The sequence below is a fragment of the Hibiscus syriacus genome, unplaced genomic scaffold, assembly GCF_006381635.1.
Source record: "Hibiscus syriacus cultivar Baekdansim isolate YM2019G1 unplaced genomic scaffold, ASM638163v2 tig00110890_pilon, whole genome shotgun sequence".
NCBI classification, from domain to species: domain Eukaryota; kingdom Viridiplantae; phylum Streptophyta; class Magnoliopsida; order Malvales; family Malvaceae; genus Hibiscus; species Hibiscus syriacus.
The window spans coordinates 9,550,898-9,622,986 of record NW_024062900.1 but is presented as its reverse complement, the minus strand read 5'-3'; the positions used below and the strand labels follow the sequence as shown (position 1 = coordinate 9,622,986).

At 33.7% G+C, this 72,089-nt stretch overlaps 2 protein-coding genes and 2 pseudogenes across 2 annotated transcripts; 3 read left to right on the top strand and 1 right to left on the bottom strand.

Annotated features, from left to right (window-relative positions):
* The first annotated feature begins 41,639 nt into the window (after window positions 1-41,639).
* Window positions 41,640-42,976, top strand: LOC120144476 (small nuclear ribonucleoprotein E-like). The gene is made up of 6 exons (XM_039158515.1): window positions 41,640-41,764; window positions 41,869-41,895; window positions 42,006-42,068; window positions 42,419-42,497; window positions 42,577-42,622; window positions 42,703-42,976. Exons 1-6 carry the CDS (start codon window positions 41,723-41,725, stop codon window positions 42,710-42,712), a joined length of 267 nt encoding a protein of 88 aa, XP_039014446.1. The 5' UTR covers window positions 41,640-41,722; the 3' UTR covers window positions 42,713-42,976.
* An 807-nt stretch (window positions 42,977-43,783) lies between these two features.
* Window positions 43,784-44,506, bottom strand: LOC120144804 (anther-specific protein LAT52-like). Its single transcript, XM_039158768.1, has 2 exons — window positions 44,330-44,506; window positions 43,784-44,250 (listed from the first exon to the last, which is right to left on the bottom strand). Exons 1-2 carry the CDS (start codon window positions 44,487-44,489, stop codon window positions 43,913-43,915), a joined length of 498 nt encoding a protein of 165 aa, XP_039014699.1. The 5' UTR covers window positions 44,490-44,506; the 3' UTR covers window positions 43,784-43,912.
* Window positions 44,507-45,941: 1,435 nt separating this feature from the next.
* On the top strand, window positions 45,942-48,392 carry LOC120144703 (annotated as a pseudogene).
* A 17,851-nt stretch (window positions 48,393-66,243) lies between these two features.
* LOC120144702 lies at window positions 66,244-66,831 on the top strand (annotated as a pseudogene).
* Window positions 66,832-72,089: the final 5,258 nt, after the last annotated feature.

Sequence of the window (72,089 nt, the reverse complement as noted above, 5' to 3'; positions counted from 1 at the left end):
GGGTGAGAACTCACGCATGAAAATAAGAGAAACCCTAGAGCAAAGAAACTTTTGGGTGGCAATTGTAAAGAGGGAAAGTATATTTTCCCCACTTTACGTCCAATCAAATATTGAGAATTCAATACCACATCTTTTCCCCTCTCGGTTTGACCATATTACCCTTAAGAAGCCACTCATTAATTTTCCAAGAAAACCAACTTCATCTTCATCATCGTACATTAATATCTCTCCTTCAAAAAAATTTCCCATCAAAAATTTCCCCCATCGCCACCGCGAAAAAAATTGTACCAACAAGTATCACAGCCAGATCGAAAAAAAAGCCCAGCCCCAACACCAAGCTTTGAGTGTTTCCAGATAGCCGAAGTCGAGGCACGATTCAAGAACCTCCAAAAATGGCAATCATATTTGGAGGTTGGTTTCATTTTTCCATCAGAAAACGAAGAACCATACGGACCGAAAATGATGGATGTGGTTTGAAAACACAACTGGGAGAAGTTTGCTTACCACCCTAAAGACGTAGCACCATTGATTGTCAGTGAGTTTTACGCTCATCTAGAAGACCCATCTTAACACATTGTTTATGTCAGAGGGAAACTCCTTCGATTTTCCCCTAAGCACTCAACAGATATTTCAAGTTGGGGAAACTGGAGGATCAGGATAAGAGGTTTGTGGTTGAGGTAGACCAAGAGACTTATAGTGGAGTACTCGAAGACCTTTGTTTCAGGTGGGCTAAATTCGAGGGAAATGCACCAACGAGGAAACTAATCGATCACTGAGCCCTTAAACTGGTGGTAAAGTTATGGAATCACTTCCTCAAGGGCAAGGTAATGCCAACCTCACACAACACGACCGTGCTAGTGAAAATATTGATGTTATTACATTTAATAATCTATGGGCGAGCAATCAATGTTGGAGAACTTATCTTCTAGCAAATCCATGAATGCGCCAAAAGAAACGGAGGTAATCTATTATTTCCTAACTTGATAACTGCTTTGTGTAGGAAAAAAAGGTCCTCGAAGAACCATTTGAGGATTTTATCCAATCTAAGGAGGGAATCACCAAGAAAAAAGTGTCAGAGTTAATTAGCTTTGATGATAATGTCGCGCATGAAGGTTTAGAGAGAGGAGCCAAATCTATTGTCACGGCGAGAATGGAAGTAGTGGTCACGTACACACGAGAAACTCATGAGATGATCAAGCATTTGGAGACTCATATGGAGATCTTCTTTGGGTACGTCAAGAGACAGAATGCACAACTCAATGCCTTTTCAAAGAGTTGCTCCCAATCAAAAATGAAGACTTGCTTCCCTTCCCCGATGTCATCCTGAAATACAGTGCTAGAAGCAATACATTCCATGCCTCGACACAGAATGTTCCCCCAGAGTAACCCACAGACGTTCCCCCATTGGCCACTCACGTCTCTCCCGTACCATAGGAAGGTCAATGTGACACAAATGAATTCCTCAGCTCCTACTTATTCTCTACTTCTGAAAGTCATGAGATTCCACCTGACTTCTTTGCTAATGAAGACTTCACTCCAGCCCCAACTCAACCCAAGCAAGCACCAGTACATTCCCTCTTCCGTCATGCAATGCTAATTTCTGAAACAACTCAAAGCCAAACTCCAGTTCCTGTACAACCCACTCCAGCTGAAGACCAACAAACACCAGCACAAGCCTCGAGCACCAAGTGACGCATCAAGTGAATGACCAGCTATGTCTTTCAGTCATCCCCCTCAACGATAACAGCAGTAGAATCAGGATTAGAGAGTCCCCCTCCTCCAAAATGATGCAGAACGTGTGCGTCTAGTCAAGTCACACCACCATAGTAAGATCGCATTTTAATTTTTTTATTTTAGCCTTTTCATATAGACACGTGTATTTTCATTTTTCATATATTCAGGATAATACATCCCTCAATTTTGGGGGAGGTATTATAGCACAAACACTTTGTTAAAAAAAACAATTGATGATAGTTGGTTATTAATTTTGGTTGTCATCATATAAGCATGTTAAACCTATTATTTGGAATGGATTAGGGATTCTAAATGATGAATGCATAATTTGATTGCCTAGACCATAACTATCTTTAAAACTTTTGAAAGAAGAGAACCAACCCTAGGCCTGTTTCTTTGAAAATTTATAAACACGATTGTAGGTTATCTCTGCTTAAGGTGATTAGTAAAACTTTTAGAAAGAACTCTCTGCTTACTGAGACATAAAAACATTTTAAGGTTAAGGTCGAACTTCTTAGTATTTAAAACTTGAAGAATAAAAGGGACACTCCTCTATGTAATGGCATAATCATAAAACTCCATAAAAACTAAGAGTTTCCGAGGCATGTGAGTGAATGAAAATAGTCACAGGATGACTCTATCCGACTAGCTTGGGGTGGAAGGTATTCTCCCTTTAACCTAGAGTGTGGGAGGGTAGGCGTGATGAGCTAACTCCCCAAAAAAAGTTGATAAATAACTAGGAGTGGAAACTAAGACTGACAAATAATTTGATGCCTTGGCAAACCAGAAGCACTTGCTTGAAGTTTTCTAATTACTTTAATGCATAGACTGATTAAAATCACGCACACACAATAGCAAGGGATCTTGACTAGGGAAGGTACTTGACTGATATGAAGGTTGAACATGTTGAGGCCAAACTTTTGCTGAGGGCTGAAATTTAAAACCACATGATTTGCCTAATACTGCTTTGCCATGAAATTTTTTATTTTTTTTAACTATTGTTCATTGCTTGAGGACAAGCAATAGCTTAAGTTTGGGGTGTGATAACTCCATAAAAAGACTCTATTTCTAATCTTTTTACTTAAGTTACTTCTCATATAAATAAAGTATGCAAGCATATTAGTTGCATTTAGGTTATATTTGTTTGTGGTGGATAAGTTTTACTTCGAAAAATTTTATTTGGTTTGACTGATGTTGCCAAGTAGAAGGGTTTGTGTGGATTGTGTATGTGCATGAAATTTACTTAGGAAGAACATTTCAGTCATGACAACGTAATTTGTAAGGTCCAATGGAATAGAGAAATTAAAGATAGTGAGGAGCATATTTATCTCATCAAGGAAAGGTTTATCTTGCAAGTTTGAAACGGATATGACAAATCGCCTATGTCACATTCCAGGTGTACGACTTCCCTTATGTACAAGCAAGTCCTCAAGATTTTGACATAGTCAGTCGCCTTTCCATTTTTAGCATGGATAAGTCAATAATGGGTATTTAGGGAATCTCCACTTATGTGAAACTCTAGGAGATTTCCCTTATAAATACTCAGCTACAGCCGCCAAAAGAGGCAAGGAAGTTAGGAGAGCTTTACTTAAAGTGTGAGCGAGTAACTGCATTGCTTCCCCACCGTTTATCAACCAACCGTCCATGGTGTCCTCCATAGCCAGGCTGTAGCAGACCGTCCTTGAACATGACATTTGGTCTGAAAGTTGTTCTCCCTTTGTTCATTATCTTGAGATTTGATGTTCAAAGTCCTTTTAGAAACAAGGACACTTTAGGAAGTAGAGGGGAAATATTAGAGTAACATATTAGTTAAGGAAGAAATAAAGAAAGTGCAATTGGACCTAACCAAATTATTCTCACAAAGCCTCACGAGAACACTCTAAAGAAACTAGAAATGTCACTCAATCCACTCGTGTTTGAACTCTAGGACTTTATGGATTTTACAATTCCTTTTATAGTCTCACCATCCTCTATACTTTTTCCACTCGTTCTATTTTTTTCAAAGTTCTCTTGTAGACTTACTCAAAACCTCTCAAATAGACTTACTTATGTGCGTCGGTTGTGAAAGTTTATTAGGTAGGGGAAAACAAATATAATGCAAATGGTGGCTTAGAAATAGGAAAAAAATAAAGAAAATATTTACTTACTAGGGAAGTCCCTTACAACCTTACTAGCACCACAATCAAGTATTTAAATGCTTAATTGCCTTAATGGTTGAAGTAGATGTTGCTTGTTCATTTTCACCATTCTTTGTTGTGCTTTCTTTTAAATTTTTTTTTTAACTCATTTTTGTTGTGGAGTCTTCTTGCTTTTGCACTTCAATTGCACTTTTTTTTGTTTTGTCTCTTATTTTCTTGATAGGGCTTCACTTTTTTGTTATTGTGGTTGCACTTTATTTCTTCCACCAAGGCTCTGAATATCGTTTGATGTAGGGAGGACCTACATTTCATTTTGGATTAATAAAGGAAGAAAACAACCTACAAGTAAGTGAATGGCTTGGACGGATGATCTAAGGTGATGAAGGTAGGCTTGAAATAATGAAATGAAGGGATAATTTTGATGATAATAGTCGTATGATGAGTTTATGAAAGAAATAGACGATGATGACGGTGATAGGATGATAGTACCTTAAGAAAGACTCAAAGAAGAATCTATACTAAAGAGTATAGACACAACCTTTATATTGTCTCTTAAGGGGTGGTAAATAAGGACTTGGACGCACTAGATATAAGGACCTAAGAACCACAAGTATCTATGGAAAAATAAGAGAGGTTGACACCACAGGTATTGCTACTTGATAAGTCAATAAAGTCACAAAAGGACTAAGGAAAACACAATAATCTCATACTTGTATATATGAACAAAGGATGATGAGTACAAAGCAGATGCCTTAGTCTATTTATAGGAAATGTAAAGGTTTTGGCCGAACGGATACATGGTGATTCGACTTGCCTTAGTTTTCTTTTATAAAGACATGATTAATTAAATTATAAAGGGAATAAATAGAGGTGTTGGTTCAGCTTAAATTAGGAGTGATGATGCTTGGATGAATGGTAATGAAACTCCTTCATATTGGCACCTACGTAAATGGTTATGCCTTGGCTGAATGAACATCTCTTTTATTTGAATTTGGGTGCCTAAGGATGCCACATGGTAAGGGAGTATATAATTGTGCACTTGATCTCTCATTGGGTTGCATGTCTTCCGTGTCTTAGGTTGTACACTAAACTTGATGTATCACACTCTCCATTCATAATGATGGTGCTAGGTTTAACCATGATGCTCGGTTGAATAGGTAAATGTCTAGTATGTAGCTAGGTGAGTGTGAGCTAACGCAAGTTATCCAACTAGCGACACCTTTAGCTACTCACCCTCTATTTCATCTACTTTACAGCTTCCTTCAGTTCTCAGTTGAGCTATCAAGTCCTAAGCTACTCTCCAACTACCTTTAGCTCATATTCAGCTCTTTTAGCTAGCCTTGAGCTAAGATTTTCTCGTTTGAGCTCCCTTTAGCTACTTTTCATTGCCTTGATATAATTTCGAGATATCATGCTTTATGTTTAGCTAGACGAGCTACCTCATGATTCCTCACCAAAATGTTTACCTATGCAAGTCATTAAAACACTCAAATTAGATATGTGTGAGCTAGAATCAATCCAAATGAATATTGTCGCCTATGTTAACTATGTAAATGAGATAAGATGAGCTAGGTATGCATGCATGAGCTAACATAAACATAATGTAAGCTAAGTATAAATATGCATAAGCTAATGAAATGATGCAAACTCTTGATATAAAAATAGAATAAGTTAGAAATGAATGTGTAACATATCATATGCATAAAATAGACTAAGTATAGGAATTTCGGCTTATAACATACTACATTTCTGCTTGTAACAAATTATATAACTTGTCTTCCAAGGCTAGTAACTTTTTAAACTAATCAAAAGCATTAAGACATTTAATTGAAAAAACTTCGATGAATTGTTTAGCCTTTGAACGAGTGATAAGTCCTTGTGGAAATGTATCTGGATCAAGTGTAGGCCTACTCACATCAGGTTGCTTAACCAATTTCTTGGAATTGAGGTCATTTCACTCTGGTTAATTTGTTTCTATCTTATACGCAATATATTTTAGAAATCTTGATGCAATTTCTATAAACCAATTTAATTTCAACATAATGTATTCTTGTGATAAACTACCTCCACCAGAGCTATCTATGTCGCTAGATATATCAAGTTATTGACAGTTACTTGGTCTTCTTCATTATCTCACTATTACTCATCCAGATATTGCTTTTGTTGTTAATCGTCTGTTGTAATACATGCATTGTCTTATACTTGCACATTATATAGAAATTAAATCTATCCCACGTTATCTAAAAGGTATGTTATGTCATGACATTCTTTTTTGCTCAACGTCTTCACTCTTTCCCGCTGCCTTTATCGATGCGGAATGGGGTGAATACTCTATAGGAAAAAAATAAACTATTAGATATACTATTTATCTTGGTTTTAATTTCATCCCATGAAAGTTGGCTCATTAGAAAATGGTCACTCACTCTTCCATAGAAGTTGAATATTGTGTTCTGGAAAATGCAACTACAAAAGTACTTTAGTTCAGCATCTACTTCTAGAAATTGATGTGGCATTAAACAAACCACCATCTCTCTTTTGTGACAATTTCAGTGACACGTATGTTTGTAAAGACCCAACCTTTCATTATCATATGAAGTATCTTGCACTCTATTATGTCTTTGTTGGTGACTTAGTTGTTGTGGGTTAACTATTGGAACTCCATCTAATGCTCAAATTGTAGACACTATCACCAAATCGCTTGGATGATATCTCTTTTTTCATTTTGGGTCCAAGATTGGTGTCTCCAATGGATCCTCTTACATGCGGGGTCATAACAACACAATAACAAAACAAGTCTTTAGAGGAGTTTTTAGCAGAGTTTTGAGAGTAAACACCACTAATTTTAAATATATAGTGGCGTTTACATTCTAAACGCCCCAAAATGGTAACTTTAGCAGTGTTTCTTCATAAACTCCATAATAAGGTTTATCTATAGTGGTGTTTTGTCGAGAAACGTTGTAATAGAGTAGTACTTTAGTGGCATTTTATACAAATATCGTAATAGGGTTCCTCTATAGTGGCATTTGTTCAATAATCATCAAAACATATTAGTACTTTAGCAGCCATTTTATATAAACGTTGTAATATGGTTCGCCTATAGTAGCATTGTTTCAATAAACGTTGCAAAAAATTAGTACTTTAGCTGTGTTTTTATACAAATGTTGTAATAGGGTTCACCTATAGTGGTTTTTTTCTCATGAATGCTGCAACAGTGTAGTACTTTTGTTGCATTTTTATACAAACGCCACAATATGTTTCATCTGTTGTGATGTTTTTCCAGCAAACACTGCAATAGAGTTGTATATTTTTTTTAAAATACCAACGTATAAATTTCTTTACAAACTAAAATCACTCGATAAAATTAACTCTCAATTATTCAAAAGTCCTTCAAGACACGTCATCTTCCACATCATATTCAAATATAACTCTCAACCATTTGACATTAAACAATCATATTTGAACATGGGACATCAAGGAATAACAATAATTTCTTTACCACTAAAATTACTCGATAAAATTAATTATTTTTATTAACATCTCACCTCATCAAATTAACTAGAATTAAGGATTCTACGATCAAAATATAATGAATTGACAATGTAAATGATTAAAATGTTCAAGCGACCTTACAATGCTCTCTCGTACAAGTCTTTTCCCTCTTTAAATTTAGTGTTCTTCTAGTTCAAATCCCTACTTTTTACTTGTTAATCCTTTTTTTTGTTTTCCTTAAGCTATTTTAATGTAGTTAAGGGTGTTTTTAGCAATGTTTTCAAAGCAAACGCCACTACATTTATACATTTAGCGGCGTTTATATTCAAAATGCCACTAAATGGTAACATTAATGGTGTTTTTCAACAAAAGTCGCCAAAACTCATACCTTAATGGCATTTATTTGATAAATGCCGCTAAAGATAAGTACTTTAGTGGTGTTTTTTTAAGAAAATGCCTCTATAAAATGATAAATGGTGGTGTTTGTGTCTACAAACGCCACAATATTTGATAATTTTAATCATGTGAAACCCTTTCCCCTTTTCCTTCTGTTATTCCTATTTCCCATCTCGGTCGGACATAGCAAAGATACCCAAGCAAAACTGGTGTTGCTCGTTACTGGTCGAAGACGTGGATGCCTCCAATGTTATGCCATCAACGCTCGACTCTCTGATTTGAGGTGCGAGTTTCACCATAACTTTATTTCATTTGGTTTATTCATTCTGTTCCATGATTCGTTTACTGATTGGGGGTCTCCTTGTTATGGGTTTTTAAGGTATTCAGTTTTTCATGATTGCTTCATCTTTTTCTTTGGTTTCCAATGATTCTTTCATATTTTGAGTTTGAAAAACAAGCTTGTGGGATTTGTCAGATGAATGAACAAGTTCCATTTTTTACTTTGTAGTAGTTCCCAGAATTAGCAAAGTTCTAAACTTCAGTGGGTTCTTTTTAATTTTTACAAAGAACTCATTAATCCTAAAATGGTTGAGGAGTCATTTTCGTGTTGGAAAATGGATAGCTTTCAGAGAGGTGGTGATGGGTTTTGGCTTTATCTATGTATTCCATTTTTTGAATCCTTTTATTATGTATATATTCAAAACACCATCAATATTTGTCCCTTTTTCTTAATTACGTTGATATATGTCTCACCTCATTGAAATTTAGCTTCTCTTGCTCTCTAGTTTATTAATACCCAAGTTTGAACTTAAACATCCCATCATTTATTTTAGCCTATTTTTTTTGTTACTTTCTCTTCAGTTTGGGTGATTGTTTTGGTCTAAAAGAAGCTTAATTTCAACTTCTTGCGTTGTTTAAAAATTGTAGAGTGAAGTGGCCAGTTGAATTCTGGTAAGGTAGGTGTCCCTTCTATCTCATTAATGCAGTTGTTTCCCGAGTAGAGGGAAGACAGTTTGATGTTGTTATTTTGAAACATCATCAGTTTCATGTAGACCATGTGCATTTAATATTTGAAGTAACCATACTTTAATAATATCTACTAATTAGGTAAGCCTTAATGTGTTTTTTGCCTTTTTTGGACACTTATATTCATTGTAGGCCTTTTCATTACTTTTCTTCAGTTTTTCCATCTCTAGGACTGTAGATAGATATACTAATATGAACATTTTGCTAATTAGGTAAGAAAAATATTGTATAATGGTATTGAATGTATTTCAACATGGTATTGCTTGTTACTTGCTTGATTTACTATATTAACTTGTTGATAGTAGTGTTTGATTTCCATTTCAGTAGATAGAAGAGTGTTTTAAAAAGTTCAGTTGTTTTTGCAATCATGGTGATTTTCGGTTACAAGGTGGGTAGTTTGCAGGGGATGTTTCGTTTTGGTGGGGGTTATTTGGTTTCATTTTGTCCTTGTATTTTCGGATAGGATGTACTCTTTTCCTCCAGTTAGGTTTAGGGAGGTTTTTAACAAGCATTATACTTTGGCTTTTTCTTATGATTTCTGTAATAAAATTATATTTACGGAGAAATAATATACATAGTTTAGTAGTAAAGATTGAAACATAACGTAATTGAAACATCATACTTCACATTCACATACTTTTCATATCAAATATATTTAACCTTAGATCTTAAGTGCCCAATAATCAAACAGGTTTTCCCACATTCGATATATGAGTGGAACAGAAATCATGATTGCACGTTGCATTTAGTGGAGATTTGCCTTAATCAGATACCTCTGAACTCCAAACTACATGTATCTAGTGAAAAGTTTTAAAATGGAAATAGGGTAGGAAGAACCTCTGTGAATCCAGCTTTAGGAAAAGCATTTATCTATTAGTTAGAGCATTTATCCACTAATAATAATATACATTGTGAAAATAAATGTAATGTTTATGTTTAGTTGCTTACTTTCTCTATAATATTAGCAATTAACATTAGAAATTGATATTCCAGAAATATGAAATGGATAAGAGTTGGATGGATTTGTCAAGGGTAAGAGACGAATTTCGAAATGGAGTTGAAACTTTCTAAATTTAGTTTTTTTTAATGCAAGCCAAAAGAATGTGATTCTTTGCCCTTGTAAGAAGTGTGCTAACATTAATTGGAATATTCGTGAAGTTGTGTACGGGTGTCTAGTTATTTTTGGATTTGTTCATGGGTATAGAAAATGGATATTTCATGGAGAGTTTATATCTCATAGATCTTCTTCCACGAGTTATTCGACTTATCCTTCTACTTCTCACCATCGATCTGATAGAGAAGATGACATGGAAAGAATGTTGCGAGATGCATTTAATATGAACATTCATCATCAATCTGTTACAGAAAATAATTGTTACAATGATGTTAATGATTTCACTAAGATGGGAAGAAGTGGATGTGCTAAAGAGCAAAATGGAGAAGCGACTAAGTTTTACAAGTTGCTTGATAAAAATGAATGAACAACTTTATAAGGGATCAAAATATTCAAAGCTATATTTCTGCATTCATCTTTTCCACTTAAAATTCTTGGGAGGGTGGATTGGTAGCTCTTTTACGTAGTTATTAGAGTTTCTAGGAGAAATGTTTCCTTTTGAAAAAAAACCCCTCAATCATGCAACGATATGAAGAAAATGATAAAAGATTTGGGTCTTTGTTATGAGAAAATTCATAGTTGTCTGAATGATTGTATGTTGTATTGGGGTGATAAAAAAAATCAAGAGTCTTGTAATTTATGTTAAAAATCTCGAGGGATGACTAGGGACATAGAAAATATGAGTGAGGGTGAAGTTGAAGCACGATCAAGAAAGAACCCGGTAAATATTCAGTGATATTTTCGTCTAGTACCTAGGCTACAAAGACTTTTTATGTCCTCCAATATTGTTGAGTCTATGAGGTGGCATCATGATGGAAGAACCGATGACGAATTATTATGACATCCTACGGATTGTTTAGCTTGGAAGTCATTTGACAACAAGTTTCCAAGTTTTACGAGTAATTCGCGAAATGTCAAGCTCGGTCTTGCAACTGATGGGTTTAATCCTTTCAAAATCATGAGTACTTCGTATACTACCTGGCATGTTATACTTGTTCCATACAATTTGCTTCCATGGATTTGCATGAAACAGTCATCTTTTATCTTATCCATCATAATCCCTGGTGAGAAAGGTCCCGAAAATGATATTAATATTTATATGTAGCCACTTATTCAAGAGTTGAAACAATTATGGGAAGGGGTCGAAATATATAATGTGTTGAATAAGGATAACTTTAATTTACACGTAACTTTATTATAGACAATTAATGATTTTCGTGCTTATGCAAATTTATCTGGTTGGAGTACTCGTTATGCTTGTCCTTGTTGTGCTACACAAACATGTTCGAAGTGTTTGTTTAATGGAAATAAGTTCTCTTATATGGGACATCGTCGGTGGTTAGCTGATAATCATAGATTTAGAAGTTAAAATAATATGTTTGATGGTACTGAAGAGTTTTAAAAAGCTCCTGAGCAAACAACCGAGTCTGATATATTCTCCATGTTGAAACATATCAAGTTTACTTATGGAAAGATTAATCAACCATTGAATACACGATTAAAGAAAAAGGCAAAGAAAGTGTATGATTGTGATGTTGACCAATAGAGTGATGATAAGTCTGATGAAGAGGATGATCCAAATAAGGTAGATTTATGGAAAAAGAAGAGTATTTTCTTCAAGTTGCCTTATTGAAAGGATCACATTTTGAGAAATAATCTTGATGTAATGCACATTAAGAAGAATGTTTGTAAAAATATTATCGGGACCATTCTCAATGTCGACAGAAAATCTAAAGATAATCTAAAGAGTATACTTGACTTAGTCGATATCAGAATTTGGCATGATATTCATCCGCAGTTACATCCTAATGGAAAATATTTCTTGTCGCCTTCTATTTTTGCTCTTTCGAAGAAAGAAAAAGAAGTGTTTTGCACGGTATTGAAGGATATAAAGGTCCCAGATGCGTATGCATCAAATATATCTCGATGTGTCAGCGTTAAAGATAGAAGACTTTATTCTTTAAAGTCACATGATTATCACATATTAATGCAAGATTTACTATCAGTAGCTGCATGCGGTTGCATGTCGAGTAAGGTGACGTCTTGAATCATTGAACTTTCTAATATAATGAAAGTTATGTGTGGGAAAGTTCTGATGATTGAAGAACTTGAGAAACTATAAGATCGAGCCGTCTTGACTTTATGCAACTTTGAGAAGATATTTCCACCTTTATTTTTCATAATTATGGTGCACCTGGTAATTCATCTTCCTCACGAAGCAAAAGTTGGTGGACCAGTTTTCTATCGATGGATGTACCCTATACAGAGGAGTTAATTGAATTATATGTATTTAATGACTACTGATTATACCTTTTCATCAAACCTATTTACATAGTATTTTGTTTTGTGTATAGGCTCTTCTACAAGTTGAAGTCTTACTGTCGTAATAAGCGTTATCTAGAATGATCACTTGCTTAAGGGTATTTGGCAGAGGAATGTATGACATTTTGCTCTAGATATTTGGAAGTTATTGAAACAAGATTGAATAGACCAAATAGAAATGATGTGTTTAGTACTGATGACTTACCTCATACTTATTTGTTTGGAAGTTATGGTGAACCACTCGGGAAAGTTGAAATTGCACACTTAGATAATACTTATTGGGTACAAGCACACCGATATGTTATTTTCCATCACGATTCAATAGATCCCTTTCTCATGTAAGTTTTACAGACTAAATCCTAATGTATTTACTTAATATTTTATATTTCTCATTCTTTAATGACATAATATACTTTATAGTGAGTTTAAAGAAGTCTTGTGATCTCGTGCATGCTCCCGAATATTACATTAGCGAGAGATACATAAGTTATTCATAGAAACTTTTCATGAATGGTTAGGGTAGACAGTAAGCAACTAAATCATTCCACATAGTTGTAAATAATATATAAGTCTTGCTTGTTATATTGACATCAATGCAAATTAATTCACCTTTCATGTGTTTGGAGTGGAAGAGAAGTTAGTGAAGATGTTAAATGGCTTTCTCAAGGTTTGAATAAAATTATTAAAAGATATAATGTCTTCCTCATTAATGGGTTCAGGTTCCACACGAAATCTCGTCAAAGATTAAAGAGGACACAAAATTATGGAGTAGTAGTTACTTCTTCAACTACAAGTTATGATAGTGCCAGGGACAATCATCCTTTGGAGCGAGATGTAGGAATTCTTACGGACATTGTTGAGTTGGATTATTATTTAAAACGATAGGTTGTTATGTTTCGGTGTGATTGGGTTGATGTAAACACTACTCGAGGCATAAAAAGAGATAAATTCAATTTTACAATGGTGAATTTATCTTGATTAATTCAAATTGACCAACGATTGATGGATGAGCCATATGTATTCTCTTCTCAAGTGAAACAAGTTTTTTACTATCATGATCCAATGGATGAGTGTTGGTATGTTGTGCTCCGTAATACCCTAGAGAGTTTATAGACATCAGGGATGGAAGTAGAGATGACATTGAAACAAAATCAAAATATTTACCTTTTGTAGCACAAAACTTAGATAAAACTATCACTAATACTACATGATTTCAATGGGTTCGGGAGAACGTGGATGAAGATATTTTTGAGAATTGATATGACATAAGAATGTAGTAAGATTTTATATCTTAATTTATTAATTTATCATAATATAACTTATAACATGTTTTCCTTCAATATATTCATTAATTAAACTGTTTTCTTACGAAAATTTTTGTTTGTTTATAAAATGTATCATGCCCATGAGAAAAATAAGTTATTTGCGGACAAGCTTCTCAAGAGTATGAAGAAACAAATAATGAGGAATCGAATGTTGTTGACTCTTCCGAAGTTCCTATTACTATTGAAGAAGCTGTAGAAATCCAAGGTAATGTTTGACACTTTCTTTAATTGTTTGTTCATTTTTGAAAACTTACATTTAATTATTTCTTATATAGTTGAAAATTTTGAAACACGCATGACTAGAGGACGTACAACGTTGAAGGAATTATACCAACATCCTCATGGGCACCGTGTAAAAGTTTCAAGAAACGATGTCGGTCAACCTATTGGCCTATATGCACGTCTTCTATCCGGTTACTTAGGCATGGTTACATGTAATGTTAATCTTTTACTGATCAATTATGAGTCATGGCGTGCAATGCCAAATAGTAACAAAAATCAAGCTTTGGATTTTGTTAAGGTAATAATGTCATTATAATAGATAATCCATAAAAGTTCAATAATAATTTATACTTACTTTGAACACTTATTTTATGTGTAGAAGAAATTTTCTTTAGAGGTCTCTGGTGATTATTTTAAGCAAGCGTCAGGGAATAGAATGAGAGACCACAATAGTTCATTAAAAAAAGAAATAATTCAAGAATGATCTCAGCCTTGAAGAAAAGCTAAAAACTGTCCTACCTAGAATTCTCAGGTATCAATGGGAATATACAGTCTGGTTTTGGAGTTCACAGAAAGGACAGGTATGATGTATTTTTCAAAAATAATATTAAGGAATTATAATATTAACTTTATAAGTGTTTGTTTCAAATTATAGGACCGAGAGAGTGTTGTTGTTGCTAGAGACAAAAATAAAATTTTACTCACACAGCTGGATCGAAGAGTTTTGCTTGGATAGCTAATGATGAGGTATTATAGATTATTCACATAGTGATTTACAGTTGGTAGCACATACAAATGAAAATTAATTATATTATTAATTATTTTTTCTAAAATTTGTAATTTTTATTCTACATTGTAGGAAAATACATCTGGTTCTAAAGTTGGAAGAATCAAACTCTTCGATAAGACACATACAAAATTGGATGGCACTCCTATGACTATTGAAGCTACAGAAATTATGGTACATTTATTGGATAAAGGATTTAAATTATGTTATATTTATATCTATAGTATGACATACTTATTTGAAATAATTATTGAATTGATTATTAGGAAAAATTGATGGATAAAAGGGCAGAGTATGAAGCTACGGCTTCAAGCCAAGGTATATTGTTAATGTGGATGACATCAAAAATCAAGTTATTAATGAAGTTTTGGGTCCTGAAAGATATGGTTGGGTTCGCTGTCAAAGATCATTCATTACTCCCACCAAATATTTTGGATCCAGTTCATCTCGGTATATGTCATCACAGACTCGGTCTTTCCAATTAGAAGTTAGTCGTTTAAAAGAACAGTTGGCTGAAATGGATCAAAAATGACTAACATGAAAGCCGAAAAATGAAGAGGGAATAAGAGAGAGAAGCAACATATCATCAAAAATATCAAGAATTTGAAAATCAACTAGAAGCTATGATGCAGATGATACGAAAAAGTCAACCTCAGAGTTCACCATTTTAGGTCTTATTTCAGTTATGTGCTTTGTTCATTTTATTTAACAATGTTGAAATGCATTATATATTACGTTAATGTAAAGTTTGATTTATTATAATAGATTTAAAGTTGGTTGTTATGGAATTAAAGTTTGTTGTTATAGATGTCATGTTTATTGGATAATGTTACAAGTTGAAAATTTAAATTTGGGTAACAGAAGAGCGAAAATCACCGATTGCAAAATATGTGTTAATTAGTGGGGTTTGTATAACAAAAGCCACTGAATACATGATCCATACCGGCATTTTAGAAGGAAAAAAACGCCACTAAAGTTTTAGATAATTTACGGCGTTTATACAAAAAAATGCCACTATAGAATAGTCAATGGCGTTTTTGGGACAAATGCATCTATATGTCATAACATTTAGCAGCGGTTTTTTACAAGCGCTACAAAATAAAAATTTCTTAACAACGCGACTAAATGTCTAAAACTCATAACCTTTAGCGGCGTTTTACATCTAAAACGCCGCTACCTTTTGTGGCGTTAGTTTCAGCGGCACATTTGGCGACGCTTGGTTTTTTTTTTTTTTTTTTGCCACAATTGTTTATAACGGCGCTTAAAACGTCGCAAAAACCTGTTTTACTGTAGTGTAAAGATAAAGAATAGATAACTCAATCCAATCAATCGAATTTTACCTTGTATAAATCTTACCTTGTGTAAAACTTTGATTTTCCTTATAATTAGGTTTCCTTATAATCTTTTATATATACTCATCGCTTGTAAACGTTACAAATTATCAAATATATGAATCCTTTATATTAAGTTTCATATAAATAGCATAAATTTAAATTATTTATCACTCGGAAGAAAAATAAACGTAATGAAGAAAATTATGTGAAATGAGAAAGCATAATATCTAAAATAAATTGAAGTCGAATTTATTAAATTTCAGGGAAGACGTGATATGTCAATCACACTTTCTTTTTTTTTAACGAATTAAATATTTTCTGATGTTAATAGGATTGTCCCACAAGAAAAAGATGTCTGATTAAACACACGGTTGATTAGATGCGATTTTATCCTACATGACAATAATAAATGTTATTTTTCTGTAATTAATTTAATTTAGCCATAATTTTGTAAATAATTTTTATGGTATTATTTTAATAAAAAAGTGTGGAAATTTTTTAATTGTCATATTAATTAATAAAAAATATTAAAATAATTATAAAATATGATTAAATATTAAGAACATTATAAAAATTTGAATATTAATATACATGGTAAAATTAAAAAAAATTTATTAATATCTTATCAAAATCTTTGATTATTTTCCAGTAAACTCTAGATCTCTTCAACTGTAATGTAAACAAAATAGAATCACAATTGACTTAATACATGAAACCTCTCCCTACAAACTTCTTCGACTAGAATGTTTTCTATCTCAAAATAAAAAAAAAAAACAAAAATACTCATTCACTAATGCATGGAATGTGGATGAGGAAAGTTTAAAAGGACTGAAAATTCAAAATTCTCTTTGTATGTTCTGAATTGAAAATTAGCGTCTTCAACTGTAATTTTTTTTTTTTTGAATTAATCATTGGTATCTAATCTATTAACTGACTAATCCAGATCGAGTACTGCAGAGGCAATGGCGACACTTTCAACCCAGTTTTCTCCATTCGCAAACACTAGGGTGGCGTTTAGTTCGCTGGAATGTTTCTGAGGGAATTGGAATCTGTGAAGGAATTTGAATCTGTCAGGAATTGGAATCCAATTTCATATTCTGTTTGGTTCGCAAACATGTCAGATGAATTTGATTTCAGTAATGTAAAATGACAGGATTGCCCTTCTTGTTTTATTTGCTTAATTTTAGTTTGTTTTATAAATGACATGTAGTAATATATTATAAAAATTTAAAAAATATTAAATTTCAATTTTATTGATTGATTATTCATTTCAATAAATTATAAAAATCATGCTAATAAACATCATAAGTTAAAATCATCCCAATTAGGCATGGCCATGGGTCGGGTTTCTGGTCCACCCGACCCGAGAACAAGGGAACCTCCATCCGAGACCCGACCCGACCAAAATAAAGTTTTACCCGACCCGACCTGAATATATGAATTAGAAACATGACCCGACCCGAAATAATAAAAAAATTATTTTTATTCAATAAAAATAGTGACTTAATTGAAAAAAAAATTATATATAGAGGGGTATTATTGTAATTATTCCTAAATATATAAGGTAAAATTATATATTTTTTGGGTCGGGTCGGGTATTTTTCACCCTAAACCCGACCCGACCCGAATATCACACTTAAAAAACTCGACCCGACCCGACCAAAATAAAGTTTCACCCGACCCGACCCGAATATATGAATTAGAAACCTGACCCGACCCGAAATAATAAAAAATATTTTTATTCAATAAAAACAATGACTTAATTGAAAAAAATTATATATAGAGGGGTATTATTGTAATTATTCCTAAATATATAAGGTAAAATTATATATATTTTCGGGTCGGGTCGGGTCGGGTCAGGTATTTTTCACCCTAAACCCGAACTCGACCCAACCCAAATATCACACTTAAAAAATCGACCAGACCAAAATAAAGTTTCACCCGACCCGACCCGAATATATGAATTAGAAACCCGACCCAACCCGAAATAATAAAAAAATATTTTTATTCAATATATGAATAAGTTACCAAGAGATTGATGAGGGTAGTATGGTCAAATTTCAATTCCCTCCAACAAGGGAATTGAATTCCAACATAGAATGGATGAAATTCACTTTCCCTCATTTGATGAAAAGTTGAAGTCATGAGGGATTCCAATTCCCTTTGAAAACTTGAACCAAAGATGGGAAAGTGATGAAATTGGATTCCATTTTCCCCTAATTCCAATGGATTCCTATGAACCAAACGCCACCTAGGTTTCGCACCTCTGACCTTGCTTAAGGGACCTAGTGGCTCATCCCACTATACCAACTCGTTATAGGTAATTAATTTTTTATTAATAATACTTTTTAAATAATTTTTATAAGAATTTAATTTAAAAAAACTAGGAACCTTTAAACTTTTCTACTTGTTTGTATTTTTAATGTTCGTTTTTAATGAAATTAGTGTTTTTTAGTTAATGAAAGCTATTTAAAAAAAAAATCAGATAACGACAAAACTAGTTCAAACGTTTACTCAAACGATCACCACAGCCTCTATACTTTAATTAAATATTTTAACTTTTATTGTATTAATTTTTGGTAAAAATTATTTGAAGGAAACCTTTAGTTGAAAACTTCCAACATATATTATTGGCGCATATTGTTTTCATATACTTAATTGATAATGTGATACATATCATATTATTATATTAGTGATATGATATATATCGCATCATTATTTTAAATAATATAATAAATTTAATTTCATTATTTTAGATGATATGACATATATCACATCATCACTATAAATGATCATTATTTAATCAATAGTTTTTGTTAAACATAAACTATTTTAATCAATTTTAATCAATTTTAAATTGTTAAAATTAAAATATCTCAGAAAAATAAGGGACAAATAAATATTTTAAAAACTAATTTAATCATTATGCATATTTAAATTTGAATGGTTAGGGGAGGGTAGGGAGGGGGCAGTCATGGTTCTCCCAAACTTAACATCCAAAGCTTAAAGTAAACATTTATTCAACATGGTCCTACACCCCATAAACCTTGTCCATACGAATGAATATTTCGTGAACGTGAGCCTATTGAAAGAAAAGAAAACATTAAGGGGACAATAAAAAATTCAAACAATACTTAATCAAGATACTCAATAGACCCAAGGTGATAAATTAATATTTTATACTTATAGCAATTTTTGTATACGAAAGAAAAATATAAACAACCAAAGATCTTGAGATGTGTATGTAGGTACTAAGATTTAAGTAAGAGAGTATCATGTATATATGTATAGATGTAATGATTGAAGGAAAGACTCCCATGTGGAGACCATGTGAGGGAAAGAAGATGGGTAAGTGGCTTAAGTGCTTAGCTTCTTTTCTTCATTGTCTAGTCCTTTTAAAATTTTTCGTTGATAAAAAGAAATAGGTAGATGGGATGAGAGGGATGAGTTTAAGAAATTATGAGTCCAATTTGGGTTTCTTGTTTTATATTCATAGCAACTTACAAATGTTGGATTTGCATTAGATTATATAGAATTAAGATTTGAGGGACCTTTTTATAGTTCCCGTTATGCATTAAAAATTCCAATAATGATATGGACAAAAAAAGGATTTTAAATATATACCCTAAGTTTATGGGGTGGGCCATAAATGCCATGTGCTTGCATGTGCTTTGTCTTTCCCTCTTAGCCCCACCACTTGTTTTCCTTTGAGAAAATTAAATGAAATTTTATGTATATTCCTTCCTCCATCTCTTGGATTCTGATTCACTTTCTTGGATCTGTTTCACTCTGAAACTTCCTTTATCAAAAGAATAATTTTATTTTTCTATTTCCATAGAAGAAGCTCAAGCAAGGTAAGGGTCTGGACTTCAGCTTACTACTGGTATTTCCTAGTTTAACATTATGTTTTGGTCACTTGCACTTAGTTTCATGGTGTCTGCAAATGCCATTGTCTTCTTTGAAACCCTAGCTCCACTTTCACCCTTAGAAATGTATAAGCATTAGGAGAAACTGGATAATTTCTTTTGTTTATTTGTAGGATGCGCCCTCATAGCTCACTCAAGCAAGAGTTTCTCAAGAATGGATACCACTTGTTGGAGTCGTGCCCTCATTTCCAATGCTTCCAAAGACGGCTCCAACAACCACCACCTCGTCAAACAAATGTTGGGTCCAGAATCCAACAGGCCGATGGCAGCGGCGAACACGGCGCCGACGAGACAAGCATTGGTGTGCAAGAAGATTGTGAAACGGAGTCGCGGGAGTCTGCAAGAAACGGTACCACTTGTTGGAGTCGTGCCCTCATTTCCAATGCTTCCAAAGACGGCTCCAACAACCACCACCTCGTCAAACAAATGTTGGGTCCAGAATCCAACAGGCCGATGGCAGCGGCGAACACGGCGCCGACGAGACAAGCATTGGTGTGCAAGAAGATTGTGAAACGGAGTCGCGGGATACGTAGACGAAGAAGGAAATGTGTTGCAACAAGCTCCATTACGAAACATCTAGCGAGGAAAAGAACGCAAGTTTTGAAAAGTCTAATACCAGGAGGGGAATTCATGAATGAAATCTGTTTGATTGAGGAAACTCTAGATTATATTTCATCTCTCCGAGTTCAAGTTGATGTAATGCGAAGTCTTGCCAGAGCTAGTGAACCAAAATAAGAAGAGCATCAATGGTAAATTGTTGTTTGTTTTTGTTTTTCAGTTCATATTTATTTCCTTTGCTTTCTTCCTTTTGGACCAGTTATATAATTGAAAGGAAAATGGAAGCTGGAAAAGCTGAAGCATCCATTTACAGATAAACTATATTTATATATGTATGTTTGTCAATCAAGGGTTTAATTTCAATCCCATGCATATATATGTTTATTATATTTCTATGGATTTCACCTTTTTCAGTTGCTTTAATTAGTATCATGAATAAGTGAGATTACAAACAACAACAGTACTTAAGATATATATTCAATCGTTTGATGTTTGGGGAGGGAGAGGGGAGAGGCCGAATGCAAATAAAAGAAAGCCCTCTTATTTGATAGAGGGGATAAGTTCTTCCCCTTTTCACTTTTTTTTTCTTTTCATTTTGGTTCAAGTAAACTGAAAACTTGTTTAATAAGAGGTTGATACATGGTTCAAACTATTTATTATTAAAAAATCATTACATAAATTTAACATGTGAGTTATGTAAATATAAACAATAAAATTGATAAGCAATTTCATAACACAAAATTTACTTTAGTTTATAATAAGAATATAATGTTAATGTATATTGGACATCAATTAAATTTAAAAAATACACAAAAATATTGTTATAAGCAATAGCACACAAAAGTGTCATTAACATAAAAAAATGTTTAGTGGTAATTGAGACCCTCAAACTTTTTAGAAACAATAATTAGTGTACTCTTTGAACGTTTTTTTTACCTAATATGATCCTTAAACTTAGAAAAAAAATCTAACTCTTTAAATAGTGGAATCAAATGTTGACTGTCACGCCGTTTATATGATACTTTAGAAACTTGTTAGAATGATTTAAACTTGTGTAAGTTAATTAAAAATCTAGATATTTTATTTCTTTATTTTTCAAATTTTCAAAACAATTTTAATGAAAACAGTGAAATTTGTTTTTCTATGTTTTCATACTTTCACATATTTTTTTTCATTTTCCAGAAATTATTTTCCAATTTTACAATCGAACATAATTTTTTCAATGTTTTCTATTTCCTAAAAAAATAAAAATAAAATTAATATATATTTTCTGAAACCAAACAAACCCTTATTTTTCACATTCATTCCAAATAAACCAAATAACATATGTAATATTTTTTTATATGTGTCAAATAATATTATATCTCGAGAATTCGATTCCCTTAGATAATCTTCCTTTCTATAAATCTGATTGTAAAAATAATTATACATTTTGTAAACCAAATGATCCTTAGGATAATGTTAATACATGGTAAAAAAGTATTTTGGTAGAGAAAAGATATAAAATAAATCTCCTCGGAAATTATTATAACACTAAAAAATTTGATCTAATTTTTTTAATGTTCAATGACTAAAAAATTATTTTTCGATAAGTTACTTCAATAATTTAAATTTCTATATTGAGATTGTCACAACCCCATATTTTAAAATAAAATTTTGTAATTAATTAAATTAATTTAGGGATCAAATTGCAAGTTTTCAGAATTTCCCTAAATCCCTAGCCCGTCGACCCTTCTACCGCCGAATATGTCGTCACTCGACCACCACTCAGCCCACCTCCAGCCTCGTTTGACTCGTCGTCAACCGGTGAGCAAAACCCAAGCACCATCGTACAGTGATTCGTCATCAATCGGCGTGAATCGATGTTTGAAGCTTCGCCATCTCCAACCCCCCGATGCTTGGATTCTCCTCAATTTTCGTCGACCCGGTCGATCGTTCAGCACACCGCCTGTACCACTGAACTCACCGTCGTCGTGAGCTCAAAACTCGACCGAAATCGTTGCCTGTCATTGCTCCGTCGTTGTCACTCGCCGATCACTACTGGAAAAGTTCAAACATTTTAAAATTCTACACTTCGTCGTGTTTCGTCAAAAAATAAAACATGCACGAGACTCCCGAGGTATCGACCTACAAGACTGGAAAATTTCACGCCAAAACGACGATCGGAGTTGTCGCACACGCCACACGCATCACCCCCTGTATGTGGGCGTCGACTGTCAACCAAGGGGTCTATTGGCTGGTTGAACGGGGTCTAAACTGGTTGGATCGGTCTAAACTGGTTGGGTCAGTTTAAGCCGAGCCGCGTTGAGTCGTTAACCAGCCATTGACTGAACGTTGACTGGCCGTTGACCTCCATTTACCGACCATTAACTTTTTTCAAGGGCACCTATCCTGATGTTTTTTAACATCTTGAGTCTGTTTTTAGGTCCGTTTCGCCAAATTCTAACCCGATAAGCTATTTTTCACTAATTAACCTCCCAATTCAATCCCTTTTTCGTAATTAAGCTTTGTTTCTGATATAAGTTCTATTGATATGTATCTAGGATATTATTGGACGTTGGATTCAAGTTTGAGAGCAATCGAATAGAATTTAAATGTTCGACCGGTGTAGCTCATAAATCGAGGTAATTTTTTACTACCCTATGTATGTTTTATTGTACATGTTGGTATTGCTAAGTGCATGAATGAATATGTTTCTTCTCATTTGTATAGTTAATTATTTCTAAATTCAATTCGAATACGGGGGAAAAGTAACTAATTGAATAAAACTCTAATGGCTCGTATAAAAAATAGAAGATTTATAAGGAACAATTCCAAGTTATGTGATTAATCAGTGAAGCGTTTAACCTCATAACCCTTAAAATTTGATTACTCTTGTTAAAAATTGAAACACCGAAAATACCTACATGAGGAATTGCGGAATTACCCTTGAGAGGTAAAAACACCCCGGATTGACCCTGATTGAGAAAGTACCATGAAAATTCATATCTAATATGATAAATTACTAATTTAACTTTTAATTTCCTATTTTATTTGGAAGATTTCTGATAAACAGTTCGTAACCTCTGAGAAGACACTGGACCCAGAATTTCTTATTTATGAGCATACACCCGAAGACTAACTTATTGAATGTACTTTTATTGTCAGAATTGTTTGGATTGAATGAAATAGATGAAAAGTTTGAATTAAATGAAAAGACATGACGGAAGGAAAGGGCTAAAATACTCATGAATTGTAAAATGACCAAAATACTCATGAATTGTAAAATGACCAAAATACCCTTGAAGTGTGAAATAACCTAAAATACCCCCAAGCCTTGGAATGATTGAATACTTTTAAGCATCGGAATGAATAAATCTACCTCAAATACCAAAATGATCTAAATACCCTCAAGACTTGGATTAAGAAAATGCCTTTGGATGGCTTCTGAAGATATCGGTGAAACTTTAAATACTGTAACACCCCTTAGGTTTTTAGAGTATGACCTAAGTAGGTTGATCATCCCTAATACTATTACCATACGGGAAGTAAATAAATACTATTTAAATACATGTTCGTCTCCTCTGATCTATTCAAAGATGTTTCTGAAGATGATCAGTTTGATTCTGCAGTGTAGCCAGTTTTAAGAAATGACTATTCCTGAAGTTTCTCTACCTACATAATTTATAAGTGTCGCATTTGCTGGGAATTGTACAGTACGATTGGAACTGAAAACCTGTTAAGATGCTTGAAATATGGAATTATGTAAATCGTTGTATGACCTTATTAAATTGATTTATCAAATTTCTTAGGAATTAAATAACTAAAATGCACTTATAAGCCTGATTGATGGAATCACTTTAAGAATGTATGAATCCTAAATAAATTTTAATGCAATAATTCCTAAATACCTTGCTGATATATATGAATATTATGATCTTGATAAATCACTTCCTAAATGACTAATGAATCTGTTAGCTATCAAACCCCTTTTTTATAGGTATCTAATTTCTGAAATTCAATCTGACCAAACTGGTAATTCCTTACGGACCTAAGGTGACCTTAGGTAGGCTATGAGGCCTCAAGGCACTTTCTTGGTAGGCTCTTAGGCCCTAAGGTACTCCCCTAGGAAGGCTCTCAGGCCCCAAGATATTTCCTTAAGTTGGCTCCTACGCCCAATGGGCCTAGGGTAAGTTCTTATGGATGCAGTTCTGGGGAACTGCACATTGGTGTTCGATTGAAGGGTATTATTGTGGTTTTAAAATATGTTTTAAACTACCAGTGTTTTTAAATTATATGTACATATTTCTCTATTTTGTTGGAGCACACTAGACTACCCAATTCAATCTTCTGAATATGTCTCTCTGAATACTTCATTCGGACCGTAAATTCCTGTTTGTAACTGAAAACTTAGCGAATGAAATCTGAAATCACCGATAGAATCTGAAATCACTGATAGAATCTGAATATGTCTCTCTGAATACTTCATTCGAGTCTGAAACTTGTTTTATTACTTGATATTATTGAATTCTATTTTTAATATTTAAATTATTTTCTGAACTTGTATTTTATCTATAAATTATTTTACGGTTTTAAATGGATTAACAAAATTTTAAATTTTCCAGGTAACCATTCAAAAAAGTTGACTTCACATCCATCTAATAAATCTATCCATATGATAAATCTTCCATTAATTTTGAGCTCCTACTGTTGTGAAAAGTCTAATTGTTTTGATCCTTGCCACTTAAGCAAAAACTTCATCATAGTCTTTTCCTTGTCTTTGTTTGTAGCCTTTGGCAAATAGTCTTGCTTTATATTTCTCAACTTTTCCTTCTTTGTTGGTTTTTGTCTCATAAACCCACTTGGCTCCAATTGGGTTATGACCTTCTGGTCGGTTTGTTAGTTCTCATGTATCAATTCTATCTATCGATGCAATTTCTTCATCCATTGTATTTTCCACTTGTCATCTTCAACTTTTTCTTCATGTTCTAATGGTTCAATGTTTGCAAGTAAGTAGAAAAGTGAAACATTTTGTAATTCATAATCGTTGTACCTTTCTGGAATTCTTCTTTCCCTCGTAGATCTTCGAACTTCAGTAGGAGATGCTTCAGGATTTTCTATTCTGCTTCTACTGTTGATGTTGCTTGATGACGGTGATGCAGTTGAATTTTGTTGAAGACCTTGATCATCATCTTTTTCATCTAGATCGATAAGATCATCATCATCTTTATCTTCATTAAAAATAGTCATTCAACTTTCTTGTCTTCTCTACTCCATTTATAATATTTTGCATTTTCAAACTCGATATATCTTGAAATTATTACGTTCTCAGTAAGAAAGCCTATAGGCTTTGCTTTTTACATCATAGCCGATGAAAACACATTTCTCTCCTCTGTCATCAAGCCTTTTCTTGTCTTCTCAGGAACATGTGCATATGCAATACACAAAAATTTTAAGGGGTCCAACTCCTAGTTTTTGACCACTTATTGCTTCATTTAGAGTCATATGCTTCACACTTTTTGTTGGACATCGGTTCAAAAAATAAATTACATATGTAACTACTTCATCCCAAAAATTTATCGGTAAATTCTTACCTTTTTATCATGCTCCTGGAAAATGTCATGGATTTTTTTATCATTTCTCTCTACAACTCCATTTTGTTGAGGCGTGTATCTTACCTTCAGTTGATGAATGATATCATGCTCTTTAAGATGTCTTCAAATAAATCTTATGTATACTTGATTCCTCTATTAGATTTGATTATTTCAAATATTTTCCACTTTGATTTTCCATCATTGCTTTAAATTCTTTTAATTTCTTCAGTGCTTCTGATTTTTTTTCAAAATATCAATCCAACCCTTTCGACTAAAATCATCAATAAAGGTTAAATAGTATATTTTACCTCCAAGTGATGGTATATCGAAAGGACTAGCTATATCTATTTACATAATCTCTAATTGCCTTCAGACTTGCCAGGATCTACCAACCTCAAAGCTTTGTTTGTGTTGTTTTTCCTTAATGCATGTTTCACCTAATTGATCTAGAAGGTTGATTTATGGCAAACCTTTCACCATACTTGCCTTTGATAACAACTTCAAACTTAAAAATCCAAGATGTCCATATCTTAAATGCATAACCACGAATCTTCTTTAATTATTGTCTTCATGCACCTGACTTGATGTTGATGGTAAAGAGATGATTTCGAGTCATATCGACTTTAGCAATTGATTTCCTTCTTTATTTTTTATGGAGAGGGAGTGATTCTTCATCTTCACTTCGTATCCTTTCTCCAAGAGTTAACCAATGCTTAAGATGTTGTTTTTCAAAGCTAGTACATAATATACATCTGAGATGTACTTCGTTTCACTATTTTCTAAATAATCATAACTTCGCCTTTGCCTTTAACTTCTGCGTGTGGATCATCACCAAATGTTACTTGTCCCTGAATTATTCCATATAACTTCATGAACAACTCCTTTCGGCCATACATGTGGTTGCTGACACAACTATCGAGATACCAAATATTTTTCTTGAATTCTCCATCTCCTTTGTAAGTTAGAAAAACATGTGAATTTTTAATAGTGTGTTCTTCAAATGCTGCTACATTATTTCTTTCTTCTTGTTTAGGAGCTTATCTACATTCGTAACTATAGTGACCATATTTATTACAGTTATGGCATTGTACCAGGGATTTATTTCCTTGTTGATATTTGCCTCTTCCTCAAGCTCGTCCTCTCAATCCTCAACCATGGCTTGATGTTTGGTAATTTTCACTTGTTTCAGTGGTGCCATATGATCGACCACCACGTCCACGTGCTCCTTGTCCACCTCTATTTCTTCTATGATAATCACCACGATTTCCTCTACCTTGTGTGTAGTTGTTGCTAACTTCTCCTTTATTGACATTAATGTTGCTTTGCAAAGCTTGTTCCAAATTTTAATAATCTTCATTTTGCTTCAGCTTCTTCTCATGGTCCTAGAGTGAACCCATAAGTTTATCGATCGATATTTGGGACCAATATTTCGATTCTTCAATTGCTACGACCATGTAGTCGAATTTTCGTGTTAACGACCAAAAAATCTTTTTCATCACTATGACCTCATCGAGTGATTCATCATTTCTTTTCAGTTCATTCACCACCGCTTTTATACGACTAACATAATAATCTATGCTTTATGTAATTTTTATTTTTAGCATTCCAAATTCAGCTCTAAGAGATTGTAAATATACATTTTTTATCTTTTTCGACAATTTGAAGAGATTTTTGTAAAATCTCTCACGCTAGTTTTAAAGTCTTCGCATCAGATATTTTTTCAAAGGTTGATTCTTTAACTCCTTGAAAAATAAAGAGCAATGCCATTTTGTATTTTTTATGGAATTCATTCAACGCTTGTATCTCTTCATTGGTCAAAGTTGCTTCATTTTCAAGTTCAACATAACCTTCCTCGACAATATCCTAACAATCTTGGGAACTGAGTAACGCCTCCATTTGAATGCTCCAATTTCCATAATTTGTCTTTGTAAATATCAGGATTTGTGGTTGAATCAAGTTGGTCATTTTCACCGTTGTGTATACTTGAACCAAACTTTGGACACCACTTGTTGGAAGCGTTGATGGACACTGGATAAACTTAATAATTCGTATGACATTATTGATATAAAATATGAGTACAACACGATTACTAGCTTCGACTAATTTACAAACGCCACACACACAACCAAAGCTTTGATCCGCTTCACTTTTTTTCACTATTGTATTTTTGTTTTCTCACACGTGTTTTCTAACTTTCACTCATATATGTTTTTCATTCTAACCGAAGCTACTACACATATTTATAGGTATAATTAACCGCCTCATGGAAAACAAAAAACTTTTGCCCCTTCATATGTCCCTAATTGTGCCTCACCTGTTATTTTTTGACACGTGTATTTTTCTTTTCTCCGACTAATTTGTTCATTTTAACGGAAAAACAGACGTTAACTTCAACCAAATATGCAGTGAACATGTCTTCTTTGTTTTCTTAATAATTATTTTTCTCATAACAATGTTGACGGTAAAATGATTGCATCTCTTTCCTAAAATTTTGTCCATGAAAAATACTGATCCAACAAATGAGTGTTAGTTTTTGTTTCTAATTTTTGATCTGACTTCGATAACGAAAAACACTAAACCATGGAGTTTACAGGTAAAAAAAATTGATAAAAGTGAGAGGGTGTTCTGCAAATGAAACAAGATGAAGAACTTCAGTAATCTTGTTGTTAATGATTCCATATTTTAATTAGATATGATTTAGTGAAGAAGTTGATTCAAAGACAACTAAGCTTTATTCCTTCTTCAATGGCCATAAAAACAGATTTGATGATTGACTCCATTGCTCAAACCTCTGTTGTGCAATGTCCCAAAAAACATCAAGTTTTCATCTTGCCTTTAATTTCTCTGTAATTAATCTCCAATAGAATATCCAAATTAGTTTTCTTACAATAACATCTACTAAACTTTGTGAGTGTTAAGATTATTCATGCTTACATGTCGTTGTAGTGCTTTGTGGATTAACACCATTGTAACATGTCGAGCTTGAAATTATTCCAGTTCAGTTCAATTCAATTTTAGTCGAAAGAATTCAGAGAGTGTTTAGAAGCTTGTAATTATAACATTTGTCTTGCATCCACTTAAATAAAATTGTTTTAAAACTTAAGTGTGTAAATCTAATCTTCTTGGGCATGAGATGAAATGGTTAAGATCCCATGAACTGTTGCATTAATCAATATGCAAGATTGCAGATCCATAGCAATAAAGAACGCATAAGGGAGAAACCGAGAAGGGTAAACTTAATCAAGATGGGTAAAATATCTTTGTTTTATTGCTTCGATTAATCAATATTTCATGGAAAAGAATTCTCAAAGGAACTTTGTTGCAGACTTTGGTTGAAGTTGATATCTATACTGCCGTTAAATGAAAAAGTTAGTAAAGAGAAACCCTAAGACACGTGTCAAAATTCTATAGGCGGGCATAATTAGGGGCATGATAAAGGGGCAGAAGATTTATGTTCCTCGTGCAATTGCTTTTTAATTGTTATTGCCATACACGTTGATATGCTCCCATCTTTCCAAGTGCTTTTGCTTCTCACCTGTCCTTTAATTTGCCACGTTCAAATTCTTATCAAATAAGTATTCCAATTGTTTGTTATGATTTGCTGCCTTCCTTGTCGTGCTGGATTTCATGACTTCCTTATCCCTTAATTAAATGTTTAATTCATTGATGCTAAGTATTTGCAATTTGCCAACTCACCATACTGTCATGTGTTGAAAGCTTGCTGTCTATTTCATCATTTGCCACGTGTTTACCGGCATTCAATCCGGTTTGCTTCTAACAGTAAGATTGTAGCTATGCTCACTAAAATCAATAGGCAGTATACCTGAAGAAGGTGCTATGTTTTATCATCAATGGCAACTATCTCCTTGGACATTTCTAATTCAGGATCAATTTCTGCAATTTAAGTCTCTATACTTCGGGCTAAACTACCTAATATAAATTTATAGTATTAGTAAATAATTATAATAACATTATAAATAAATTAAATTATTTTGAGCCTACTTTCCCATCACTTTTTAGAGGCATTAACAGTTTCTTTTTATTTATTTTTTCTCATACTTTTTTGTTTTTTTTAATAAATCTCATTTATTTTTCAAGTGTCTTGCGTATAAAGTTTCTTCTTCTCATTCTCAAAGTTGACTATTTTAATATATCATTTTTTTAATGAGTACCATATATATAACCATTAGATATCTCATCAATATACACATCACAAAATATTATTGCCAACCTCATAACCAGTGACAGAACTATGTGTAGTTCCAGGGGACCACTGCCTTCACCCCACCAACTTTTTTTTTGTCCCTATCAATTTTAATTTATTTTAATTTTGTCCCTCTTATTTTTATTGTTAATTATATTTTGTCTCTTTGAACTAGAATCATGACTCCGTCTCTACTCATAACTTATATCGTCCATAATTTTTCACCAATTGCTTTAACATGCAAACTATTTTTCATCTATTATCTCTCATTTTTCTCTATACATAATAAAATATTACAAAATTAATAGAATTGGTACATTAAAATGGAAATGAAAGCACAAATTTTCTAAATACACATGTACTTTACTCAATATTAGTAAGGCAAAACAAGACAGGTTTGTTGCTGCCAGTGCACATAAACAACTATTTTGACCATTTTTTTAATGTACAATATTACCAAATACATTGAATGTTTGATGTTATTTTTAGGACAAATAAAACTAATAATTTAATATTTTATTCAAAATCTGTTCAAATATGGAGAAATGAAACTTCGAATAAAATTTTCAGAAACTATACAAATTACATGACTGAACAAGTGATCGATGAAGTTTGAAACTATTACGACAAGGAGATGGGAGCCAAAAACTGTTAGTGTTATTTTCTTTAAATAAGTATCAAGCTATCAAATGCAGTGATTTAAACAAAAGATTATACTACAAAAGAAAAATCATTTTTAAAATCTTTTTACCTTAATAGGTTGAACTAGAAAGGGTAACAAAATGAAATGGAACAAATGAATAATTATGTACAAGTTGCATTAGATGAAATTAAATGAAGTTGGTCTTTGGCAAAAATCATTCAATATAACTTAACATTTTTTCATTCGAAGATTGAATTTATTTTTCATTTAATATATTTGTTTTTCACTAATTAAAGGGTAACACGTGCCATGATAGAGAGAACATAAACCAAGAATAAATGAATACAATGAGAATTGAGTCAAGATTACCACTTGATATAATATTGACAACATGTCGTGTATATTTATATATTAACATATAAATATTTAATTTATTAGATATAATTGATTTTATTTTTGTTTTAAAATTATTAATAAAAATAATATATATATATATATATATATTATTTTCAGATTCAATTAAAAATATATATATTATTCTTATTTTTAATTTATTAAAAATATATTTTTATTCTTATTTTAACTGAAAATATATTATTCTTTAACTTAAAATGTATATTTTATTTTAATTTTCATTTTCATTTTCAATATATATTTTATTTTTATTTTCATTTAAAAATATTTTTATTTAACTCAAAAATATATTTTATTTCAACTAAAAATTATATTTTATTTTTATTTTAACTACAAAATTATTTTTTATTTTTATCTTAATTTTAAAATATTATAAGTGTTGACACCTGTTTTCACCCGGGGATCTTGTTAATTTTATTAATATTAATTATTATTATTATTTCTATTATTTTTTATTTTCGTATTTAGATTATTATTATATTTTTTTCTTTAGGCCCAAAATTACACCCAAACACGAATTACAAAGCAAATCGGTCCCCAAAATTACATCCAGACTCAGGCCTAACTACCAAACCCTAAAGGCCCATTATGATACAAACTTTGGCTAACCTTAATTTTAGGGTTAGCCTCTTGTCACCTCCGTCGCCACCCAGAAGATGAAAAACCGCCGCCGCCGAAGAACCTAGCCGAGAAGCAAGCATTGCTGATCTTCATAGCCACCAAGCCGAGTCGGGTTGGATTTTAACGGAACCCGAGGAACAGTGCTCTGCCCCAAACAAGGAGCTTGTTGCTCTAACATGCCACTCCACACATCAAGCAACCACAAAGATCAAAGCATTATAATGATTTATTTTTTTTAAATATCTGTAAAATTAGGGGTTATAAAACTCGAATGGTTGTAAGCAAATGGGGTTCCTTTTTCGGTTTTTCAAAGGCAATACAAGTAAAAGAAAACTTGAAGGTATTCTTTTTCTTTTTTATTTTCGGTTTCGAATAAAAATAAAAACGGTTAAGCATATTTACGCAACAAAAATGAAAAAAGAGGGTTAGATCTAGAAAGATACATGAGAGGGAGTTGAACCGTACAACCCGTTCATCTTCACGATCGGAGAATACGAGAAATCGAAAGGTCGATAGGCTTTTTTGGTTTTTTAGGGGACTTTTAGGTGGTTTCGGCCTTATATCTAGTCATGGGAAGGTAGATCGAAGCGAGTAGGTGCGTTTGAGGCTTAGTTTAGGTCATCAGCGGTTAAAACGACGACCGGAATGATGGCCGGAGTAGTGGTAAGGTGGTCGGCAGTGGGCTAACCAAAAGAAAAGAAGAGATAGGGGAGAGGATTTAGAATTTTTTAGGTTTCGATTGAAATGAAATAAAAAAGTGGGATATATAAGGAAACTTTAGGGTAAAATCACGCATATGTCCCCCAAACTTAAGTGTGTTTTTGCATGTTAGTCACTTACGAGGATCGAAATTGCTATTTAGCTGTTTTTTGTGCATTCTATGTATTTTTGGGATATTTTTTGTTTAGTCCCCCATAGTTTAGCGTGTTTTTGCATGTTAGTCACCTGTAGGGACTGAAGTTATTATTTACCCATTTTTATGCTTGTTATGTGTTTATTGGGTTATTTGCTTCTTAGTCTCTCTATGTTTAGCGTGTTTTTGCATTTTGGCCATATGTAGTGATTGTTTAATTTTTCTTTAATTTGGCTAGACCGATTTAGTAATTTACACAATTTTCTTTAAAAGCATGTTTTAGGCTTATAAAAAAGGAATAATTGTGAAATAGTCCCTATAGTTTTAGCATATTTTATATTTTGATCTCTAATCTATTTTTATTTTATTTTATTTAACCATGCAATCTTATTTTATTTTAATTTGGTCCCCATATTTTTCTTATTTTTATCCTTTGTAATTTTACCACTTGATATTAAAAATGTTCATTTTAGTCACTTTTACACTTTATTTTATTTTAATTTTTGACATGATGATTTATTTGTTTACATTCTAGTCCTATTTGCATTTTGTTTTATTTTAATTTTTACATGTTACTTTTATGTTATTTTATTTTAGTCACTAATTAGTTTTGTTCTCTATTAATTTGCATGATACACTCATAAGCATTTATTGACTCGAACCAAAATTAAGATTGTCGTAAAGTAACTGTCTTAACGTATAAGAAAGTTACTTTCGATAATTTTAAAATGAAAGTCTATCTCATTAAATGACACAAATTAAATTGAATCCATTTTAAAAAATATCGGGATTGAGAAAAAGATTATGTTCATTTAATTAAGTTCACCGAGAAAAGACTGTTAGATCGAATCTAAGGTCTTGTCTCGATGTATTTAAATAATTGAACATCCTTATTCTCATTAAATATTGGTAAAATAAATAATTAATTGTACTTGCTTGATGTATGCTTTTAATTTGTTTTATTTTTGTATGCATTTTTCAATAAAATTTCAAACTAAGTAACACTCAAATCAATATTGAATTTTAGGACAAAATAGTAATATCTTTTCATTTCGGTTGGAGTAATAAATGACTGCTTTAAGGCGTGAGAGGTAATTTATTCTCGATTGGAAATAATTAGATATTACAACTTTCTCTCGAATCAATATTGATTTTTAAGCCAAAATAGTGATATCTCTTTATTTCGATTAGAGTAATAAATGACTTCTTTAAGGCACGAGAGGTCATTTATTCTCGATTGGAAATAATTAGATTTCATTGTTTTCTCTCGAATCAATATTGAATTTTAAGACGAAATAGTGATGTCTCTTCATTTTGATTGGAGTAATAAATGATTGTTTTAAGGCATGAGAGGTCATTTATTCTCGAATGGAAATAATTAGATATTATCGTTTTCTCCCTTAAAATCCAAAGAGTATGTTTTTTTAATAAAAAAAGAAGGTCTTAGAGTTATTTTTTTTATTGTACTGTTATTTTGAATTAATAATGAATTTTAGGATGTAATTATAATATTTTCTTTTTTCGATTGGAGTAAGAATCAACTTCTTTAAGGTATGAGAGCGCGATTCTTCTCGATAGGAAATAATTAAATATTATTTTGTTTCGTCCCAAAATTCAAAGAATATTATTTGTATGGGATCTTAAATTAAATTAAAATCGAATTTTTAAATTTCATTGCAAATACAATTAATTAATCGTCTAGTTATCGATTTAGGGCGACGTGGGGATGATAATCCTTCCCCATTCATAATCGACTCCCAAACTCAATTTTTTGGTAACACAGACAGTAAATTTGTTGTTTTAATCCAAATTAATATTTTTATTAAAAAGACAAATACGTTTTTTGGGTGCCTAATCACACTCTAATAAATGATTGGTGGCGACTACTCGAATCACGTTTTATTAGTAATAGGTTATTAAATTATTCGAGACGAGATATTTTAAAAATCAAACTTGTTTTTTAAAAAGAAAAATAGTTTCGACAGCTTGGCGACTCCGATGGGGACCTTTTCTTAAAGAGTCAGGCCATTAGTCAATTAATTAATTGTCTTTGCAATGAGAATTCTGAATTCGTTTAAATTAAATTTTTTATCTCTTGTATGGTTTAAATAAATTTTATGTTTATAATTTGATCAATCACTAAATAGTTGTACTGATTTGTTTAATGGTGTTTTCAGAGTAAATAAATGTTCAAGAATTTAAGATTTATGTTTGGTGTTGTTTGATTTATTTCCTCTTTTCCTCACACACTACACGGCTGCATTTGCATAACATGAGCTAAAATCCCGCTCTGTCCTATTTAAGTAGGAGTGAGAAACTACTCCCTCATGTGATTTTCACCTTCGTATGGGATAGTGAATCGCTCCGTCCTATTTGCATAACGAAGTCACCAAGTTGTTACATCCAGCCCTTCTGGGGGAAAGCCAACTAGTTGCAATGATTGAGTTTTCTTTTGAAATGATTTTTGATAAAATATTGGGAGTCGCCATCAACCATTTTTAGGGTGCGATTGGAACACCTAAAATCGGGTAATTTGAATAAAAAATATTTTATTTTATCAAAAATACCAAATTTGAGTCTATGAAAACCATAAATCGAGTTTTGAAAATAATGTTGATTTAATTCGAGAATTACTAATGGTCACCCCTGAGTATATCACGGAGGATACACTATTAATTCTTTGATAAATAAACATTGACTTATCATTTTAAAATCAAGATAGAATTAAACAACCCTTTAAAACCTAATTATGTTAGATGGGTTAATTAGGGCAATCCATAACTTAAAGTGTCAAATTATGTAATTAAAGAACATAAAGGACTAAACCTGAAAATGAATGCTCTAATATTAAGTTGAATCATCGAAATGATCCCTTGAGCATTTTAATGCGAGAGCCAAATCAAATAATTCCCTAAATTAAAGGACTAAAATGAAAACAAGCCTAAGGTGGAGGTTCTAATTATTAACCTACATAAATTTTACCAATTATTTAATTGAATAATTGAAATTAACCCTCTGGCATTTTAATGTGATCACCAAAATTATTTCGTAAATTAAGAAGTTTAGGGACTAAAGTGTGATAAATTATAGAAAACATTAAAACTTAAAGGCATTTAAAGTCCAAGGTTCTAATTATAGAGTAAACTAAAGAAAACGAAATCTAAAGGATTCATCATAAAATTTTAACTAATTAAAGAAAAACATTAAAACTTAAAGGCATATGAATTAAAAGCAATTAAAATCAAATAAATAAATAAAGAATTGACAAACATGTAAGAAAAAGTTAAAATTAACCATGCAAATTTAGTAAAAAACTAAAAAAAAATATTAAATTAAATTAATATTAGGGTTAATTAATAAAAAATAATCTAGGGACTAAATTAAAATAAGCAATATAAACAGGGACCTAATTTAAACTAACTATACAAGTTTCAGAATAGTGACTAAATTTAAGTAAATGTAAATTAAACATGCAAAATTGGAATTATGACAATGACTAGAACGTGAAAATGTGCCTAAGTTGGAGGGACTAGAGCATAAATTTATGTTTTAATAAACCTGAAATATATTAGCAAATAAAATGCATAATAACGTAATTGGTATAATGAATTCTAAAGTAAAATTAAAATATGCTATTGATGACTGAAATGTAAATATGTGTATAAAGTTTGGGGACCTCAACATAATTTGCTCTTTTTTACACATATAATAACCAATAGCATGCAAGTATGTAAAATTGCACAATTAAGACATCATATTCGAAATAATGGTAAAAAAAACAGCAGATTAGTTACCAAAATATTAATACGCGATAATCTTGTGAGGACCTGAGTGAAAACAACCCTAGACTAGATATATAAATACTATATTATAACCTAATAGTGAACCCTAAACCTATTTTAAACAAAACGGCCACCCCTCTATTTGTTTCTCTCAAAATCCCTTCTCCCCGCTCATTACTCTCGGTCGAGAGATCTCCAAGAAACCCGACCAACACCAGCCATCGTGCTTCCACGGTGGCTCTATTTTCGATCACCACTGGATTCAGCCGAGGCAACCAAGACAACTCTCAAACGAAACCAAATGATATAGTGTCTCTCTCAAATCTCTCATCTCCTCTCTCGGTTGAGAACCTAAACCCTAAACACCAACCACCATGTTTACTTACTAGAAACCCTCCGACCACCGCTAATGGTGGTCGAATCTACCCAGAACCTGACCAAACAGTTCCCAAAAGCTTCATGACTTCGTCTAAAACCTAGATCCGAGATCAAACCTACCTAAAACATCTCAAAACACCCTCAAAACCCTCAGAATGATTGGTTGCTTTAACCCCGGTGACTTGGATTTCGGTTATGACAGACAGATAGACAAGTAAACTCTCATTTTCCCTACTTTGTTTCTTCATTTTTTTAACCCGAAAACAAAACTTGCATACTATAAATTAAAATCGAGAACAAAAATGAAAAACGGTAAACATACCTCTAATAAAATTACTTCGAATGCTTTTTTTATTTCACAATATTAAGGTTCCCCCTCTTTACAAGATTTTTGTTTGGGTTTTATACCCTGTTTACAGAAAAAAATCTAAAACCAAATCTAATTTTTCGATAGGGTAAACTACGCCAATGGTTACTTATGTTTGGGGTAGTTTTCGTTTTCACCACTGATGTTTAAAAAGTTACAAATCGGTTACTAACGTTATCGTTTGTTACAAAATGGTCATTAGACGTTAACAATTGTTAGTAGACGTAACGGAAATCGCATCTAGATCGTTATCTGCTGAGTTGGATCGTTGACTGCCACAGTAGAACCATTTTGACCGATTCTTCTTCTTCCTCAACCCTACTCCATCTTCTCCCTCAACCCAACCAAACTGTTTCTTTTCCTTTCCCAATATTTCCCCAGAAAAAATCTCATTTTGAACATACTTTCTGGATTCGGGTCTGATTTCGGAGATGGATAAGCAACAACATTTTCTTTTAGATTTAACCCCTCATTCCGATCATTTCTTTCTCATAAATACTCTTTACAGAAACCAATCTTCAGTCACCGGAAAACATATCGAATTCCGACTGAGGATGTTACAGATGTTGTTGCAGCTCCGTCTTCACTTTGGATCTAACAACACTTTTCATATGGCTAATCCTACGAAGTTTGAACCCTAAATGTTCCATAGAAATGTTCCATAAAAATATACTTTTCTTCGCTTAATAAAACCCTAAACACACCAAAGGATACCACCTTAAACCTCACGTTGAAGCTACGCAACCCCAACAAAGATGGGTCTAGAAGGGAGGATGAAAGTTTGTAATGCGCTGATGGATATGTGTGGAAAGTATGGGATGGCGGCGAATATGAGAAGGGTTTTAGTGAGATGGAGGAGAAGAATGTGGTGTCATGGATAATGGTTTTGGATTGGGTGTTGATGTGGGAGGGTGTGCAGAGATGACAACAAAGTACCGGCTGAAACTTGATATCCATCGACTGTGCAGTCTTCAATGGCTTCATGAACCAATGAGAGTAGAGCAGCATGGTATAGGCGTAGCGTTTCCTTGATGACGGACCCAAGGTAAACTAAGTTTTTGGTGTCTGATTCTTTCACTAGCAGTCTATCTTTACCGACATGGATGTTGAGTTCATGTTGGACCTTGTGCATTGCATCATAATTATTGAGTAATAAATATAAAGCCCATGTCATTGTGATTGAGGTGGTATCTTCCGCCGCTAATATAAGAGCCTATTGGATTATGACCATAGAAAGATCAATAATGAATCTCCATAATAGTCTAGTACTAGTATGGGCAAGCTTGTATTTATAACATCAATGAAGGATTTGGTTACGAAATGGACATACGAGAGTGTTGGCTTTATTGATGGTATCAACATCGTGCTCCTCTGCATCACAGAGAATAGCTAGCAACACCCCATGAGATCTTGCTCACTATTTGCCTCATCTTCATCTATCTTACGCTTGTGCTCTTGTAGCCATCCTTCCACAACTTGGTCCAATTCTTTCGCTATCTTCTTCATGGACTCCTTATCTCCACCAATGTCCAAACCATTCCAGAAATGGCAGCACATCGAAGACCACGAACTTTCCAATTACTTCAAAGAAGTCGTTAAATGGCTTCTTCTATTCCAGGATGTCATCTCGCTTCCCCACAATAATCCTCATTCTCACATTAAGAGTAACATCTCTAAACCATCTCTGCATATTCCAGGCTGTCATCTTGCTTCCCCACAATGATGGTTGGTTATGTAGGGAATGAATTTAGCAAGGAGGGATTTCTGCTTTTAATTCAGATGTTTTTTTGTGGATTTAAATTGAATTATATAACACTTTGTTCTTTACTGTTAGCTTGTGCATAGTCTAGAGATGTGGTGATGGGTAGATGGGTTCATGTTTATGGCTTGAAGATGAAGGGGATGGAGATGGATATCATGGTAGAAACTGCCATGCTGGATATGTATGTAAAATGTGGGAGGGTCAACCTGCAATCAAAATTTTCAAGTGAATGACGCGAAAGAGAGGAAATTACGGTCAAAATGGGATTTTTTTGGGGAAATATTGGGAGATGAAAAGAAACAATTTGGTTGGGTTGAGGAAGAAGATGGGGTGGGGTTGTAGAAGAAGAAGAGTCGGTCAAACTGGTTCTACTGTGGCAGTCAACAATCCAACTCAGCAGATAACGATACAGCTGCGATTTCCGTTACGTCTACTAACAGTTGTTAACGTCTAATGACCATTTTGTAACAAACGATAACGTTAGTAACCGATTTATAACTTTTTAAACATCAGTGATGAAAACGAAAACTACCCCAAATATGAGTGATCATTGGCGTAGTTTATCCTTTCCGATATTCTATTTTGCATGGTTGTTATGAGGACAAGAGAGCTTGTTGGGCACGCATATCCTATTTAGCTGTGAGGATTCTAGAAGGTTCTAAAAACGTTGAATGGTATGTTGGAAACGATGGGACCACAAATTTGATGACGTGGAAGATATGGTAATTTGGTTGTTAACATGAGCTTCTAGAAGCAGCTGCGTGAGGGGGCAGAGGCGGCGGGAGCTTTTTCGTTGATTAGGGTTTCTAATAATCCTAATCAATTGGGCCAATGATTTGTGTTCGGTTATTTGGGTTAATAGGTTAACAATGTATATGGTTAAGACTTGTAATGTTTTGGTCTATTGCATTAGGGTTACGTAAATGAGAGGAACTAACAAATGACTTTGTTTTTGTGTGGGTTAATGGATTGTTTAATGTAAATTGATTGTGTAAATGGTCATTTTAAATTGGACATTTGGGCTTTGGATATCCAATTTGGACTATATTTAGGTACTTTGGTGTCTGGTAAATGACTTAATTTCAAAATGAATATGTGGTCTCAAACCCAATTAAGCAAAGGCTTACAATTAACCACTTGAGAAAAGGCTTTTAATCTTTCACTGACGTCGCCAATTCTCCTTGAATTATCTTGATATCAATGCATGAACAATTGAAAATAGTCCTCGATCCCCCTCATTTCAATTTGAAATACTCGGAAAAAATTATGGTATTACAGTGTACAAAAGTTGGAGAGTCGTACAAACCTCGCGGGTCATTCTTCCATTATAGCGACTACACTTATCGGGACGAATCCACTTGTAAGATGATTGTTAATACCACGACAAAATTATCACTCTATTTAAATATTTTTGATCAATTCTAATACTTCGTTTTGCAACGATCAATTGTTTCCAACACAACCTTCTTGAATTCAACCTACAACAAAGACGTAAGTCGATATAAGTTCAATTTTCAAGTGAACTATATGGACAATATGCCTTGAGAAGAAACTACATAATAGAAACAATCAATCTGCGCCAAATTGAACTTTTTCGAAGTTGAAACCAACATAAGTGCATGATGACATTCAAATCAAGAATAACAGTAATCGTTAATTTCGTTCAAAGAGTTTGACATGTCACTTGGCACGGTTTTCTCTGCAAAGAATATGCAGATATTTGTTTACATCAGATTGTGCACTCACCCATGTATCCTCCGTATGTATCTATCATGTTTCCGTTGGCCAGTATATTGCCAATCACTTCGTCACTGTCAAACACGATAAACTCAAAACCTCGAGAAACAATAAAGTTCAATAATTAGAGAACACCTATCAAAGGAAAACGAATAGAAGCCTCACAGAAAGTGAAAGAAAGAAAACACGGATCACCTAGAGTTGTATCCTTATCTAAGCCTACAATTAATATTTTCCTGCACAAGAAAGAAGGGAAAATACTATTACACTATCCGGAAATATATCCAAAGATGAAACAAAGCAAAATACTATTAGCAGTGAGTGAATTCTAACGAGAATTCTGATCGAATTCATGAATTAAATTTATATTTTATTTAAAGTCTAATATAAAATTAATATTTTTTTCTAAAATGTAGAGATCATGTTTTATTTAAAATTTAATAATTAAATTAAAAAATAAACTTTTTTAATAACTTGTTATATCGTCAAATAACAATATTTAATTTTTTAGTGATCAAAATATTATAAACTGAAATTATAAAATGATAGCATAAATGACCAAAATATCACTTTTTAAAATTTGATGATCAAATGTGTATATTTGTAAAAAAAACTGACAATCTCAATAGTTTTCCTTAAAAATAGTTAAACATAATTACTAATATTTTAGGAAAAAAATTTAAAAATTAGATATTTTTTTTAATTTTTTTTATCTTTTAGCTTCTTTTAACTTTCATTACATATAACAAATTTTGATTGAGTGACATGACTTTCTTTAAAGGACAAAGGGTACCATATAGGGACTAAATTGAAAATTAAGCTAAACTTCAAGTCAAAAAGCAGCATTAAGCCCAAAAAAAGAGGGAAAGGATATCAAAGGCGTGGGGTTCGGGTGGTTTTTTATTCCCAATTTAATACGAGCTATTCTCTTTGAAACTAGGGTTTAAGAGCTCATTTCAACAACTCAAAACCTTTCGACTAAGAGGAACAAGGCGTTCGAGTTTTTATTTTGCAGCCATGGCGAGCACCAAAGTCCAGAGAATTATGACTCAACCCATTGTGCGTACATCTTTCTTTCTTTTTTTTCCTGAATCTCTCCTTATTTGGTGATTTCTTATTTGCTTATTTCTTTCTTTTCTTTCCGGGTTATTCTGTGGCAACAGAACCTGATCTTCAGGTTTCTTCAAAGTGTAAGTCTATTCTTCACGCTCTATTCGCTTCATTCTCTTTTATGGGTATGATTGTTTGTTAACTAATTGTTCGACTTTTTATCTATCTTTTTTGAATTGGAAATATTCAGAAAGCTCGCATTCAGATTTGGCTTTTTGAGCAGAAAGATTTGAGGATTGAAGGCCGAATCATTGTAAGTTTGATATTCAATTTTCTTTAAATAAACATTTTGAAGCTACTTGATATGCTGAAGATTTGAAGAATTTTAATTTCCCCAAAAAAGGTTTTGGCCTGGAATCCCACTTTAATTTTGTATCTGGGTGCATTAAGTCCTATGTTTCTGAAATGTCCCATATAGCTAGGCTTCAGGTGAAGTAAAGGTCTTAAATTCTATGTATACACGCATACAATAGTGTATATTGATATGACTGCCAAATTTGGTCGAATTGTTTTGACTGACAAAAGTATTAAAGCTCTTATATGCTTTGTGACTTATTGATGATCATATCCATTTTCTTATTTGCCCAGTTCTGCACTTTATAGGGTTTTGATGAGTACATGAATTTGGTGCTGGATGATGCTGAAGAAGTTAACATCAAGAAAAAGAGCAGAAAGACATTAGGTGAATTGGCTTACTCTTTTAATCTTACCGTTCCTCTCGTTGTTTGCATGTTGTCTTATATGTTTGTTTATAATTTCAGGAAGGATTCTTCTTAAAGGAGACAACATTACCCTTATGATGAATAGGTAAGTGAACCTAAATAAACTAGCTTGCTTACATTCTTTAACACTCAGATTTTAATTATTTTATTTTTTTCATTCTGCAGTGGAAAGTGATTGTTACCCCGACAGTTATTTGGATCAGCCATGCAGATTTTCTCAATATCATACTATTGTGCTATCTTTAAACATATTTTTACCTTTCATGTATTACAACTCACCTTATAAAAGGTGCTTGTATTTCAGACAGGCATGGATGCTTGCTTAGTTTATCTAATGATTGACATATATGATTCTGCCCTTTGATCTGCATTGTAAGATTTGGTTAAGTCAGCATCAAAAATCTTTTTTATCTGTTGCCTGAGTTCTTGTTATTTTGATAATCCATGCATAGAGGCTGTCCAGTTATGAATTTCATTACTTGCTGCATATGTTGGTTTTTCTGGTTCCTTGTTCATCGCTGTGAACAAGATATTTTGATTTTTTTGTGCCAGAGTTCTTTGATTTGTGTTCCGGTCAGGGCTGCATTCTTCTCCACACTGTTATTTTATCTCTTATGAAGACCAGGATTCAGAGGATCTATCTGGCTACTATTACCTGTTAATTTTGTTTCCGAGTCTTTATTAAAGTACCCGTTTCCACTCTTTTTCTTCCCTTTTCCCACCTCCACCTTCTCTCTTTTCCCTTTCCTTCCACCTTCATTTTTCGTATTTACCGGCAGCTTCTCTACTATTTTCTCTTTCATCCTCGACTCCCCTGGGTGGAGATCTGAGGCATTATGCTTCATATAAATATATGAAGCATGTTAAACTATCTATTTGTTTCGTTGTGAAATTCATTGCACCACTTAAACTCTTAAAGAGGTCGTGCAACATTTTTCTTTCTTGAATACAAAAGCTTTTCTTTTCCTATTTTATGTTCACTTGTAGATTGAGTTTAATTTGATTAAAAATGTTTTTGATACAATATATAAGAGTATATAAGATTAAATACGTTAAATATAATTAATATGCTTAACTTAGTGGCTAGGTGCTTGATTCCTTTCTTAAGGGTCTAGGGCTTGAATCCCGTTGTCTCCACTTTTGAAATTTTCTTGAATTTTATTCTTAAAGCTTGTATACAATTTCTTGTAAAACTTATAAAACATGCGAGAAATATGTATTGAATTTTATTAAAGTGGCACTTGATTAGATTTACAAGATGAAATGAGAGGATATGCAGGGAGGCAGGCTGTTATTAGATATTATGTTACGACGATGTGCTCAAACATTGAAAACAACGAAGTATCAAGTTTAGCTGGTAAATGAATGCAAACATTTAAAATGCCCAGGGAGTTAGAGGAAAGCCCATCTCTTTAAGAACTTGAGGGCAACCAGGAAGAGGTTCCTTCTTCTTGAAGCCAAGATTGTTAGCAGTTCTAATAGGGGCAGCTAGGCCATCTTGGGTGGTGAGCTCCACCTGAGATTTCTCCCATGATTCCATCTTTTCATTGCAATATGGGCGAGGACTCTTCTCCACGCTAACCTTGCAAATCTCGGCTTCGTGGTCTCCCTTCACCGGGATGCTGTATCCACCCGTCGCATTAGTAACTGCCCCTCGACTGAATGTTATGGCTTCGTCCCTTACCTTCCTGCATTCCAACTTCACCGTCGCACCTGCAAATACACCCAAGCATACGCTTAGTAGTAGGCCATCTTTGATGAGATTTAATGGAAGATGTGGGGTTCAACAAACCTGGAATGGGTTCACTGAGTTTGGTTTCGAACTCCACTCGACAAGTGTCACAGTAGACTTTGCCCACTACGTTGAACTTTTCAGCGGCAAGGGCAAAGCTGATAAGGGACGAAATGCTGATTGACATTAAAACCAGGGCCATCAGCCATGCTTTTTCCATTTTCTCTCCTTTTATAATTCTTGTTGGGTTAACTAAGGCTTCTTAAAAAGTAAAAACAAAGAATTTATAAAGAAATACTTTTTTTTTATATCTTTGAAGGGATTGTAGAGGGAGACTCGTTCCTCTCGTTATAATTGGTTTAACGTGCAATTTCTAGTGGAAACAAATAATTATCTAAAATTAGTAATTTCTTGAGTGATTGTAGGGAAATGAATAAATGATGACTGGATGATCAAAAGAGATTATATGAAGCTAAGGTTAAATTGCTTCAACATTTTTTGTTTGGAATTTTTTAGATTTTTTTAGTCATATTAAAATAAATAACACACACACACACACACATATATATATATATATATATTAAAAAAAATAGCTTATAAATTTTTTATAAGTACTAGCGTGCAATCAGGAGGTTCATATTCAAAAAACAATGGAGCATCCAAAGAAATAGCAAAGGAAGGTAGACAATGTTGTGACGAGTTTGGCCGCGCCACACCGAAGAAGAAGAAATAGCGAAACAGAGATTAGAAGCATCACTCTCTACCACAACGGAGTGGTAATGCAAATCAGCAACGAGTTGCACACCATATGTAATAGCTGAAGCTTCATCACCTGACCAACCCAAGCCATACCAGTCCCAGAGTGTAGGCCACCATCCACACTATTCTTCAAAGCCCCTAGATTTGGTCTCCAATTGATAATTGAATTCTAATGAAATTCAACCTAAACGATCAGTTTGAATAATAAAAAAAATACATTTTTATAAGGATTTATATAAAAAATTCTATATATTCGACTGGATTCATGCCCATCTTCACTCGTGTTGACCCGAAGATCCAAAAATTCACTTGAATTGAAAATCGAGTAATCCAAAAACTAATCAATCAATATGATATTAACCCAATTAAAATCAATCAATATGATATTGACCCAATCCAACCTACCATAGATTCAAACTAAATATAAACTTAGAATAAATCGATCCAAATCAAAATTAAATCAATTATCACTACAAGAAAATATACATTTAATAACACATGAACGATGACACACGCTAATTTATGACTTGCAAAACATGTGTGTCATAAAAAATGTCATGTTTTTTAAAATCTGAACGATTTATGACTTACAATAATGTGTGTTATATTTAATAGTCATAATCCAAAAAATTTAGCAAACACACGGAGTACACTTTCATTGTGTGTCATCTCGCAAAGTCGTCTTTTAATTTCTCCATAATTTTCATCACGTACGCATGCTTTCCCGCTTCTAAAATTCGTCTTTTAATTTCCCCCCATAATTTTATCTTTGATTACAACGCAAACGAAGGGATCAGTCAAAATTCAAGGGTTTCCACAGGTATTCCTCGTTCTCTATTCCACCATTCAATTTGAGTTTCTAGTTTTACGAATTTGTATGTTAAACTCTTTCTCTGTTGCAACGGGAGAAACAATGTGTGTTTCTAGTGATCTCACACGAATTAAACCCTTCCTCGTTCGCCATTCACGCACGCATGCGTTTTTTTATTTTGCTTTGGCATTCAGCTTCAGCGGCCAAAACCCTAATTACTTCTTTGCTTTCTTGATTTCACATCTCGCATTATTTATAGGGTGTGCGCTTTCATCGCATTATCCGATGTTTTATGATACAAGGTGGGGATATTTCAGCTGGTGACGAAACAGGGGGAGAATCCATTTATGGCCTGAAATTTGAAGATGAAAACTTTGAGTTAAAACATGAAAGAAAAGGAATGTTATCCATGGCTAATATGGGGCCTAACACCAATGGGTCTCAATTCTTCATTACAACTACTTGAACATCTCATCTCGATGGGAAACATGTGGTTTTTGGGAAGGTTTTAAATGGAATGGGTGTTGTTCGATCTATCGAGCATGTTGCTACTGAGGATGGTGATTACCCCACTCAAGATGTTATAATTGAAGATTGTGGAGAAATTCCTGAGGGGGCAGATGACGGAGTATCTATTTTTTTTAAGGATGGTGATATTTATCCCGACTGGCCAGCTGACCTTGACAAAAAAATGAATGACATTACTTGGTGGATGATGGCAGTTGACTCTATCAAAGCTTTTGGAAATGAGCAATACGAGGTTTCATATAATTTGCTTCATTTCCCCTTTTTGTATATTACACATCTCTATGTTATGGTTGTATAATGATGGCACATTTTCTACCATTAGACTGCCGAGTATCGATAGCTTTAGTACTTTTCTTTGGAATTTGATTTACTGCTACAGTGTTAGTAGATATTCCTAGTTGTTCCCTCTTACAGAAACAAGACTATAAGATTGCTCTTAGGAATATGGAAGGCTTTGCTCATTGGATGCTGGGACCTGGAGGCCATTTATCAAGGTGCATAATTTAGTTGCTTGATGGTCATGATTTTATTGCCATTAATCCTCTAGTTATTCTGCTGACCTTTTGCTTCCTTTCTAATTTGTCATCACACAGAGAAGAGCTCATCTTTGAAGACCAAGTCTCAGATATTTACAATAGTTCTATAAGATTTTTTATTTCCTTGAAAATATTAGATCAATAAGTCAAAGGTTTAGGCATCTAGCATGGCAAGATTCCAATCTTCTCTTATTTTTAGTTCTTCATTAATTGAGTAAAGCATGTTATGATAGGGAGTTCCTCTATGTTAGTATCTGTAATCACTTATATTCTTTTTCCGGTTATTGATGTTTGTTCTTTTCATATGACTGTTGTCTGTGTTGTTTGCTTTAGGATTGTAAGTTGAAACTGGGTGATCTAAAAGGAGCATTGTTGGATACTGACTTTGCAATTCGTGATGGAGAAGAAAATGTGAAAGCTTTCTTTTGCCAAGGCCAGGTCAGTGCTAAGTATTTGTACACATTCAAAACCATGTTTATTGCTTCCTTGGCACCACGTACTTTGCCTGGTGTTCTCTTTCCATTTCTTTTTGCTGGTCATATTTCTAATTTAGTTTGTACCTTTGCTTTTTTTACTGACTACTATCGGTGCTTTTTCAAGAATAACTAATATTGTCGTTTCTTATTTTGCTAATTGATTTAAGGGAAAAACCTTGTGTGTTTATAACAAAATAAACTGCATGCTCTTGTTTTAACTGGAATGCATGTTGTTTAAACTATTAAATGACTAGTTTTACTTTTATCCGGGATTTTTTTTACTTCAATTGCTTTTGTATTTAACTGATGTCAGGCACACATGACACTAAATGAAATTGATGTTGCAGTCGAGAGCTTTAAAAAGGCATCGAAATTAGAGCCTAATGATGGTCTGTAAAATATTGTCTCAAGTGAAACAGCTGTGAAACTCCTACCATGCTCCCTCCTTCCCTCTTCCATTTTCTTCCTCTATTTTATTATTTTGAGGTTTAGAATGACTTTCTAAGTTTTCATTTTTGATTAATGGAGTGCCATGTTGTGTCACCTGGTAAAGTTGCATACGATTGTAACCTAAGTATGAAACTTGATGTTATATCACTTAATTAGTTTCTGCTATAATTCTTACTTCTACTTCATCAATGTCCTTCAATTATATACTTTTGAGTAGATTCGGGATGACCTTCATCTTATATCATGTTTTCTTCTACTCAGGTGGAATAAAGAAAGAGCTTGCAGCTGCAAGGAAGAAGGTTGACATCAATCTATTCTTTCTCTGAATAAATATTTAATACTTTCCACCTCACACTTCCAATTGATTTCACCCATGAAGGTAATTGAGTTTGAAACACTGTTGCAGGTTGCCGATAGACGAGACCAGGAGAAAAGGGCATACTCTAGAATGTTTCAGTAGATCTTTAGCCAACTTTATGGTACATCAACAACCTTTCTGTTTGTTACTGCATACTCTAGAATCTGAGGGATCACACAAATCAAGACCGTCCATTACTGATCTGCCAACTGATTCTAACAATGTAAGCATCCTTATGTTTTGGTAACTTGTATTAACGCTGACACTTATTGATTTGTTTAAGCCACTAGGTTCTATAGAGGCTTTGGATCTTTATATTTCTAATGCAGAAGCACTTTCTGGAACCCACTTGCAAGCATCAAAATTGCCAGACCAAAAACCTGGAACCCACATGAGGAGAACATCTTCTTTCGATAGAATGGAAGACGCTGTTGCAGAGTCCATAGCTACTGAACTTCTCATGCAAGCTCAATCTTGGAAAACAGACCTACTTGAAGACACATGATCTACTAAAGCTGGTCAACCCATTGAAGAAAAAGCCTAGGCCTCCGAAACTGATTGAATTTTGCAATATCAAGATAAGTCAGGTGGTTCAACTAATTTAATTGGTTGTCTCATGTTTTGCATTGCCATTATTTGGTTTCTATTGTCTTATATTTCTGTTGTTCTGCATTAGGTTGAGCTGTCAATAATGTACGAAGGGTCCAGATTTGTTGTAAGTGATCTCAAGTTGCTGATGGATACATTTCACCGAGTCGAGTTCACGGGAACATGGAGGAGACTGATCTCTCGAGTTAAGAACATGTATATGGGGACCTGAAGTCTGTAACTGGGGGATCTTAATACTCCTGTAAACCGACCTTAAATCTCCATACTATGAATCTTCTCTTACTTAGAACGTAACAGTCTTGTCTCCCTCCTATTTGTTGGATTAGGACATGGAAATTTCTAATGCTTAATTTTATAATAAACTATGATAATAGTTGTTTGGTTTCTTCATTTTCCTAAAGCATCCACTACCATCACATATTAGATATGTGTGGGATTATATGAAGAAACTTATAAAAAAAAGTAAATATACCCGTGCCAAACTTATATTCATTTCTAGCACTAGCACTGATCTCAAGTAACATATTATTTGCAAACATGTAGGAGATTAGTTTATACCATAAAGTTTGGAATGCAGATCTTCGACCTTCCTTTAATTATTTGACATTTGGTAGGTCAGAAATTCAAAGACAGTGGACACAATCAACAACCAACTACAACTGCTCCTGATGGTGAATTCCATCTCCTTGACAATGACCAAGCTTCTGACCAGAAAAGAGCCTTTCCTAAGCGTTCAGCTGATGGCGCCGGTGATGGATTTATTACTTTCGTTAGGGGCCTCTTCAACAATCAACGGCGCAAAGCCAAACAATTTGTTCTACGAACTATGAGGGGTGAAGAGGAGGGCGACCAACAAGGACAGTTGAGTGATGGCAATGCATCTGCTACAAGGTAAAGTCAGTACTACATACCTAGACATTAGATGAATTTGGTGGGGAGTCATAGGCTTTGGTTTCAATTATTCTTTGTGCAGCATAGATAGTACAACTCATGGCTAATCCGAGCAGGGAGGAGTAACTAATTTTATGTGAACTAGGACTATTGTTGAATTCATTTAAGGAGATTTGTAACTTTTAGTTTTGTTTAACTTATAATAATGGTTATATGTTCTTTCTCAATGTCATATTTTCTTTGTTTTCTTGACTAATCGTTTATTGTGAACTGTTGTAGTGTGAATATTGTATACAATGGATTGCTTATATATAATATGATATATATATTTAGTATTATGAGGCATTAAATGTGATTTAGTTTGATTATTTGTCAATCACGACACACGAATGTAAGTCATACAAATGTTTGTCATCTTCATTTATGACGGGGCTTCAATGACACGCAATGTAAGTCATACATGCGTGTCATAAATTTATGACACACAAATGTGTGTCATCTTCATTTATGACGGGGTCTTCAATGACGCACAATGAGCGTCATAAATGTGCGTCATAAATGCGTGTCATAAATGCGTGTCATAGATTTATGACACATAATTGCGCGTCATCAAAAATTCATGTCGGTGGCTTCAACGACAGGCATTTGTGTGTCATCCGCACCCATAGATGACGCGCAATGCGCGTCATTAAAGGGGGTTTTTCTACTAGTGTATAATTCAAATCATAAATATTTTGACTTCAATCATATAAATTTTAATGTTAGATAACATTTGAGAGTTTAAATTTTAGAATTTTAAGATAATATAAATTAAATTAGAAAGTATAGAAAAATATAATGTTAATCATTATTTCTCAAATACATATATTTGTTTTATTAATAATCTTAGATGATTATAAGATAGTATCTATTTAGAGTTTTTAATAAATTAATAACACATATTGATGAGTGTTGAATATTACATACATTTATTGTTCTTTACTCCTCATTTTCGATTGGATATTATTGATTTATTTCTATTTTGGCTTATTTTCATCATGAACTTTAATCAGCAAGAACCAGCAGTGAAAAAGTAGAATCGTAATTTTTCTTAGAGTCGTGGCTCGAGTCATGGGAAAGACCTAGAGTATGGTGTTTTCTGATGTGACAAACTTCGATGGTCCAGTAAGCATCTTCTAGAAGATGATGTGCGAGTATTATCTTGAAGATTAAAATTTAAAATCAATTTGAAGATGAATACTTTAGATAATTGGAGGTTATACGGAAGATAGAGCATAATTCAAACTTAGCCTTAAGTTTTCAATATTTTATTTTATTCTTTTTTAATAAACCTTTATATTAAAATTTAGGATTTTATTTTGAATATTTTTATATTTATCTTTATCTTTTATGAATTTTGTCTCTTTTTAGATATTTTTAGGTATAAATACCCCTTAAGTTCAAGCTTTGAATTCATATTAAATTTTGTATTTTTCTTGATTATTTTATAGAAGTTATATTTTTCTATCTTTTTACCTTCTTTTATGTTTATTCTTCCATGATAATGTTAAACATCATCCAGTCCATGCTTAGCTAAAACTCCATTTAGCCTAAAACTTGGTGAAGCTCAATTTTAATCGTGAGAATTGAGTGCACTTAACATCTTTGAGATACCATTCTTCGATTCTCTAGAAATTAGGAGTGACAATCGATTATTCCTTTAAAAGTTACAACACATTCACTTCAAAAGGTTCATGTTGATTTGAAGATTATTTTGTCATAAAGTTTGGAACTCAAACTGATTGATCATAATTCGACTTCCTCTGAACAAACTTAGTGGATATCCACTAAAGAGAATCATGATTGAGTTTGAGTCTTAGTGAGATGTATAACTTGAATCGTATTTTTCTAGTACTTAAGGTTGCCTTGGTTTTATCATCATTATCTAATTCTCTGTAATTATTTACTTTTATTTGCTTTTCATATTTTTTTCATTTGTTATTTATTTTTACCCTTATCACATTTATTATTACTAAACCCTCTTTTTATTATTTTCATGGATTACTCAATCCAGTAAATTATATTATTAATTTTCCCAGTCCTTGTGGATCGACCCTGTAACATCCCAAAAACCGGATTAGTGATCAAAGTGTAAGATTTTAAAACTTCGTGTCTAATTTTAAAAAATTGAAAAGTTTAGGGACTTATTTTGAATATCTTTGTGTAGGATTGAATAACAAAGAATAAAGGAAAGGTGGAAGGGAATAATGGTCATTTGATAAGAAAATGAATTTTAAATTCTTAAGTGGTGTATTATATACATGTGGAAAGGAAAGAATAGCGAAAGCATATCCAGAAATTTCTTTAACTTTCTTCCTCCTCTCCACCGCGAGCTCCCAAACTAAAGTAAGAATGCTTTTAGTTGGTTATTTCTTGTAAATTATGAGTGGTTTTGATTCTGGGAGTATTAGGAAAGCTTAAAAAAGTTTAAAGAGAAGTAAAAACTAAAAGATTTACAAGTTATGAGAGATTAAGTAAAAAGGGTTTTTGAGTGAATTATTGAGGAAGAGTTAGTAAATGGATTTTGAAGTCATATTTGACTTGTCATCAGTCAGAATAAGAGGTTTAAGAGGATTGAAAGGATTAACAACAAAGCTAAATAATTGGTATGATTTTTGGTTCTAAGTGTTATTGTGAGATATTGGATGCTTAGATGAGTTAAAGTGATGTAAGTTGATTTGAATAAGTGTAGTAGAGTTTAAAGGCTTAAAAGGAGAGTAAATAGGGGAATTTATGTAAGTTTTGGTTAATTTTTGGGTTAAAATGAGTAAGTTATGGGAAAGGGGTATCGGTATCAGTATAGGAGTAGCATCGATACCAAGGGTATCGATACTAGTGTAAAGGTATCGATACCATTTTCAAAGATGAAATTCGAGAATCTAGAAATGGTATCGATACTGAAGTAAAGTATTGATACCACAGTAAGGAAGTATTGGTACTGTACCTAGGGTACCGATACTAATCAAAATGAAATTGTGAAATAAGTTCTTCATTTAACTTATGTTATTAAGACTTTATTATAGTGATTCAAATTCCGATGTTCATATCGACCATATATTTGTGTAGATATCGAACGAAGGCAAGTACCAGAAGATTTGAATTTATAAGATCAACCAAGAGTGATAAGGATTGTACTTTGACTAAGTGAGGCTAAGGTGAGTGCATACTACTATAATATATGGAGGTATGAGAAATAAGACTTGCGATGAGTCTATTTCCAACGTTATGATTTCATGATTTTATGAATACTAGTATGTTGTTGATATGGGTTCTATGTGTACACGAATATAAGCATAGTTTGATCTATGTTATTATATGAACATGTATTGTTTATATTCTCTGATATATGATATTGACCTGTGTGATTACATGAGAATATGATATAAGCTATGTGGTATTGATCTAAGTGATTATATGAACATGTGATATAAACTATATGACAATGCTCTATGTGTTACATGTCATCCTATGTGTTACATGATTTATGTGATTACATGAAAATGTGATATAAGTTATATGACCATGATCTATGTGATACAAGATTTGTGAAATATGTAAATGGTAAAGCCCATAAGTATGTGATATGAGAGCTAAAGGTATAATTGGCACGCCAAGAGCAGAGGGTTCTACACGGTCCTTCGGGATAATTCTATGTGCTCCTTTGAGACATTTCTACACGATCCTTCGGGACATTTCTACATGATCCTTCAGGATATTTCTACACGATCCTTCGAGACAATACAATGTGGTCATTCGAGATATTCTATGTGGCACTTCGGTGTAATTTATACGAGCTGTGGTGACAGCATTAGTGCACAACCTCAATGAACTCACATACTTAAGTTCTCAATGATGTACCATGGGCTTTTAAAAAAGAAGATATAAATGAACAGTGAATGATAATGATGTTGATGATGATGATATGTATATGTATGCATATATGCTTTTGTTATCTGATATGTTCCATTGTTTCTTCATATGATTTTTATAAAATGCTTAGAATATGTATAATTGTTTTAAGATTTTATTACGCCTTTATATGCCACACCAAGTCAACGATTATAGTGTGAGTTTTTCGCACGTAGGTTCAAATAAGCAAGAAGATTAAAGCTAAGAGTCAAGACAGCATAATTCTTCCGAAGATCTGATCAGAAAAGATTTAATAGTATGTGTTTTGTTATATTAAATTTGGTTGGCATGTAATTAAATGTTAAATCGTATATGCTCCGATCATTTTTGTAAACGAACTTTATTGTATTTATGTAAATTATTAAGTCTTTAATTTTCAGATGGAGTTGAATTTTCTTTATACACGTTGATCAAGGGATTCCATCATTTTAAACAATTAAAAGTTTAACTTTTCAGTTATCTTTTAAAAGTAAATGTTTTGAAAAGTCAATGTGACATATCATATTTGTATCCGGATCGGATACGAGTTAGGGGTGTTACATTTAATGGTATGAGAGCTATGATTTAGCCGATTCTAGGTATAAACTAAAGTCAAAAGTGTTTTAAAAAGTATACATGCCAACAAAATAGTGAATTTTTTTATCTGATAGTGTAAGGAGTGTGTTGTCTTGCTAATAGAGTTAAATGATTATGTCTTATTAGATATCTAACCATGAGAGGTCTCGAAGTAAAGTGAGAGATGAAAGACTTGAAGGTAGTAGTAATTCAGCTGCCCTGGCCAGGCAAGGTGATGAACAACCACTTCAGGGAGTGCTTGTACAAAATCATGGGTGTTTTTCAGGACGTTGAACGCTATTCTGACGCGTTTCCAACCTTTCTGCTCCCTTAACTTCTAGAATAAATGTAGCGAAAGAGTTAAAAGGGTTACGAGCACCAGGGTTCAAGGGTGAAGATAAGGAAGGTCATGTTGTTGCGGACCTTCAGTTAAATGACGTGAAAATAATGTTGGAGTGTCTCCATTTCTCTGAAGTGGAGAAGTTAGATGGAGTAGTTTCGTTGCTGCGAGGGCAAGCTAGGGTATGGTGGACAAATTTCACCATGAGAATGACAAAAGATCAAGTGATGTGGTCGTTGTTTTTAGAAGAGTTCAAGAATAAGTACATCGGTGATCAGTTTATTATGCAAATGAAGCAAGAATTCATGAGCTTGAAACAAGGGAATTACATTGTGTATGAGTATAAATGTGAGTTTAATAAGCTTAGTATATTTGTTGTTGAGCTAATTCTGACTAAAAGGATGTACGTGATTGGTTTGTGAAGGGCTTATACCCTAGATTAAAAGAGTTATTGTTAGCTTTGAATCTATCCTCATTTCAAGAAGTGGTTAATCGTGACAAAGCTCTAGAAAGAGCTCGGAATGAGAGGCATGGAGAACAAAAAGATCAGATGATTAAAAGAACTGGTGCTTCTTCGAGTTCAACACCATCAAAGAGGGACAGAGATTCTGATTTTCAACCTCAGACTAGGTCTGAGTCAATTGCATCCTCTACTAGAAGATTAAATCTAAGTCAATCGAGGCAATGTCAGTATTGTGGAAAGAATCATATCGGAGTATGTCGAGTGGTCTCCGGAGCCTGCTTTAGATGTGTTGACACAGAACATTTTATCTGAGATTATCCATTAATGACTGATGAGGCTGCACAAACAGAACGATCTACTATGGTATCTTAGAGAGGTAGAGGCAGAGGTCGATGAAGAAATCAGTCTGAGTCGTCTACTCAATATGAGATGTGTTCAACTGCTTGGGTTTACAACATAAAGACTAATGAATATAGAAATGATATGGAGATTATTGTAGGTACTTTTCAATTATTTGGTAAACTAGTTTTGGTTTTCATAGATCTGGGATCAACATATTTATATATTAGTAGTAAATTGGTTAGAGAATTAAAAATCCAATTAGAATCAATAAGTAACGAGGTAATAGTGACTAACCATTAGGGCATAGTGCTCGTGTGAATAAGTTGTGTCGAGTTAGTTTGAGGTACGAGAAACATATTCTAAAAATCATATAAGGAGTTAAGAATGGTTAATTGATAATAAAGTAGGCTTAAATATAAATTTTATGAACTGGATAAGAAGATCCGTTAGACATTGTGCAAATTGAAGTAGAAAAAGTATTTTAAACGGATTAATTTTCTTGAAAAATTTAGACTTGGTATGGACAGATTGGATCAAAGAAGTTGATGAAAGAGTGAAGATTTATTAAGACAATCTTAAGATAGCCGATGATAAACAAAAGTTATGCACATATTGAAAAGAAAGAAAATTGAATTCAAAGTAAAGGAAGCAACTTGGGAACGTACAGATGATATGCGTAGACAATTTCTCTATCTATTTGTACATTACAAATTCAAGGAAGAATTTTCTTAAGGGGAAGAATTGTAACATCCCAAAAACTGGTTAGTGATCAAAGTGTAAGATTTTAAAACTTCGTGTCTAATTTCAAAAAGTTAAAAAGTTTAGGGACTTAATTGGAATATCTTTATGTAGAATTGAATAGAAAAGAAGGAATGATGGAAGGGCATACTAGTCATTTGATAAAAAAATGAATTTTAAATTCTTAAGTGGTGTATTATATACACGTGGAAAAGAAAGAATAGGGAAAACATATCCAAAAATTTATTCATCTTTCTTCCTCCTCTCCACCGTGATGTCACGAACTTAATCTCTCAATAAGCCTCGTGCGGCCTTAGTTCCTTTTTACCCCTCGCGATAGCTAAGTTAGACTCACTCAAACTCGTGCTAGTGTGGGAAAGGATTGGCAAGGAAACAAAGAAGAAAGGAAAGAACTTTGAAAGAAAGCTTGTTGATATGCTTGAAAGCTTACAACTATTGGATGATTTACAAATGAGGATTCTACACCTATTTATAGCATCCCACCTCCTCAATGGACGGTGGAGATTGACTTGATCCTACGGTAGGGAGAGATTCTCTAGAATTCTCCATAATTTCCTACCTAACATGGAAGACTCTAGAATGCTTCTAGAATACGCTACATATATACAAGTCTTGAGTGTTCTAGAATAATCTACAATATTCTATCAACTTCCAAGACCAAATGTGGCCCAACATAGTCAAAATAGCCTAAAGTGTGGGGAAAAAGCCCAAGTTCGTGACATTCTCCCCCACCTATTTCGGAGTCATCCTCGTCGCCTCGTACGCTTTGAGATGTTCTTCGAACTGCCACATGTCTTCAGCTAGTTCCCTTGTTGCCTCGAACTCTGGTAGTCCTTTCTACTTGATTAAATTCTCGGTACGCGGCAGAACTCTTCTCTTGCGGACCGTCCTGCTTGTGATCACCGTTTCAACCTCTTTGTCGTAAGACTTGGTTACTACGGGAGATGCTCGATGTCAATACCCTCGGCTTGGGTCTTCCTTGTCGGCGTGATATGGCTTGAGCATACTTACATGGAAGACTGGATGAATCTTAAGTGTACATGGCAAGTCCAAGCGATAAGACATTTTACCCACCTTGGCAAGTACCTGGAACGATCCCTCATATCTCCGTATTAGTCCTTTGTGAACGCTTCGGAGAGCTTTGAATTGTTGTGGCAAAAGCTTCACAAGGACCAAGTCACCAACGGTGAACTCTCGATGTCGCCTCTTTTCATCCGCCCACTTCTTCATCTTTTTCCTAGCTTTCTCCAAACATGCATGGGCGATGTTGGCGTTCTCCTCCCATGACTTAGCCATCTTGGCGGCTCTAGGACTTTTTCCCTCGTTAAGTGGCATTGTCAAGTGCCGCAACATTCCACCAAAGCGTTCACCCTTTCGGTCTGCCTATCAGTTTGAGGGTGAAAGCTTGTGGAGAAATTTAACTCGGTGTCAAGGAGCTTGAATAATTCCGTCCATAGGCGTCCAGTGAATCGAGGGTCTCGATCACTGATGATGCTCATTGGTAAGCCCCAATACTTCACGACGTTCTTGAAGAACGCTCATGCGGCCTCCTCTGCAGTGCAATCCTTGGGGCATGGTATGAAAGTCTCGTACTTGGAAAATCGGTCCACGACGACCATGATCGAACCGTATCCCTCGGACTTGGGTAATGCACTAATGAAATCCAAAGTGATCGAATCCCAAGAACTTTGGGGAACTGGTAAAGGTTTGAGTAATCCTGTCGGCTTTCGGTTATCCACTTTGTCTTGTGGGCACACAAGACAAGTCTTCACATAAAGCTCCATGCTATCTTTCATATGGGGCCACAAGTATGCTGTCTCTAGCAATGCCATAGTGCGCATTTGACCCAGATGACCAGCCCACTTGGTGTCGTGGCACTCTTTGATATGATCTCGCCTTAAGTTGTCCCACTTTGGGACATAGATTCACCGTCCCTTGGTGTAGAGTAGATCGTCCTCTACCCAGAACCGTTCGGTTTTGCCATCACTAGCCAGTTTTACTAATTCTCTTGTCATTGGATCTTGCTCAAGGCCCTCCTTGATGCGCTCCAACACGGTTCCCTTGGCTAGAGAGATTGCGACGAGCTCCGCCTTTCGACTTAAGGCATCGGCTACAACGTTGGCTTTGCCCGACTTGTATTTCAACGTATAGTCGAACTCGGCTAGGAAGTCTTGCCACCTGGCTTGATTCGATGACAGCTTCTTTTGGGTCTGAAAGTAACTCATCGCCACGTTATCGGTCTTGATGGTGAAATACGCGCCGAGTAAGTAATGTCTCCATACCCGCAAGCAATGTATAATAGCTGTCATCTCTTTCTCTTGCACCATTTATCGTCTCTCGGTGTCGTTCAGCTTGCGTCTCTCAAACGCTATTGGATGTCCCTCTTGCATTAATACTCCCCCGATAGCAAAGTCGGATGCATCGGTATGTACCTCGAACGACTTGGTAAAGTCGGGTAGGACCAAGACATGTTCTTGGCTAACTGCTGCCTTCAGGTCCTCAAAGGCCTTCTGACATTGTTCGGACCACTCCCATGCCTTCCCCTTATTGAGTAGGTCTGTCAATGGTGATTATCGCTCCGAGTAACCCTGTATAAACTGACAATAATAATTTACTAGACCAAGGAAGGACCTCATCTCAGTTACCTTGGTCGGCGGCTCCCACTCTATTATAGCCTTGATTTTGCTCTCGTCCATTAATAGCTTCCCATGGCCGATTACATGTCCAAGAAAGTGTACTTCCTCGGTGGCAAACGTGCACTTTTCCTTCTTAACGTACAACTCGTTCTCTAGAATTATCTTAAACACAGTCCTCAAGAGGTCTACATGCTCCTCCATGGAGTTACTATATACCACGATATCGTCCAAGTACACCACCATGAACTGGTCCAAGTACGGTTGGAAGAGCTTTTTCATAAGCGTGCAAAACGTCGTCGGTGCATTGGTTAGACCAAAGGGCATGACCAACCACTCGTACGACCCATATCGGGTGATGCATGCAGTCTTTGGCTAGTCGCCTTCCGCAATTCAAACTTGGTAGTAGCCTTTTTGCAAGTCCATCTTCGTGTACACCTTTGCTCCTCCAAGTCGGTGCATTGGTTAGACCAAAGGGCATGACCAACCACTCGTACGACCCATATCGGGTGATGCATGCAGTCTTTGGCTAGTCGCCTTCCGCAATTCAAACTTGGTAGTAGCCTTTTTGCAAGTCCATCTTCGTGTACACCTTTGCTCCTCCAAGTCTGTCAAATAAATCGATAATCAAAGGAATATGGTAGCGGTTCTTAATTGTTACCTTGTTAAGTGCCCGGTAATCGATACACATGCACAACGACCCATCGTCCTTCTTTTGGAAGAGTACCGATGCGCCATACGGTGCCTTCGAAGGTCGGATCTTTCCTGTATCAATTAGCTCCTTGAGTTGCCTTCGAAGTTCCTCAAGTTCGGGTGGGGCCATTCGGTAGGGTGTTAGGGTAGGCGGCTTCGCACCGAGTTCCAACTCGATCTTGTGATCCACCTCGCGCCTTGGTGGAAGTTTATTTGGTAATTTGGGTGGCATCACATCCTTGTTCTCCTCTAAGACTTCGCGGATGATCGGTGGTAGATCATCCATTTTCTCGATCTCGTCATCTTCCTTTAGCATGACCAATTAAGTCATGTCCCCTTTCTTGATGCCTTTACCAAGTTGTATGGCCGAGAGTCGTTTGGCATCTCGACCTAGCTCTTTCGGTGCCTCGACCGTGGGGATCATGCAGGGAGACCCTTTCTCCAAGATACAAACTGAACTAAAGGAAGGCATAGGGATAGTAGTTACCTGTCAGAGAAACTCCAACCCCTTAACGACCTTGAAGTCATCCATGGGAACAACTGAAAAGTTCACTTGGCCCTTCCAAGTGCCTAAACGTAGCTCGACCCCTCGTGCCATGCCATAGAGTGGTACCACTTGTGTATTTACCGTCTTAAGCCATCCTATGCTCCCAGTGTACTTTAGGCCAAAACGGTTGGCTTCGTCTTTAGACACGAAATTATGGGTAGCCCCCGTGTCCACCATAGCTCTTTTCAGCTTCTCGTTGATCACTGCTTCCACATACATGAGCCCATCAACCATTCTAATGTCCCGACGGTGTATCTCTTGCTTGGCCCATCCTTGTAGTCCGTCAATGAAATAGAACAAGAGATCGTATTCGGACATATTGGGGATTTGAAGCATAAGGGTTGTGAATTCTTTTACATAGTCCCACATAATACCCCGCTGCTTCAACTCCCGCAATTTCTTGCGAGCCTCGTAGACCACATTCTCGGGATAGAAGTGCTTCTTGAGTTCTTTCTTGAACTCATCTCATGTATCTAACCGACAAGCCCCTCGCTCTATGTCAACATGTTCCTTACGCCACAATAACATAACAGTATCTGAAAGATATAAGGCAGTGATATTTACCTTGGCAGCCTCGTCGTTAAGACCGATGCCCTCTAAGTATTGTTCCATCCGCCATAGGTAGTTTTTGACTTCCTTGGCGTCCCTTGTCTCGTTGAACCCTTGCGGCTTGGGGCACTCGACCCTCGGGGTGGAGACAATGATGTTAGCACTCCCGCTAACGATAACCCTCTTACAGAGTGCCACATCCTCCCACAGAGTACCACGTCCTACCGCATCCCCTCGATGCTTTCACGTAAGGATTGGATCATATCCTCTAGCCGTATAAACCGAGATTCCACCTCGTTGTTGGTCTCTTCGGTACTCCCCTTGAGCGCGTCAACTTGTTCCAAGACATGGTCTTCCAACGTCTTGAAGTCGTGCTGGACCATCTCTAGCCTTTCGCCAAACTCCGCCACCATTGGTTCTAAGGAATTTCCTTCGCGGGCCTTACTCTGGTCCTTCTTCTTCTTCGGGTTGGTAGGTACAGCTTCTCTCCCACGTTCCTCAGAAACAGTTGACTGGTTCCAGTTCCCGGCCATTCCTACAAGATACGTGCATGATATTGATACCTTAACCGACTCTGATACCAACTTTCACGGACTTAATCTCTCAATAAGCCTCGTGCGGCCTTAGCACCTTTTCACCCCTCGCGATAGCTAAGTCAGCCTCACTCAAACTCGTGCTAGTGTGGGAAATGATTGGCAAGGAAACAAAGAAGAAAGGAAAGAACTTTGAAAGAAATCTTGTTGATATGCTTGAAAGCTTACAACTCTTGGATGGTTTACAAATGAGTATTCTACACCTTATTATAGCATCCCACCTCCTCAATGGACGGTGGAGATTGACTTGATCCTACGGTAGGGAGAGATTCTCTAGAATTCTCCATAATTTCCTACCTAACATGGAAGACTCTAGAATGCTTCTAGAATACTCTACATATGTACAAGTCTTGAGTGTTCTTGAATAATCTACACTATTCTATCAACCTCCAAGACCAAATGTGGCCCAACATAGCCAAAATAGCCCAAAGTATGGGGAAAAAGCCCAAGTTCATGACAGTGAGCTCCCTAACTAAGGTAAGGATGCTTTTAGTTGGTTATTTCTTGTAAATTATGAGTGGTTTTGATTCTGGGAGTATAAGGAAAGCTTAAGAAATTTTAAAGAGAAGTAAAAACTAAAAGATTTACAAGTTATGAGAGATTAAGTAAAAAGGGTTTTTGAGTGAATTGTTGAGAAAGAGTTAGTAAATGGATTTTGAATTCATATTTGACTTGTCATCAGTCAGAATAAGAGATTTAAGAGGATTGAAAGGATTAACAACAAAGTTGAATAATTGGTATGATTTTTGGTTCTAAATGTTCTAGTGAGATATTGGATGTTTAGATGAGTTAAAGTGATGTAAGTTGATTTAAATTAATGTAGTTGAGTTTAAAGGCTTAAAAAGATAGTAAAGTGGGAAATTTATGTAAGTTTTGGTTAATTTTCGGGTTAAAATGAGTAAGTTTTGGGCAAGGGGTATCGGTACTGGAAGAACAGTACCGATACTTCAAAGAAAAAATAGGTGATATTTGGGTTTGGGTATCGATACTAGGAGAACAGTATTGATACCATATGGTGAAATTGTTCGAATCAGTAGTATAGTATCGATACTAAAGGAGTAACATCGATACCAAGGGTATCGATACTAGTGTAAAGGTATCGGTACCAATTTTAAAGATGAAATTTTAGAATCTAGAAAAGGTGTCGATACTGAAGTAAAGTATCGATACCACAATAAGGAAGTATTGGTACTGTATTTGGGGTACCGATACTAATCAAAATGAAATTGTGAAATAAGTACTTCATTTAACTTATATTATTAAGGATTGATTATAGTGATTCAAATTCTGATATTCATATCGATTGTATATTTGTGTAGATATCGAATGAAGGAAAGTACCCAAATATTCAAATTTATAAGATCAACCAAGAGTGATAAGAATTGTACTTTGACTAAGTGAGGCCAAGGTGAGTGCATACTACTATAATATATGGAGTTATGGGAAATAAGAGTTGCGATGAGTCTATTTCCAATGTTTTGATTTCATGATTTTATGAATACTAGTAAGTTGTTGATATGGATTCTATGTGTACATGAATATAAGCATTATTCGATCTATGTTATTATGTGAGCATGTATTGTTTATATTCTATGCTATATGATATTAACCTATGTGATTAGATGAGAATATGATATAAGCTATGTGGTATTGATCTAAGTGATTATATGAACATGTGATATAAACTATGTGACAATTATCTATGTGTTACATGCCATCCTATGTGTTACATGATTTATGTGATTACATGAAAATGTGATATAAGCTATATGACCATGATTTATGTGATACAAGCTATGTGAAATGTGTAAATGGTAAATCCCATAAGTATGTGATATGAGAGCTAAAGGTATAATTGGCATGCCAAGAGTCAAGGGTTCTACGCGGTCCTTTGGGATATGACTATGTGGTCCTTCGGGACATTCTATGTGGCACTTCGGTGCAATTTATACGAGTTGTGGTGACATCATTAGTGCACAACCTCAATGCACTCACATACCTTAAGTTCTCAATGATGTACCATGGGTTATTAAAAGAGAAGATATAAATGAACAGTGAATGATAATGATAATGATGTTGAAGATGATGATATGTATATGTATGCATATATGCTTTTGTTATATGATGTGTTCCATTGTTTCTTCATATGATTTTTATGAAATGCTTAGAATATGTTTAATTATTTTAAGATTTTATTATGCCTTTATATGCCATACTAAGTCAACAACTTAGCGTGTGAGTGTTTCACACGTAGGTTCAAAGAAGCAAGAAGATTAAAGCTAAGAGTCAAGACATCATAATTCTTCTGAAGATCCGATCAGAAAAGATTTAACAGTATGTGTTTTGTTGTATTAAATTTGGTTGACATGTAATTAAATGTTAAATAGTATATGATCTGATCATTTTTGTAAACGAACTTTACTGTATTTATGTAAATTATTAAATCTTTTATTTTCATATGGAGTTTAATTTTCTTTATACATGTTGATCAAGGGATTCCATCATTTCAAACAATTAAAAGTTTAACTTTTCAATTATGTTTTAAAAGTAGATGTTTTGAAAAGTCAATGTGACACCTCAAATTCGTATCCAAGTCGGATACGGGTTGGGGGTGTTACAGACCCTACATCTTTATACTAATTTTCATATTTATTTGAGAATATAAATATAATTGTTTGGTAAATTTTGACACATGTCAAATTGGCATTGTTGTAGGGGACTTCGGAAAAAATACTAAAATCATTTCTTGTTTTGATCTATGACCAGGTCATTTCCAACAGAATTAGGAAGTCACAAATAAGCATTTGCCTGGAGATTACGCGGAGAAACTCTTCGGTGAAGGAGACAACAATAACAACAACATTAATTGAAACCTGATCCAGGCTCTGGAGAAATCTCTTACGCCAAAGCTTGTGCACATTCGACGACGAATAATCAATACACATAGCTGATCCAATGATCCGAGAGCCTATTGCAACATCTAATAAACAATAGTCGCTTTGTATCACATTCTCATATGAAAAAAAATGTCATTCAAATTAAAGATAGGATTGATCCATCTTTTGCCGATCTTTCATGGTTTGCAAAGTGAGAACCCACGCAAACATCGAAAGGTGTTTCATATGGTTTTCATGAGTATGAAATCACTGGGAATATCTAAATACCAAATCAAACTTCGTGCTTTTCATTTTTCCTAAGTTGATTTGACAAAGGATTGGTTGTTTTATTTACCTCATGGTTCTATTGATACATGGATTGATATATCTTACTTCTTTCTTGACAGATTTTTCCTGGCGACTAAAGCAAACTAATTAAGGAGGAGCACCATAGGAATTTCAAAATTTTATGATAACATTTTATTATTTGATTTATTGATATTATGATCGTGTATTTAAATTATTGATATTAAATTTAAATTTACACATCCATACAAATTATGTTGCTCAAACTCGGTTCTTTAAGAGAAAAAATTCATTATATAATATACTTTAAATAAAAATAAAGAATAAAAAATGAAAACTTTAACCAAACTCAAATATTTCAAGGATATGAATGATAAAAGGTGGAATACTTTTTAGGCCAAGAATATTGTAAGCCTTCACCACCTTATAAAGGAATAATTAGCCATTGATTATAGGGTTATGGAAAGAGGATGTTGACAAATTTCATTGTTTAAAAGCCCTACCATAACTTTACTTTTAGATCGATTAATTATTACATGGTCAATAGCCAGCTTTGAGTCATTATTTCCTTGGAATTATTTGGATTGCCTCGCATCTTCCTCTACTTTTGACACATTGTAACACTCATGTGTAGGCATTGATTCTCCCACAGTAACTCCTTTTTCATATGTTTTTTGCCACAAAAACTGGCCTTTTTCTTTTATATATGAATATATTTGCAATTTTATTGTAAAACAATGGTTGCTTTTTTTTGTTCTATGATCATTCCAAAATCTCATTCAATCTTTTTAGTGATTGTGATTGATGATAATAGTAGTTTCTTGCAGTAATTTGTAGAATTTATCATCGCCCTTGTGTGCATGGATCCCAAGTAAAATGAAATCCCAACTAATAGCCTATAGGAATGGGAATCGAAGAATGTATACATTTTTCTCGCAATACCTATCCAAGCTGGATTAGTTATGCCTTTGATAAATATTTATTTTTTATTATACTTTTGATAAATATTTATTTTTGTTATATCTCTTTCGAATCTTATCAGCAAATTATAATTTTATTTTCATTCCTCTACCTATTAAATTTCTCCACCAAGAGTTCCTCGAAGTCTCTAGTTTTCTAGGTCAACTATGATCTATTGACATGATTACTAACATGTTCATATGATCTATCAAATAAATTTGTTATCTAACAATATTTATCTTGCCTACCTTCAAATACTCATCGTTACGGTAGACTTGACACTAACACTAAAGGCATAAATGTAAATCACCATATAAGGTTGGGGAGGGACTCTCTCTCTTTTTCAAAGATGATTATTTATCATCTTCTTTTCCTCGTTTATTCTCACTTTTACATCTATCGAACAATTGTTTATCGCTCTTCAATCAAATCAAAAGATACAAACCGTAAGAAATTCAACCCCATTTCCCGCCAAAGATTTTATTTTGTATCAGATTATGATCTTATAAGTCGATGAGTAATTTTAAAAAAATAAAATAAAATGTTTGTGTCAAACTTATAGTTGTATTCAACTAATTTCACCCGAGTTCGGTAACTTACATGTATAGGAGAATATAATTAATGGAATGACTTCTCATCTAAAACCATTTAGCTTGCCATATTGGAAAATTATTATTAATCAACTCACTGAAACTGGTTCAATCAACAATGGAAAAACATGATAAGAAGTTGTAAATTAACCATAGTTCTAATTAAGCTAATGTACTGGATAATAATTGCTTGGATGATGGAAGAATAATTATAAATAAATATAAGAAAGAAAAAACAAACACATACTTAACGCTAATAGTATATTAAAGGAAGAAAATAATGCCATATGGCAAGAAAACGAACAGCTAAAGCACTTTCAAATGACCCACTGCTTGTCCTCATATTACCCCTCCGTTGATGATATCTTCATTTCACCTCTTTCCTTTTTCTTTCTTCTCTGTGTAGGGGACAAAAGAAAAACCCTTCATGAAAAAAAAAATGATGTCAATCAACAAAGGGAAAGAAATTGCTCAAGGGTCTTCGAGATCAGTTGCTGTTGTTGTCACTGCGGCAGCTGATCAGCAAAATCCGCCGCCGTTGAGCCGATACGAGTCGCAGAAGAGACAGGACTGGATCACTTTCGGTCAGTACTTAAGGAACCGAAGGCCACCTGTAGCTCTTTCTCAGTGTAACGCTAATCATGTGCTCGATTTCCTTCATTATCTCGATCAGTTTGGAAAGACAAAGGTGCACTTACAAGGTTGCATGTACTTCGGCCAACCTGAGCCACCGGGGCCTTGTACCTGCTCTCTTAGACAAGCTTGGGGTAGCCTCGATGCTCTTATCGGCGACTCCGTGCCGCTTACGAAGAGAATGGCGGATCTCCGGAGACCAACCCTTTCGCGAATGCTATAATACGTATTTACCTTCGTGAAGTGAGGGATTCTCAAGCTAAAGCTAGGGGAATTCCTTATAAGAAGAAGAAGAAGAAGCGGAATCCATTGAAATCTAATGCAGATAGCTCAACCTTCCCTACTCAGCAACCTTGACGTGGATTTCCCTTATAGAACTGGTAATAAATTATTGCTTCTCCTAAGGCACTTAAGATCTACCACTAATTGCATGGAACTTTGACTTCGTGGGAATGAAATACAAGAAAATAATTGAACCTTTTTACTCAAATCAATAGATCAAATATTGAGATATGTCAAGCCTATACACAATATGGACATAGTAAACTCTAGAGGCAAGGGGCTTTGGAAACCCTAATTTTGTATAGTAATTTACTTTAAGAAAGACAAGAAACAATAACAGTACTCACTAACTTTACCTTAATACCAATAGAAAACATTAATTGCTATGATCATAATGTAAACCTCTTGTTTAAAATTCCTTATTTCTCTCTCCCTCTCACATGCAAATGTCTTGTATCCAAATTTAATCCAACAATGTAATATTTTACTTTCCGATAACTCTATCACCCTCTTATTAAAATTACGTAATATTAATGTGAATTATAGTTAATATCAAGTATATAATCTATTTTAGGATTGTGCACTATTTTGTGCCCTCCATGAATTCCCCTAGATATAGGACAAATCCGCATTATTATTGGATGTCTTTGTTTATCAAATACTAATAATAATTAATAACACAATTTAGATAAAGTATTAACTAAGAATCTATTAAGCGAACTCAATAATAAAAATGAGTATTGTTCTCTATAAAGGTATCTGGTTCGATCAGTTATGTTTGTATGGTATTTGTGCGTTGTCAATAACTAAGAAATATTTTGAACGCACACACATTTGCATACGTAGTTGCTTGAACCTAGGATCTCTAAGAAAAACAACACCTCCTTTAACCATTAATACCACTTGATGATTATCTATATTATTAAAAAAAGTTATCACTAAGATATATTTCATAAAAGCTCGAACTTTATAGATCTATAATTAATACCTTTAATCTTTTAATTCGAATTGTCATTATACCATTGTCCTTTTATGTGATAATACTTCTATATATTTAGATATGCAGTTGACCCTTGTTTGTCTGATATCATCAGAAAAAGTTCTAATTGTTTTCCCTAATGTAGTAACCTATAAATGCTTTCATTTCATTTGGATCATTTCAGGCCCTAAATAAAATTTCAAGAGTTTGATCAGTTTGCAACTCTCAGAAATCACAATTTATCTTCTTTTAATGAGAAATCAAATCTGGAAATGGATATATATATATATACATACATATATAAACTAGAATTGAAGAGGTAAGTTGCTTCTGTCTTGTTTTATATTTCCTTTCACATTTCAGTAAGTTAATAAGAACTGTTTGGTCCAAGTTTGTCCTATGAACTATTCTCCATGTGTAGGTACACTGATGCAAATTAATTACTATTATAATATTGAACTTCCAACTCTTTTAGATTTTTGTTTATGAATGTCTAAAAAGTTGAATGTTACAAGATACTAGAAGGATGGCACCTTAAATTATCATAAACAAAATTAATGATTGATTTGGTTGGCTCTCAAGGCATATGATATTATTGAATATGTAATCCTCTCTATGTTTCTGAAAGGTATAAAATATATACATTTTTTGTATGCAGAAATATCTATGAATATTGCATTTTAAATAAACTGATTAATAAATTAATATTTAACAAGTTTTAAATTTGAATCTTAATATTTACAATCAATTCTTTAACTATCACAGCCAAATAAAATATAAGAGATTATTGGAGATAATTTTAGAAATTTTAGAAATTTTTTTGATAGAACATTAATAGAAATGTTTTTCCCGTTTCATAGTTCACACTGGTATCCCCCACTTATTTAATATCTTTGTCCCACCTCTTCATAATGTTCTTTGATTTATTCAACATCGATCATTGGGTTCCTCTTCAAGGTTAATCAATAATTACATAAGATGTTAATTAGTTACTGTAATTACTCAAAGGTCAACTTCTTCACCATTTTTTTATTGCTTCTATTTCAAAATCCTTTGAGCTTTTGATCATATAGGGTAAGTCTTATTGTTTGTGATTCATTCTTTTCTATTGAAAAATAGCTTCTTAATGCATATAAAAGATTATTATTTGGTACATAGACATTGAATATTTTAGGTAAAGTTTTGTCATTAATCCCCATACTATCTTTTAGTTGTGAATTTAGTCCATCTACTCTAATTTGGTCAATTTTGCTCTTTGTGCTTTTTGAATACTAAAAGTTTCAATCATAACTTAAATAATACACTAACAGTATGACTAAATTACATGTACCTAATTGAAGATTATTAAATAAAATCTACAACTTGCATATGATATTGAAATTAATAGCAAAATTTGATTTAACATCTTTCACTAATATTATTTGGTTTATAACCAGAATTTTAGAAATTAAAAGGTACAAGGGCTAAAAAATGTCCAAATTCACAACTTAAGCATTATAATAGAACAATTTGACCGAATTTTTATGATAGAATAAGTATTTAACGACATTTATGGACTTTTAGCGACCTTTAATTTCTTTTACCCTTTGATCATTTGGCCAAACTTGATTTTGATCTTATTACCATATGGGGTTGAGAAACATTTGTACTATTTACATTTGCTCTTACGGATTAAATTCTTATCTTTCATTTTCTATTCTTTTGATTCATGATGAAGGTGAACTTTGTCGGTCATTTGTGTTGGTAAATCTAGGATGATCATTTCCTTGTACAAGAAACCTACTCATTGATCATATAGTCCTACATAGGAATATTTCATCATTGGGAGTGATAATGTGACTAAGTTTATTAAAAGGTCATAATAATTATTACCATAATGTGCATTTTACAATTTGATTCAGGAATTATATAATAAATGGATTGCCCAAGACAATGAATAGATAAAGTGAAACGTCCAAAATGAGCAAATCGATAAAATAGAACAACTAGAGATAAGATCATCAATTTAGAATATTTAACAAGAGCAAACACCATGGCCCTCCATATTTTATTTTCTTATAAAGAGAACACATTATCAGGAATCATTGAGAAAAAAGATTACTTGTATATAAAATTTCTTGAGAAAATGATGATTTCCTTAAACAAATAATCCAGTTGCTTATAACAATCTTCTGTTTCCTCTAGTTGGATGCCACAGAGCCATTGTTGTTATCCTCTAGTTGTTTAATGTCTCATATGATTGCATTTCTTCTCAGCTGAGACCCTAATTTATTTCATACCAAAATATGGAAAGAGTATATTTGAACTTTGATGAAGCTTTTTGAACTTAGCTTCCATTTTATGGCTGAGGGAAGAGATTCAAATAACCCCATCAAAAGGCATATATGCATCCCTACTTATCGAACCAAATACTCTAGTTTTTTTCTCTTCTAAAGATAAAGAAACAGTTTGAATCATTCATGTATGTAACATATGAGATTCATTTCGTTGAATTTGCATTAAAATAGGGCCCCAAACACATAGGTGACGCCAGGAATTTGTATTGGGTTGTAGAAAAGATAAAAAAATTGACTAAAAATATTTCTGGAGGGGCTAAAGATGAAAATTTTCCATTTAGCTAAAGAGATAAAAAAAGGATTTAATTAAATAATTAATATTTTGGAGGGGTTAAAAAGCAATTGTATGATTTCTAAAAAAAGTTAAAAAGGATTAAATTTGATTATTATATCTCGCCTCAGCAAAATTAGAGAAATATTTCTCGTAAGAAAAAAGAAGCCTTGGGAAATGAGGATGGTTTAAGGTTATTACTATAGTGGAGGCTGGACTAGTCACCTCCTACTAACGACATTTTAAAAGTCATCAATCATGTCGGTCATTTTCTCTCTCTCTCTCTCTCTTTTAATTTTAGGATTAAAATGAAAGAAAATGAAAGTTATGGGATTAAAAAAATAAAATATGCGATATAACGATGTATATATATTGTCCTAGGAGTGATGAGCTATACATATCAATTTGGATTGGACCTAAATCAAGTTGAGACACAAAATGTTCCATACAACAGAACAGATGCAGACTAAAAAGAGGGTAAAATTTATTTGACCCAATAAGTCAATTCTAACTTTATTTTGGAAACCACAACAAATGTTATAGTGTTAAGCAAACTCGTCATGTAAGTATGATTAGTTTGTTAGAAAATTATTTTTTAATGGACCAAGGTCCGTAAGTCCCATGGGGTCCAATATTATATTATTTTTCTTAGAACTCATCACATCGATTTGACGAGTTTTATTAAAATATAATATTTTTCATTTAAAATAATAATTTTTAATTTAAAATTTATAGTCGTCACATGAACATTGGTCAGTGGTCAAAAAATGAAATGGAACACGTCATGTGGGAGTGACGAGTTCCAACGATTAGTTTGAATTTTTTGTGTGAATAAAGGTGATTTGATGGTGTTTATATGTATGAGAAGTGAGAAAAAAATTTTGAGAATGAAATTATGATTTTGCAAACCGTCTTCAAGGGTTGTACGACTTGGACACCGACGATACGAATTAAGCTCCTCTTCAGACGAGGAGTGAATAAATTAGGCATTAAATTCGATAGTTGAGGAACAATAGCAGAGGAATAAAGTTGATGACGATGAAAATCGAGAAGAAAAAGAAGCATGGAGATTTACCAATCATAAGTAGAAAACGACTTCCAAAGATGGATGAAAAAAATAAAAATAATGTAAATAAGACGAATAAGAAAAATATGAAGATTTTACAATCTAGCGTAACAAACGAATTGTAGAGATGACTAAAAATATTAAAAAATATATAAAAAATGTTTATGTTTATGTTTTAAATATATGTATGAAGTTGTCTTTACAAATTAAATAATTATTGTATTAAGTAAGGTTATTTATGAATAGTTTGCAATTATTTATGAATTAAAGTGGAAGTTGAAAATACATAAGCACACATAAAAAGTGTAATACCCCCAAACTGATACGGGTGACCTAGTCCAATCCGAAGTGTCATATTAAGACCACAAGAGCGACCCACAATAAAAATACAAAAAAAAATCCTTAAACCATTTAAAAACCGTAAAACAATTTATAAATAAAACTGTAGTTCATAAAAGCATTCATATATTAAAAACAAAATCCAAAATGTCAAATCTCAATACATGTTATAGCCTCAACATAAAAACAAATATGACCTACATGCCCCTTAATTATACAAGTATCGTACTCTACAAGCGATATCAAAAGAATTATCATACTGATGTCGATATTACACAGGATCGATTTTTTAACCTGAAATGGTGAGTAATAGAGTGAACTTTGAAAAAACTCAGTAATACA

Coding starts and splice junctions, on each gene's coding strand:
- LOC120144476 (XM_039158515.1), top strand. CDS start 41,723: ATGGCGAGCACCAAAGTCCAGAGAATTATGACTCAACCCATT. Junction 42,069..42,418: donor GGATTGAAGGCCGAATCATT/GTAAGTTTGATA, acceptor TGCACTTTATAG/GGTTTTGATGAGTACATGAA. Junction 42,498..42,576: donor AAAGAGCAGAAAGACATTAG/GTGAATTGGCTT, acceptor TTATAATTTCAG/GAAGGATTCTTCTTAAAGGA.
- LOC120144804 (XM_039158768.1), bottom strand. CDS start 44,489: ATGGAAAAAGCATGGCTGATGGCCCTGGTTTTAATGTCAATCAGCATT. Junction 44,251..44,329: donor ACTCAGTGAACCCATTCCAG/GTTTGTTGAACC, acceptor GTGTATTTGCAG/GTGCGACGGTGAAGTTGGAA.